Below are 55,606 nucleotides of genomic sequence, written 5' to 3'. Positions count from 1 at the left end.
GTATCAGGTTTACTGCAGATCCATTTTCTCAGTGTCCTGCAGCTGGAGCTGCTGGCTGTGAGGTCTCTGTCCAGGTACGCACAGTCTGCTCCGCCTTGTATTTGAAACCTGTAACCCAGAAGCAATTGAAGCTAGAGTCAGTGTGTGCCAGGCACAGACCAGGGGGTGACGCCCCAAGTCAGGGAGGGGGAGCTGCTGCACTCTCAGCCCCTCAGGATCCCCCTTCCTGCACCAGCACCAGGCCCCACTCCCGGCAAGAGGGGACGTTAAAGCAGCCAGTGGGGCATTTCCATTGCCTCTGACCAATGCAGAGAAAAAGAGACTCACCGATGGTCAAACTTGGTCCCATTGGCCCATTGCCAGACCTGGCCCGAGTCCTTCCGGAGGCCGATCCAGTGGTCCAGTTTGCCTTCGTATGGCAGCAGAGAACCCTTAGAAACCCAATAAAAGCATCAGCTGTGTTAGGCCCTGACTCTGCTGCTCCCCACCTTGGGCAGCAGGGGATTCTTCTTTGAGATGTGTGTCCCTACGGGTGCTCCACTCTCGAGGTTCAGGGGCGCATATACACCTAATCGGAGATTTTTGGTAGCAGTGTCCCTTGAGACTGTGCATGGGCCCTCTCTCCCTCATGGTCTGCCTCCAGGCTATTTAGCACTGCACAGGCGAACCCCCCTCACTTCCTTCTCTACTGCCTTTGGACTCAGACGGCATGTCCTCCCTTCCTTATCTGTGTCATCAGCATAAGTAGTGTTTGTTTTATTCTAACTACTTTTAAGGAGAACAAAAGTAACAAAACAATCATTAGCCTAGTAGACTCTCTTTTTTTTTTTAAACTGGAAAAAAAAAATTGAGTAAAGAGGACTTTCTTCTGCATTCCTCCCTGCTAGAGGCTGACAACCCCCTGTCCAGGGGCAGGCCTGGCTCTTTCTGCTCCAAGCAGTGCCTCTCTGGCCAGGAGTCAGTTCCTGTAATGGCCAGACACTCACAGTGCCAGGGAGAGCCTCACAGAAGTGCACAAGGTGAGTAACTTCCTCTTTCTAGAGGCCTCTTTCATTGTTATTGGTTGAAGGGATCAGATAAATGTTAACCCTTCACCCTCCCCCATCCTCTTTTTTGGGGCTGTGGCACCTACTGTAGCAGAAATTGAGCTGCAAGGTCACTGTTCACCCAGCAGCCCCTTCTCAGAGCACAGCAGGGCCAGGAGGGAGAGGGAGCTGCAGGGGGAGGGCAGACTGATCCCTCCCACCAGGGCAGGTAAATTGATGGGAAGAGGCCTAAAGCAGACCTCACCTCCAGCTGGATTCCCCCCACCCCACCCATGAGGAAACCCTGGGGCTGGGCTGAGCTGGGGGGCAGGTTCTCACCCCCTGCAGCCCATTGGCCTGGAGCTGACTGAGCCAGCCCAGCTCTGCACAGGACGAGTCTCCCATCTGGGCTCTGGCAGATGCAGGGTTGGGGAAGTTGAAGCCCCAGGTCCAGCCAGGATTCAGCTGCCAGAACCGCACTGACTCTGGCTGCCCAGCCTGGGAGGCACCCGGGCTCCTCTCGGCCCTACAGGGGCTGAGCCCAGCCTGACTCCAGCCCTGTCTGTGGTGCCAGCGATCGCTGGGCTTGGCACAAAGCATCTAACCGGCTTCTCACCAGCTCCTGCGGACTCTCAATCCCAGCCAGGGAGGCAGCGTGTGACGAGCAGAAGCTCTGGCTGTAGGTCCAGTTCCCTTCGGCCTTAGAAAAATAGTAACATTTCCCTTGGATCCGGATCCAGCCGTCCGGGCAGCAGGGGGCAGCAGGGGGGCATGGAGGAGGCTGCTTAGATGTTACCACTAGAAAACACAAAGCACAAGGGGAGAGATCGTCCATCTCTCATCTCTGTGGAGAACGAGCAGGGACAGAAACAAGAACTGCCCAATGGGAGAGACGGGCCAGTCTGAGAGTGGCCAGCAGCAGCTGCTTCAGAGGCCACGGCCCAGCAACCCGACAAGCAGCGTGGCTGGAGTTTGTTATGACTCACACACTGCGGCAGTGCCAGAGGCCAACCAGGCCAAGCCCCCATCGGGCTGGGGATGTACAGAGTGTGCAGCCAAGGGAATGGGGAAGGTGAGAGCAAGGGTGGAGTGTGTCTGGCAGGGGCGCTGGAACTGGGGTGGTAAGGGGGGGCCATGCCCCCCCCATGTTTTAATGTGGGGGGCCCAGGCCTGCCCACTTGTTAACCTGGGCGTAGAGCCTCGGGCAGGCACAGTGATGGTGGCGGCAGGGGCTGCGCTTCACGGCCGGGGAGCTGAGAGGGGATCAGCTCCCCTGCCATGATGCGCAGCCCCTGCTAGCAGCACCAGCCTCTTCCTGGTGGGGGTTACAAGCTGTCTCTACAGCCACAGTTTCATTAAAGGAGGCTCCCAGGCACAAATTCAGAGGCTGGGTTTGCATGAAGACACCCACACTCCATATCTCCCAGGGCAGCACAGCTCCTTGCTGGCTGTAAACAACAAAGGTGGACACAGTTTGGAAGTGCCACCACCACATTGAATCCAACACCCAGGGGCCCAAGGCCCAAGCCGATCTCTGGCACCCAAGGGGGTGCAGGGAGGCTGTCTGCAGAAAGGCAGGTGTTGCCGTTTGTGGATACAGCACGGAGCCATGACCCAGTGCAAACCCCAGAAGGGCAAGAAATCATTAAAGGTCCCAGGGAACAACAGGAGTCAATGGGATGAATTGAGCAAGGGGGGACAATTCAGGCTGGCGCTGAGGAGACGATCCTGAGCCATGAGGTGGTCTGAGAATCTGGGATATTGCAACCCCCTGCAGTCTCTTTGGGGACCAATGTCCTTCCGAGTCCCCGACACCTGGCCAGGCCAGAAGCCAGAGCCGGGGTGTGGTAAGAGCCGCCTGGGGAATCTGGGCTGCTGTGGGGAGCCCCAGACACTCCACCGGCCCTGGGGGGAAAGGAGTGGGGGAGGGGCCACAGTTCCTGCACCGATGCTCTGCCTCCCCCCGCCCCCCCAGCAGGTCCCACGCTCCTGCTGCCCAGCACATGGATTCTCGTACAGGGCTAACGGCAGTGTCACGTGCTCACACCTTCCACAGCCACATCTACAGAGCTGGGCAGCTCAGTCCAGGAGGCAGCGCAGGGTGAACACCGAGCGGGTCATTTCTGTGACTGATCTCATGGGAGCAGGTACAATAGGCAGCAGCAGAATGTTAGAGGTTCAGAGCCTCCAAACCACCAGCAGGCGGCAGCAGAGAAGCTGCCAGATCTGCTGGGCCCCAGACACGGACACCTTGAAGACGAGGGGCCCTCAGATCCAACAGCCTCTCTGAGCGGGTTTCCCTCCTCACCCATCTCGTGTATCAAAGCCTCAGATCCCCTGGAACGCAGCCTGCAACGTGTGACTACACTGAGGGGAATGTGGGGGCAGTGAGAGCATCTTCTAATCACCCCAGCAAGCAGCACCCAGACCCCTCGCCCAGCTGCTAAACCCTCCAGCGCCCCACTGATAACCCCAGAGCCCCACACCTTGCCGCACAATAGAGTGACTCTCACACTGAATGGAAATAGCCTGTAATCGCACATCCCGTACGCACCAACTGGCCAAGTTTAACGCCCCTGGGGAGCCTTCCCTTTGGAGATCCCTGACCCCGGGGGTTAAATTCTCAGCAGCACCACTGCAGTGATGGGGGCTCCCCGCCACAGCTGAATAAATCTTACACCAGCGATGCTGTAGCCCGCCAGCCCTGCTGTGGGGACAGCCAGGGGGAGGAGAGGCAGGAAGGTCAGGCCAGGCCAGGCCAGGCATCTCAGAGCACTGAGCTGCAGACAAGTTACACTGCACAATGAATATCAGACACTGGATCCGTGTCAGTCCATCCACCCAAACAGGTGTGAAAAGAGAGTCCCTGAGTGTATAAGGAAGCAACAGAGGGGCTGGAATCAGGAAAAGAGCGACTGTCTTGTGTTCGCTGCCCTGGATGACTGGGGCTCAGGAGATCTGGATTCAGTTCCAAGCTCTGCCAGACTCCCTGCCTGACCCAGGGCGAGTCCCTGAGGCCGGATCCACAAAGGGACGGAGGCGTTTGCCAACACCGAACTTTTAGTCGCCTAGGAAACCCCTGGAACAACAACAACGGGACCCACAGGGCCTGAGCTGGGTGCCCCACACAGTGAAGTGGGGGGGAGAGAGCAGGGCATAAGAACGGGATCCACAACAGCCAGTGCACTAGACAGGGGCTGCCCAAGCCAGCCAATAGGAGACAGTGACAAGCCTGTGCCTTCCACCCCGCCCCCCTCAGAGCTCAGCACCTCAGCCCTAGAGGGGACCCCCTGCCCTGGAGTCAGGTACCTAAGTCAGTTCTTGGGAGAGCGAGTGCAGCAGGCACCTAAATCCACTGAAAATGGCTGGACGGGGGGGCAGAGAAGACGACCTCCCTGATCACCTTTAACCCACTGGCAGGGCTCTCACCCCGACGTGAGACCCTGCCTCAGTCCCCTCTCCCTGGTGAGCAGGGATTGGAGAACAGGGGGTCCCACGGCTCAGGTGGGCGCCCTACTGACTAGATCGGAGGGATTCTAACTCTCTGGCCCAATTAATATTTAATTATTCAATCAAAGCAGAGCAACTTCAGCAGGAAATATTGAGAACACCCCCCCCCCCCCATCAGACTGTCCCACAGCTCAGTGGCTGGGCACTCCCCGGAGAGGTGGGAGACCCCTGGTCAGATCCTGTCTCCCCTCAGACAGAGGGCACTGCAACTGGGGTCTCACATCCCAGGGAAGGGCCCTACCACTGGGGCAGGGTTAAGGGTGGTGGGTTTTCTTGTCCCCCACCTGTTTCACCCTAAGCACACCTGCCAGATCCCGCCCCACGGGTTCGACAGGCCTCTGGGTGCCAAGGGCCAAGCAGCAGCACACGCCTAGAGGCAGAACATGAAGTGGGAGGGAACTTCTACAGCAAGTGTCGTCCCGATTCCCCAGGTGAGCTCAGGCGCCCCCAGGTTCAGCAGCAGCTGGACAGGGATTTGGCAGATCACAGGGTGCCTGAAACTGGGACTTCGGCCCTTTAGTGCCCTTTGTGGAATGAGGCCACGGTGCCTTGGCTCCCCTGCCACAAAACAAGGACAAGGACACGTCCCTGCCTCACAGGGGTGTGCGGAGAAATCCGTTCGTGTCTGTGATGCTCTCAGGACTGACAGCGATGAGGGGTAGGGGAACCATGAAAGAGCCTAGAGAGACTCCTGTCTGACCTGACTGCTAAAGCAGAGAGGCCGGGGGAGAGATGAGGTGGAGCTGTGAGCTGCAAAGGAAGAAAGCTCCACACCCAGAGACTGAATCATCGGGGGTTGGGAACTTACCTATCAAAGCTACTAATAGCGCGATGATGATGATGACTGTTGTAACCACGATTATGGCTCTGAGGGTAACTGGACGATCCCATACTGCAGGTTTCCTGGAGCTGGAATTAGCTGGATGATCTGGAAGACCAAAACCTGTTAATGCTCCTGGGGTGACTCAGACCAGAATTATTTGCCATCAGGCTCTGATCGGACACACACCAGATATTTATTTTGACATCTTAAATGGTTCTGTCCCTGCTCTGGACACAAACATTAACTCCAACTCCCATCCAGACTGCGAAGGAGAACATCACTCCCCAAATCACCACTGTGTGATTAATTAGCCCAATTAATCCCCAGAAAGGACCCTGCAGAATTCAGAAGGATTTGCCTGAGGGTGGAGGATGATCAAGGGCCTGGAAAATCCATGACAAGAGTTTGAAAAGCCTGGGATTGTTCGCCATGGAGAGGAGGTGACTGAGAGGGGACAGGATAAACTGTCTACGCAATAACAGATGGGACAGAAGGCAAATTGGGAGCTTTTGTTGATAAAGGCGTGGGCCCAGGGCCGGTGCAACCACTAGGCAAGCTAGGCGGTCGCCTAGGGCGCCAAGATTTGGGGGTGTCCGGGATTTTTCCTCCCCTTCCTTCCCCTCACACAGAGTGCGGCACGGCTGATTAGGTGCCTGGGCCTGATTTAGCTGCTCCCATTGGCCTCCAGCAGGCAGAGTCCCTCCACCACTTCCCCCCTCCCCCTGCCTCAGCGTCTTGTCGCCAGCACTTCACTCCATGTGGAGCCAGCATCTGACCGGCCTGGGCCTGGTAAGGGGAGTTCCGGGGGGCCCTCAGGGGGCAGTGGTGGGGAGAGGGATCAGAGCAGTCAGAGGGTTAGATGGGTCAGGAGTTCTAGGGGTCCTGTCAGGGGGCGGAGAGTGGCTGGCTGGGACGTGGGAGTCCTGGGGGTCTGTCTGCGGGCAAGGATGTGGATAAAGGTTGGGGCAGCCAGGGGACAGGTAGGGTCCTAGGGGGGCAGTTAGGGTGGGGGGGTCTCAGGAGGGGTCAGTCAGAGGGCAAGGAGTGGGGGGGTGCTGGGGGTTCTGAGGGAGGCAGAAAGTAGGAGGGAGTGGATGGGGGCTGGACTCAGGTGGGGCTCTACCACCACCCCCACACCCAGTCCTTTTTGACTGCTGAAATATGGTAACCCTAAAAAAGGCGGTGCCCTGGCTTGGCAGTGAGGAGCCGCCTTCCGGAGGCACCGGAGAGCCAGAGTGTTGGCTAGCAGTGCTGCCACCTTTGCAGGGCTGCTGCCCCCCTGCACCGCGCCGGCTCCTCCATGGCTGGGGCTTGCTACTGCAAGCAGCACGCTCTGGTTCTCTGGTGCCTCCGGAAGGTGGCTCCTCCCTGCCGAGCTGCTGCAGCAGCCCAAGCCTGGCAAACCCAGTGAATGGACTCGGGGCGGGGGCTGCTGGGGTGGGCTGGGCTCACGGGGGGTATGCACCTTCCAGGGGCGGGGAGGGGGGAACCTGGTCTGGGGAGCAACTCCTGGGCATGGCTGGCTACTGGGGTCTATAAAGGCTCATTGGGATTTGCCTCTCAATGAACCGATGTGCAGGGGAGGAGGCGGGGACGCAAGGTGGAAGTTTTGCCTAGGGCACAAAATATCCTTGCACCAGCCCTGTGGGCCATCCCTGCACGCTCCCTTGTGGCCTGGTGTGGCACTGTGGGTACATCCCTCCTTAATTTCCCTTGATTGGCAGCAGTAGGTTTGCTTTTACAGCCTAAGGCCAGGAGCTGCCAACACTAATTAACAAAACAGCTCGTCCCCTTTTAATAAGGCTTCAGGACAGGAGCAATTTCAACAAACAATTCATATGGTCCTCACCTCAGGACCCTGGGTCAGGGATCCCAAAGTTAACGTCCATCAAACCAAGTCTCAGGCTGATTAGGTTGGTCTCCTACAGCCTGTGAGAAACCATCACCTGCTGCAGCCTGCCTGGCTTCTACTCCCCTCTCTCCTTCAGCTCCCTCTTCCTCTTCAAATAGCCCAGGCCTATGGTGGGGCAAGGCCACCTTGATTACACCTGTGCCAGATGTAGCCTCCTGCCTGTCCCTTAAAGGGGTAGTTATCGCCTTCCCGATGTTCTCCTTGTCTCAGAACACAAGAACACGGGGATATTCAATGAGATTAAAAAAGTGGGAAAGGAACTATTTTTTCCAGCCTATGTATGATTAGACTGTGGAACTCACTGCCACAGGAAATTGATAGAAAGAATTTAGGAAAGTTAAAAAAGGGATTGAGCATTTATATGGTTAACATGAATATCCAGAGTTGTCATAATTAACCACCAAAGGTTGGCAGGAACTTTGGAAGAGCCTCCTCCATCCCAGGGAGAACTGGAGTTCAATCTTAGCAAATCCTCTTCCCTAGCACCCAGAGACACATCTGAGGGCATAAAATTCACTGGCAAAACACATATGAATGTGCTGTGGCTACAGGCAGCTACACCTGCTCCTGGCCATGCTCGGAGGCAGGGCTCTGCATGGGTTATGAGTGCAAACACCTCAGCTCACACGCTGGATGGACAAACCACCAGATGAGAATGGCAGTGGCAGAAGCGACCTAGGGAGACGTGAGCCAAACATTTTCAGAAGGACAGAACACATACAGTCCTAAATACCATACGTGCAACTGACACACAAGAAAGCACGTGCAGCACAAGCGGAGTCCATTGGAGCAATACAGTCTCTGCTGCATGGGGCAGGGAGAGGAGAGGCAGCATCTCTCTCCAGCCTGTTCCTAGGCAGGGAAGCTCCCGTTACCTCGTTCTCCTGAACCCTTCAAGTCTATGGAGCTGTTAAGAAGCTGTCCAGGAGGATCTGCTTCTGCTCCCTTCCGCATCTCTCCTCTCAGGGAGGCAGCGGTGGGTGCCGGACTCTCATCAACTCGGAGCCAGCTGCAAGAGATGGCTCTACGCAGTCGTGGCAGAGTCAGTTCCAGTCAGTGCAGTGTCCCTGGCTTTGGCTCCTCTCCTAGCTGACCTAGAATGTGAAATCTCAGAGTCAGGACAGCATAAGGGTCAGTGGGTTTGTTTGTGGTGTCCCATCCTCCATTCGTCAGAACAAAAGCCCAGAATAAGAATAGTGCAGTAACCAACCCCCTCCTGTGCCATCAGGCCCCTCGTTGAAGATTCCCCATTTCCTCTCACTCCTCAGTTGGGAGTTGGGCAGGAGAGGGGCACACGGACGCTGGGTGTGGGGTGCAGGCAGGGATGTGCACACGCCGTGTGTCTGGTGTGCCCTGGTACACAGTGCAGAGCTGTGCCTAGTGCCTCCCCCTGCACTGGCAACTCCGGGAAGTTGGGGGTGGGGTGAGTTTGAGATGCAGCTTTGGGAGGGGCACAGACACAGCACCTTGGAAGGGCTCTTAGGGGCACTGCCCCCCCCCCGCGCTGGTGGCTGGGCCGGGCCCGTGTCCCTCCGCAGGCCGCTCCCCTCCCGCACCAAGGGCCGCTCCGCTCCCGCACTAAGGGCCGCTCTTGCTGCGAAGTTCCGCCGCCCCGCGCGGGGCCGGATTCCGCTTTTCTCTGCCTCCCCGCCCCTCGCACCGCCGCCATGATGTGGGGGGGCAACAGCCCCTGCCCCCCCTTCGGCCCCCGCCTGGGCCCTGCTCCCCCCAACCCCGGGGAAACCGGCTCCTGCGGCCCCAGCCCCGCTCTCTCCGCCCGGCTGCGCCGCGTCCCCCCAGCGCGGCTCCCGGGGACAGGCGGCAGCCGGAGCCCAAGGCTCAGCGGGGAGTGGGGGTGCCTGGGGGTCCCTGGCGCTGACTCAGCGCGTCCCTGGCCCGGCTCGGAGACACGCGCTGCCCGGCCCGGCCCGGCCCTCACCTGAGACCCGAGCGGGCAGAGCCAGAGCCCTGCGCAGCGCCCAAGGAAGTGACCCGCCACAAAGTGAGGCCGGAGCCCTCCCGTCCCCTTTCTGATTGGCTCCCAGTCAGAGCGGAGCCAATCGGCGCTAGTAGCGGGGACCCCGTGCCTAGGAAGGACGGTCCCGCCGTCACTCCCACCAGGGAGAACCTGACCCGGGGGACAAGCCAGGGCCCGCACTGCGGGGTGCAGAACCCGCCTTCCCGCCCCCCGCCCGCTGTCTGTGCGCGCTGGGGAAAAGGAGGCAGGTTGGAGAACGATCCCAGCTACACAGAGCTAATGGTGGGGGGTAAATGGGCTGTTACCGCTCAGGAAAGACCTTGGCGTCACTGAGCGGATGTTTTCAAAGAACTACAGTGCGCAGCGGCCGCCACACCAGCTCACAGCCTGTTAGGAACGGGAGAGAGAGTTTCTGTCTTCTCACAATGCCACTAGATAAATCCAGGGCTCCCCCACACCTTCCACACTGCGTGCAACTCTGGCAGCCCCATCTCACATGGAGATACTGAGGAAGGTCCAGGTGCGGCAGTGCCCAGCCACAGATTCCCCAACAAGCAGACTGGCACCCCCCCAATAACACTGACACCCACCCCCAATAACAGAACAAAACTCTGAAACGAGCCAACCCACCAGTTCAAAAAAGTGAAAACAACCTACCCCATGCAGAGTTTTTACCTCAAAAGGGAAGAGTGCAGGAGACTCCATGAAGACCACTAGAGGCTTAACTATTGATTTTACATGGGAGGTGCATAGACACCACAGTGAAGAGTGTCAGTACAGAACAGTAAAGTGAGACAGGCAGTTCTCCTTCTGGGGAGGGAAACAGAGACAAAGGAAAACACTGGTTCACACGGAGGATGCTCAGATACTGCGGAGGATGGGCAGCTCAGACAGGTGCTAGTCACACCACTTAGCCAGCACACAGATCCCACGGGGATGGTGGGGTACAATAACCTGAATAACCACAGCAGCCGCGGGGAGCCCAGAGCCCTTTAAATCTCAGCCGCGGCCGGGATTCAAAGGGCTCTGGGCTCCTGCAGCCGCGGGGAGCCCTGAGCCCTTTGAATCCCGGCCCACGGCCGCTGATTGCCCCCTCCACGGACCCCTGCCCTAAATGCCCCCCAGAACCCCCACCCCCTATCTAACACCGCTGGTCCTTGTCCCCTGATACTCCTCTCCCAGGACCCCACCCCCTATCTAAATGCCACTGCTCCTTGTCCCCCAATTGCCCCCTCCTGAGACCCCTGCCCCTAAATGAACCTTGGGACCCCAGCCCCTATCTAAGCCTCCCTTCTCCTTGTCCCCAACTGCCCCCTCCTGAGATCCCCCCAAATTCCCCTCAGGACCTCACCCCCTACCTGTCCCCTGATGAACCCCTGAGACTCCCATGCCTAGCCAACTGCTGCCTATCCCCTGACTGCCCCCCCGAACCTCCGCCCGATCCAACCCCCCCTGCTCCCTGTCCCTTGACTGCCCCCTGGAACTCCCTACCCCTTCTCCAACCCCCATCCCCCTTACCGTGCCACTCAGACCAGCGTGTCTGGCTCCATGCAGCTCCAGACACGTTGCTGCCATGCTCCCTCGTCCCCAACACCTGCCTTCCAGATTTGAACACCTCAAAATTCAGGAGTGCTCAAGCTCAGTTTGGGCAGCTGTTACTTCATTTCTCCCAAATCAAATATACTGAACCACTGTAACTTGCTGTAGAAAAAGTAGGATAAAATTGAGCAAGAAATGCTTATGAGGACTGGAATTGCTATTTTCAACAGCCATTGACTTTTTGTTTGTTTAAAAGGAAGACAGTGATATTGCATTGGCAAATTCCCCATAGAAAGAAAGAGTAGAACAAAAGAATAATAAAGGCACCTCAACTTTTCCTCATTTATGGAGGACAGTCTTATAATATGCATCCAGATATCCTCCAATCACACAAGCTGAAAATCGTTCCCCTTTACTGCAGCTCTGTAACCATATGGGAACCAATCTTGTCTGTGTTCTGTGCACATCCAAAATTCCTGCTGAATGACCCCCCCTGGGAGCGAGTTACCAGTGACCCAGGGCTGGGGCGGCAGGAGGTGCGGGGGGGCCACTGGTGGGGGGGAGCCCAGGGCTGGGGCAGCAGCGGGGTTGGGGGAGGGCACTGGTGGGGAGGAAAGGGGGAAGCCCAGCGCTGGGGCGGCAGGGGGTGTGGGGAAAGCCCAGGACTGGGGCAGCAGGAGGGTATGGGGGGAGCCCAGGACTGGGACGGGAGGCAGCCAAATTTTTTTTTTGCTTGGGGCAGCAAAAAATCTAGAGCCGGCCCTGCCGGGTTCCCCCAGCCGCCAGAGCCCCGGACCCTTTAATTTGCCCCTGAGGGCTCCCAGCCACCTCTTCAGCTGGGAGCCCCTGGTTGATTTAAAATCAAGTATCACCTCCCCACCCCCAACCTTCCTTTTTGGCCCACAGCTGTTTTGGTGGGGGCGGCGCTGGGGAAGGAGGGTTTGTTTCTGCAGGGCTGGGCGGTGCTGGGGCAGGGTGTTTCCGCGGGGCCAGGAGATGCTGGGGAGTGGGGGGTGTTTCCGCAGGGCCGGGAGATGCTGGGGGGGTGGTGTTTCCGCAGGGCCGGGAGGTTTCGGCCCTCAGCTGTTTTCTTTGGACGAATGTGGCCCTCGCCGCTTTACGAGTTGTGCAGGCCTGGGCTAGGCCTTGCTCCCTCCCAGCGCTGGGAAATCAACAAACTCAGGAGAACAGGGGAGCTACAGAGCGAACTGGTTTGTAACCTTCACCAGAGCAGCCAGGCCTGAATCCCTGGGGTCATTCCGAAGGGAAGCCACTCACCTGATTCCCGTCTGTTTCTGTGATTCCTGACCCCTTCCTAAGCTATCAGATGTCCCAGCAGACGATGGGCAGCCTAATCCTCCCCAGTAGTGAAACTGACTGTCATTTCCTGGGACGAATGATGAGCTGGTCTCTGAGCAGAACCTGAGGGGAGAGAGCAGAAAGATCCTCTAAAGAATCCATGGTACCTACAGAGAACCAAGACTGGGAACAGAGTTTTTTTGAGCAAGAGGAGAGCGACTGGATAATACTTATCTGATCAGTCAGTGCTCAGTGAGAGTATGTCCATAGGCCCCAGGAACGTTCCTGCAAAGGAAGTAACAGAAAGTTGTTAAGCAAAACTCAGACTTTAAAGCTAGAAGGGACCATCATGATCATCTAGTCTGACCTCCTGCCCACTGCAGGCCACAGAACCTCACCCACCCACTCCTGTGATAGACCCATCTCCTGAGGATCAAGTCAATAATCCATTGGAAGGAGTTCTGCGGTGCTTTTGGATGCAATGAAAGGGCTGTTTTAAGGTGTTGATCATGAAGTAATGTTATCCCACAAATTACTAATAGTTTGGAGAAGCACAGATTGGTAGGCTGAACCTTTCCATTGCTCTATCAATGCTAACTCAGGAAAGCGACCCCTAGCACCGCTCCCTACACACTGTTTTAGTCACACTGTAGGTCTTGCTGGAACCGTAGACATAACTAAGAGTATGAACCAGAGTAGGCTTTGGCAAAACAACAACACACAAGGTGTCAGCTAACCAGGAAAGCAAGTTCCTGACCTGAGAGGATGGTGCAGAAACACAGAGTTCTCAAGTAACTATGTAAACACTATAGGCGTGCGCAGCCCATTTCATTAGGGTGTGCACCCAGGGAGCCCCGCCCCTGCCCTAGTCCCGCCCCCATCCACTCCCACCCACTGACTTCCCCCCCCCCCTCAGAACCCCCTGCTCCTTGTCCCCTGACTGCCCCCCTAGACCCCTACCTGTCCCCTGACTGCCCCGACCCTTATCCACATCCCCGCCCCCAGACAGACCCCCGGGACTCCCATGCCTATCCAACCACTCCCCGCCCCCTGACAGGATCCCCAGAACTCCAGACCCATCCAACCCCCCTGCTCCCGGCCTCCCCAATCCCTCTCCACACCCCTACCTCCTGACAGCCCCCCCAGAACTCCTGACTCATTCAACTCCCCCCCCAGCTCCTTCTCCCCTGACCACCCCCTCCAGAGACCCCTCCCACTAACTGCCCCGCCCAGGGCCTTCCTTGCTCCCTGTCCTCTGACTGCCCTGACTCCTATCCACCCCCTGCCCCCTGAGAAACCCTGGGACTCCCATGTCCCATCCAATACCCCCTGCTCCCTAACCACCCACCCCCTGGGATCCCACCCCCTATCCAACCCACCCTGTCCCCTGACTGTCCCCACCCCTTATCCAACCCCCGTGGCCCCGGAGCGTGTCTGACTTCCCGCGGAGCCAAATGCTGCCCCGCGGGAGTGTGCAACCCCGGCCCCCAGAGTGCTGCGTGTGCGGCAGCATGGCTCCAGGGGACGGGGGAGCATGTCTGCCTCACCGTGGAGCCAAACACTGCCCCGCGGGAGTGCGCAGCCCTGGCCCCCAGAGCGCTGCACGTGCCAGCACAGCTCCAGAGGGGGGAAGGCGGGGGAGGGGCCGGGAACTTGCTGCATTCGGCCAGGTGCTCCGGCCCGGGAACGCAGACCCCGCGGCTTGCCACGCCGGGGAGTGGGGCCATTCGCCCACCCCTGCATTAAGGGGTGCCTGGGCACACCCCATGTGCACGCCTATGGTAAACACATTCCTAAGAGATGGTCCAGGAAGACCCAGACCCCTTGTAAAGATAAAGAGGGGATGGCAGGATAATGAATGAGGATGTTTTGTTGGCTGTACAAGGATAAGGATGATAACTAACAATATCTAGAGTTTCAGAGTGGTAGCTTGTTAGTCTGTATCAGCAAAAAGAACAGGAGAACTTGTGGCGCCTTAGAGACTAACAAATGTATTTGGGCATAAGCTTTTGTGGGCTAAAACCCACTTCATTGGATGCCTGCCGAATATCTAGAGTATAATATGCATTTTTTTGTATCAATGTATAAAAGGAGAAGTCATAGGAGGGGCATCTTTGTACCGGCCTAGGGGACAGTGTTATAATATGTTGATTGAGCTGATACCTTGTTGGGGGCATGCCGCAGGGTACCTGTAACATTGAGCCAGGGCACTTTGTCAACGACAAACCTGCCGAGTACCTTCGCCACCAAACCAAGCCTGTGTCTTTCTTTATAATCGAGGTCTGCCGAATCATCTCGCCACGGTCTCTGCTAGTGCAGCTAACACCTGAGCTCCAAGAACAGCAGCACTAATCCCACACAAGTGGATCTTTGCATGCCCTAGGGGACTCCATAATGGCAGACAGTTATTAATATTTTATTAATAAGAATAAAACCTAAGCAGAGCACAAGCAAACAATAAATGGTTACTCCGGTTACCTTTTTTGCAGAGAAATGTTAAGTAGGACTGATTAAGTATTTTCTGTCAAAACTTTTTGATAGAAAAATGGGTTTGTGGCTAAACAAAACCAAAGTTCCATTGATGTGTCGCAGAAGCAGGGCCAGGCAAAGTGGTTGCTCCCTTTTTATTCTTGTTTTGATTTGTTTAAACTGTTTTGTTGCTGCTGTTTGGGCGCTGGCATGAGCTGAAATTAACAGGCTGAGCTGAGTGTAAGTATTTTAATGTAGAAAGATTTTTTTAAATTACTTCATAATGTTACTGAAGGTAGAAGACACCTTTATTAGCGACTTGGTTAGATTTAACTAGTAGCAATTACCTTTAACTTTTAAACACCTTTATGGGATGGTAACATTTTTAGCATAGGAATATGCAGCTTAATACAGTCATACAGATGTAGCAGACTAATTTTTCTTGCCTCTGTCTGCAGAGAGCCTGCAACAATAACTCCGAGATGGGGTGATAACTCCAACACCCAGGATCTCCCCTACCAGCCTCACCCTAGCAGGGGACTGTGAGCAGCAGCAGGAGGAGAAAGCAGGCCCAGACTACTCAGAAAAGTTGATTAAAATAAATAATTTAAGTCAAGGCTTTCCACTCAGTGATTTAAGTCACCTTGATTTAAATTTACCCACCCTGTGCACTGAGTACTGATTCTGTGGGAATAAGAGGGGTGGCCACAGGAGGAGAGTTGTTAAGAGATCAGGATATGATCTCTCTCCCCCTGGCCCTTTTTATGCACTTAAGTAACCAAATAAATAACAGTAACATTGAGAATTACTGGCTTCAGTCACTGTTGCTGCTGGCCCATTCTGTGATCCTTCCTCTCACTTCTCTCTTTCTTGGCAACTCCAGTGATTAGTCTCTGGGATGAGCTCACCATCAATAATATAGAGTGCTCTGTTCTCCAGGCAAGCCCCTGCTGCCAGTGTAAGAGGTGGAGCTCTGCAAGGCATCTGCAGCCCTAGCTCCATTCATGGGGCCTGCAGCCAGGCAGCACAGCTCACCAGCCATATTGGAGGCTTGCTCTTCCCCCTTATTTCCTCTCCTGATGCTTCTCTTGATGGCACAGTAATAATGTAATGCAGTGAGTGACATCCAGGGGCGGCTCTAGGAATTTGGCCACCCCAAGCACGGCGGCACGCCGCAGGGGGCGCGCTGCCGGTAGCTGGTCCCTCGGCTCCGGTGGACCTCCTGCAGGCATGACTGCGGAAGGTCCGCCGGAGCCGCCTGCCGCCCTCCCGGCAAAATGCCGCCCCATGCGCAAGCTTGGCACGCTGGGGTCTGGAGCCGGCCCTGGTGACATCTGGCAGCCTGTATTACTGGTCCCCATCATCCTGCTGCAATGCCGAGAGCCGACACCTAGTGGAGACATTACACAGCACATCCCCCGCCTTCAACCTTAAAATGGTCCAGGTACGCATTGACCTACTGTAAATATGAAGAGCGGATGGCAGGATAATGAATAAGGATGTTTTTTTGGATGTACAAGGATAAGGATGGTAACTAACAAGATCCTCACATACAAGTATTTCAAATTTGATGACAATATATACCTCTAGATCAGTGGCACCGCTATGGGCACCCGCATGGTCCCACAATATGCCAACATTTTTATGGCTGACCTGGAACAAAACTTCCTCAGCTCTCATCCACTCACTCACGCCCCTTCTCTGCCTATGCTACATTGATGACATCTTCATGGAATCATAGAATATCAGGGTTGGAAGGGACCTCAGGAGGTATCTAGTCCAACCCCCTGCTCAGACCAGGACCAAACCCAACTAAATCATCCCAGCCAGGGCTTTGTCAAGCCTGACCTTAAAAACCTCTAAGGAAGGAGATTCCACCACCTCCCTAGGTAACCCATTCCAGTGCTTCACCACTCTGAGTGAAAAAGTTTTTCCTAATATCCAACCTAAATCTCCCCCACTGCAACTTGAGACCATTGCTCCTTGTTCTGTCATCTGCCACCACTGAGAACAGTCTAAATCCATCCTCTTTGGAACCCTCCTTTCAGGTAGTTGAAAGCAGCTATCAAATCCCCCCTCATTCTTCTCTTCTGCAGACTAAACAATCCCAGTTCCCTCAACCTCTCCTCATAAGTCATGTGCTCTAGCCCCCTAATCATTTTTGTTGCCTTCCACTGGACTCTTTCCAATTTTTCCACATCCTTCTTGTAGTGTGGGGCCCAAAACTGGACACAGTACTCCAGATGAGGCCTCACCAATGTCGAATAGAGGGGAACGATCACATCCCTCGATCTGCTGGCAATGCCCCTACTTATACAACCCAAAATGCTGTTAGCCTTCTTGGCAACAAGGGCACACTGTTGACTCATATCCAGCTTCTCGTCCACTGTAACCCCTAGATCCTTTTCTGCAGAACTGCTTCCTAGCCATTCAGTCCCTAGTCTGTAGCAGTGAATGGGATTCTTCCGTCCTAAGTGCAGGACTCTGCACTTGTCCTTGTTGAACTTCATCAGGTTTCTTTTGGCCCAGTCCTCTAATTTGTCTAGGTCCCTCTGTATCCTATCCCTACCCTCCAGTGTATCTACCACTCCTCCCAGTTTAGTGTCATCTGCAAACTTCCTGAGAGTGCAGTCCACGCCATCCTCCAGATCATTAATCAAGATATTGAACAAAACCGGCCCCAGGACCGACCCTTGGGGCACTCCACTTGAAAGCACCTGCCAACTAGACATGGAGCCATTGATCACTACCCGTTGAGCCCGACGATCTAGCCAGCTTTCTATCCACCTTATAGTCCAATCATCCAGCCCATACTTCTTTAACTTGCTGGCAAGAATACTGTGGGAGACCGTATCAAAAGCTTTGCTAAAGTCAAGGAATAACACATCCACTGCTTTCCCCTCATCCACTAACCCAGTTATCTCCTCATTGAAGGCAATTAGGTTAGTCAGGCATGACTTGCCCTTGGTGAATCCGTGCTGACTGTTCCTGATCACTTTCCTCTCCTCCAAGTGCTTCAGAACTGATTCCTTGAGAACCTGCTCCATGATTTTTCCAGGGACTAAGGTGAGGATGACTGGCCTGTAGTTCCCCAGATCCTCCTTCTTCCCTTTTTTAAAGATGGGCACTACAGTAGCCTTTTTCCAGTCATCTGGGACCTCCTCCGTTCGCCATGAGTTTTCAAAGATAAAGGCCAATGGCTCTGCAATCACATCCGCCAACTCCTTTAGCACCCTCAGATGCAGCGCATCCGGCCCATGGACTTGTGCTCGTCCAGTTTTTCTAAATAGTCCCGAACCACTTCTTTCTCCACAGAGGGCTGGTCACCTTCTCCCCATACTGTGCTGCCCAGCGCAGCAGTCTGAGAGCTGACCTTGTTTGTGAAGACAGGGGCAAAAAAATCATTGAGTACATTAGCTTTTTCCACATCATCTGTCCCTAGGTTGCCTCCCTCATTCAGTAAGGGGCCCGCACTTTCCTTGACTTTCTTCTTGTTGCTAACAAAGCTGAAGAAACCCTTCTTGTTACTCTTAACATCCCTTGCTAGCTGCAACTCCAAGTGTGATTTGGCCTTCCTGATTTCACTCCTGCATGCCTGGGCAATATTTTTATACTCCTTCCTGGTCATTTGTCCAATCTTCTACTTGTAAGCTTCTTTTTTGCGTTTAAGATCAGCAAGGATTTCACTGTTAAGCCAAGCCGGTCACCTGCCATATTTACTATTCTTCCTACACATCGGGATGGTTTTTTTCTGCAACCTCAATAAGGATTCTTTAAAATACAGCCAGCTCTCCTGGGCTCCTTTCCCCCTCATGTTATTTTCCCAGGGGATCCTGCCCATCAGCTCCCTGGACCCATGGGAAGGAGACTCGGGAAAAATTCCACCACGATTTCAACAGCTTCCACCCCTCCATCAACCTCAGCCTGGACCAATCTACATGAGAAGTTCACTTCCTAGACACCACGGTACAAATAAGTGATGGTCACGTTAACACCACCCTATACCAAAAACCCACTGACCGCTCTGCCTACCTTCATACCTCCAGCTTCCATCCCGGACACACCACACGATCCATTGTCTACAGCCAAGCACTGAGGTACAACCGCATCTGCTCCATCCCCTCAGACAGAGACCAACACTTACAAAAATGCTTCACCAAGCATTCGCAAAACTACAATACCCACACGAGGAAATAAGGAAACAGATCAACAGAGCCAGACATATACCCAGAAGCCTCCTACTGCAAGACAAACCCAAGAAAGAAACCAACAGGACTCCACTGGCCATCACATACAGTCCCCAGCTAAAACCCCTCCAACGCATCATCAGAGATCTACAACTCATCCTGGACAATGATCCCACACTTTCACAGGCCTTGGGTGGCAGGCTAGTCCTCGCCCACAGACAACCTGCCAACCTGCACACCGCACCATAGTAACTCTAACTCAGGAACCAATCCATGCAACAAACCTCGATGCCAACTCTGCCCACATATCTACACCAGCGACACCATCACAGGACCTAACCAGATCAGCCACACCATCACCGGTTCATTCACCTGCACGTCCACCAATGTAATATACGCCATCATATGCCAGCAATGCCCCTCTACTATGTATGTGGGCCAAACTGGACAGTCCCTATGGAAAAGGATAAATGGACACAAATTAGATATTAGGAATGGCAATATACAAAATCTGTAGGAGAACACTTCAACCTCCCTGGCCACACAATAGCAGATTTAAAGGTTGCCATCCTGCAGCAAAAAAACTTCAGGACCGGACTTCAAAGAGAAACTGCTGAGCTTCAGTTCATCTGCACATTTGACACCATCAGCTCAGGATTAAACAAAGACTGTGAATGGCTTGCCAACTACAGAACCAGTTTCTCCTCCCTTGGTTTTCATACCTCAATTGCTAGAACAGGGCCTCATCCTCCCTGATTGAACTAACCTCGTTATCTCTAGCCTGATTCTTGTTTGCATATATATACCTGCCCCTGGAAATTTCCACTACATGCATCCAACGAAGTGGATAGTCACCCACGAAAGCTCATGCTCCAATACGTCTGTTAGTCTGTAAGGTGCCACAGGACTCTTTGTTGCTTTTACAATATCTAGAGTGTAATACAAACAAGCCTAACTTGTTTGTATCCATGTATAAAAGGACACATTATATTACACAGCACATCCCCCTCCTTAATCAAGGCCAGAACTGTGTTTTGTGCGACTCTCAGCAGTTCCAAGGACTTTGCAAACATTAATGGATTATAGATTCTTTGCATTTATACAGAACCAATTATCCAAGGATTGCAAGGTGCTTTGGGTGAGCATGTTTACACCCATTTCACAGAGGACAAAATTAAGGCAGAGGTACTAACCAACACCCTGCCATGTTCACATAGTCAGTAGCAGCGCTAGGAACAGAACCCAGACATCCTGACTCACTCCTCTATTTTAACCATTAGACAACTTTCTCCCAGGGCTGGGTTTAAAATGGGTGCTCTGACCACTAGACTTCACTCCCGCATAGCTGGGAAAAGAACTCAGCCTAAAAGAAGGTGTGTCTTCAGGATGCCTATGTCCACACAGCATACCTTAGGGCGCTGCAGCCGCAGTGCTGTAAGGTGTGCTGTGTAGTTGCATTTTATCAGCAGGAGTGAGCTCTCCCGATGTCAAAACAAAACTGCCCTGAACGAGGGATGGGAGCTTCATAGCCGCTTCATGGCTCCCAGCGATAAAGCGCTGTCTATACTGGTGCTTTTCAGCCCTAAAACTTTTGTCACTTGGGGGGGGGGGGTGTTTTTTCACATCCCTGAGCAACAAACGTGTTAGCGCTGAAATTGCCAGTGTAGACACAGCCTGAGTCACGAAGTGGGACAGTAACTCCCCCACCGCAACATACAAACCAGCAACCACTTCTGTAGAAATCAAGTTCTCTGTTTGCTCTCAGGATCCTGGTGGGCACTTTACCCTGCACCTGGGGAAGAGGGAGAAACACACTGCTCCTGCCGGCTTATCTTCCCCACACCCCTCATCCCCAGGGAACTGAATTTCAAAGTGATTGTCCTCTTCAGAGAGCTACGTCCCTATGAAAAACGGGGGTTGAGCAGGGATGGTTTTGCTAGAAGAGATGCAGGTCTACAGACCCGGCTCTGCGCCAAGAAAAGATTCTTCTCGTGCAGATAACTGGGCGGGAGGGCTCAGAGAGCGCAGCTGTTTACAGGAAAGATGTGCCCAAAACTCAATTTCAGTTACAGAAACGTGCCCCTGGCCAAATCAGCTGCTGAGTGGCTGCTACGGCAGTGGCGGGTCCCCTCCGCAGGACCATGTTTCAGACAGGGCCGCCCAGAGGGGGGGCGGCAAGAGGGGCAATTTGCCCCAGGCCCGGAGCCCCACCGGGGCCCCCACCAGAGTTTTTTGGGGCCCCTGGAGCGGGGTCCCTCACTCGCTCCGGGAGGCCCGGAAAACTCTGGCGGGGCCGGGCGCAGGAGCTTCTTCGCTCCCGGTCTTCGCCGGCGGGGGGGGGGTGTCCTTCCGCTCCGGGGCGGATCCCGCTGGCGAATTACCGCCGAAGACGGAGCGGGACCCACCGCCGAAGTTCAGCCCGGTCTTCGGCGGTAATCGGGGCACTTCGGTGGCGGTCCGGGAAGGGAAGGGCCCCCGGAATCCTCTGGGCGGCCCTGGTTTCAGACACGATCGCACTCCCAGCCCTGGGTCTCTGCCCTGCCCCATCCAATCAAATCGTGACCGAGGGGTGGGGGTGGGGGTGGGGGTGTGAAAACTGTAGCAATCAGGAAAAACGATCGTGCCGAGCCCTGTCATTCCCCACGCAGCTCATCAGGGACGGGGGGGAAGAGGGGTCTGGCCTTCGCTCCCACAGGAACACGTGGGGGGGGGTCTCTGCCGCAGGGACAGAGGGTGGGGGCTCTGCCATGCTCCTTTTCCAGGTAGCTCGCTGTGCCCCCCCCCTCCCGCCCAAAAAAGATCCGAACTGCCCCCCACCCTGGTTTGCCTCCGGAAAACAAACCCAGCCAGCCTGGTTACCAGCCCCCCATCCACCTGCCCCAGCCTGGTTCCCCCAAACAAATACATTCCCGCCCCGCCCCGCCCGGAGAACTGAGCGCCCGGAGCGCAGAGAAGCTCAGAGCCCTGGTCCGGTCCCGTCCCCTCTCACCCAGCCCGGAGCAGGGAGACGCTCAGAGCCCTGGTCCGGTCCCGTCCCGTCCCCTCTCACCCGGCCCGGGCTTGCAGCGCTTCTGTTCACAACCACAAACGGCTGCTGGAAACAATGAATCAGTGCGGAGCCGGGAGCGGGTTATAGTCAAGACTGGAGCCGCCTCCTCTTGGGCTGGAACCGACCCACCCACCCTGCTCCCCGCCCCCGCCGCCTGCTCGGTCCGCAGCTCCCCGGGGATTTCTCCCGCGGCGCCTGGTTTCCCTGCTGCTGTTTTCCCAAGACCCGGCCACACCCTGGGTCTGGGCCCTTCCTCCTCCCTGGCCCGGGGACGGGGATGTGCAGCGGGGAGGGAGTTTCTTACTTAGCTGGTTCCTCACAGGGAGAGTGGGTGAGGTTGGGCTGGGGGCGGGGGGTCGCTGCTGGGTGATTTCCAGGCTGGTTTCTCCACACTGCACCACAGCCTGGATTTTCAGAACGGCCCAGCACCCATTACAGGGGCCAGGGTGTGAAAAGAGCTCAGCTCCCATTGCACATAGAGTGAAGTGCCTCAGCCAAACACCAGTTACTGGGCTCAACAGGGTGCTGGGAGAAGGGAGAAATTCCACCCCCAACCCACCCAGAGAGGCAGAGATGTAGCTGGTTAAAAGTGAAGGACTCAGCCCGCGAGAGACCCCTGGGGCAGGGGATCTGGGGTGCAGATGAGAAAAGCTGAGGTAGGGTGGAGGTAGGGTGACCAGATGTCCCAATTTTATAGGACAGTCCTGATTTTTGGGTCTTTTTCTTATATAGGCTCCTATTACCCCCTACTCCGTGTCCTGATTTTTCACACTTGCTGTCTGGTCACCCTAGGTGGAGGGATTGAGAGGAGAGACTTGGCCCCATAGACATCCAAGGAGTGGGAGCCACCAGTGAAGGGCTTGGAGCAGCAGGGCTGAAAGGGTCCCCTTTCCATGGGGTTGCTTAGGGGGCTGGCTGGTCCCATCCAAGATCTAAAACTCTTGTGTTCACCCCAGAGACAGGGTGTTGCTATAATCCCCCCTCCTGACACCCAGCTTTGCCCCACCGCTGCCCAGATCTCCCCTCTATCTACCCAAAAGAAAAGAGGGGAGCTGCTCCTGGTTGAATCCAATGCAGAGCCTCTCTACCTTACACAGATCATAACAGTCTGTGCCATTCTAGCCACTAGACCAGGGGTTGGCAACCTTTGAGAAGTGGTGTGCTAAGTCTTCATTTATTTACGGTAATTTAAGGTTTCGCGTGCTGGCGGACTGAACCCCAGATCCGCAGAGGACTGAGCGGCTCAGCCCGCTGCCAGTCTGGGGTTCCGTCTGCCACCCCATGGCAGGCGAAACCTTAAATTACAGTAAATTACAGGGGTTCCGACCATCCAGGCAGGCAGCGGCCTCAGCGGGGCCGGTGGCCCGGACCCCGGCTGGTAGCAGAGTGCCACTAAAAATCGGCATGCGTCCTGCTTCTCTCCTTTCTTGCCAACTCCAGTGATTAGTCTCTGGGATGAGCTCACGGTTAATAACATAGAGTGCTCTGTTCTCCTGGCAGGCCCCTGCTGCCAGTGTAAGAGGTGAAGCTCTGCCAGGCATCTGCAGCCGTAGCTTCACTAATGGGGCCTGCATAATGGCACAGTACTAATGTAATGCAGTGAGTGACATCTGGCAGCCTGTATTACTGGTCCCCATCATCCTGCTGCAATGCCGAGAGTGTCCATTAGGTGTCAGCATTACACAGCACAGCCCCCTCCTCAATCAAGATCAGAACTGTGTTTTGTGCGACTCCCAGCAGTTCCAAGGACTTTGCAAACACTAATGGATTAGCAATTCTTTGCTTTTATACAGAACCAATTATCCAAGGATCGCAAGGTGCTTTGGGTGAGCATGTTTACACCCATTTCACAGAGGATGAAGTTAAGGCAGAGGCACAAACCAACACCCTGTCATGTTCATATAGTCAGTAGCAGCGCTAGGAACAGAACCCAGGCATCCTGACTCACTCCTCTATTTTAACCATTAGACAACTTTCTCCCAGGGCTGGGTTTAAAATGAGTGCTCTGACCACTAGACTTCACTCCCCCACATCTGGGTAAAGAACTCAGGCGTCCTGAAGACCCACCTTCTTTTAGGCTATGGCTACATGGTGCACCTTATGGCACCGCAGCCGCAGTGCCGTGTAGCTGTACTTTATCACCAGGAGCGAGCTCTCCCGGCGATAAAACAAAACCACCCTGAACGATAAAGCGCTGTCAATACTGGCGCTTTTCAGCGCTAAAACTTTTGTCAGTTGGACGGGGTGGGGGGTGTTCACACCGCTGAGTGACAAAAGTGTTAGCACTGAAATTGCCAGTATAGACACTGCTTTATTGTTCCCCACTGCAACATACAAACCAGCAACCACTTCAGTAGAAATCAAAATCTCTGTTTGCTCTCAGGATCCTGGTGGGCACTTTACCCTGCACCTGGGGAAGAGAGAGAGAGAGAAACACACTGCTCCTGCCGGCTTATCTTCCCCACATCCCTCATCCCAAGGGAAACTGAATTTGAAAGGGATTGTCCTCTTCAGAAAGCTAAATCCCTATGAAAAAAAAAGGCATTGAGCAGGGATGTTTTTGCCACTAGTAGGGCTGTGTCTACACCGCCACTTTCAGCACTAAAACTTTTGTTGTTCAGGGGTGAAAGCTATTGCGGTGGGGGTTATCGCCAGGAGAGCTCTCCCCCGGCGATACAGCGTGTCTACACTGTCCACATCACAGCGCTGCCGCGGCCGCATTGTAACGTGGGTAGTGTAGACATAGCCTAAGAAACATGACAAAGGAAGAGACGCAGGTCTACAGACCCGTCCCTGCTCCAAAAAAAAATATTCTTCTGGTGAAGATAATGGGGAGGGGGTGTCAGAAAGCACAGCTATTTAAAGGAAAGATGTGTCCAAAACTCAATTTTAGTTACAGACAGAAAGACAAGCGCACAACAGGGCCCTAAGCTCCGCCAGGTCCCAGACACCACTACTAGGCAGATAATTATGGATCTAAATCCCCTAGACTGCTGTAAGGTCTCACTTGTGTTGCCAAGTCTCTCCATGTTATAAGTCTTATGATATTTGGTGTTTTCAAAAGCCCAGCTCCCAGGGCCAAGCAGTTACAGGGGAATCTCAGCTTCCATTTAAAACAAAGCTACAGTTCCAGGCCTTGGGGATGCAGAGAAAAGCTCGAAAAGATGTGACCTGATTCCACCCTAAAGGCTCAACAACCAAGGCCTGTCTCTCTTACCCGCCTCCCACTGCGGGGCCATGTCTCTTCCTCCTCCCCTCCTGCTCCCCTTCGGGGGTCGCATCTCTTCCTCCCCGCCCCCAAGAGTCCAGGTGTCCCACCCCCAATATAAGGGCCACTCACCCAACTCTGGGCGGCGAGGAAGCACACAGCAGCAGCAGGCGGCGGCGCAGCTCTGCAGAGCTTTTTATACAGCCCTGAACAGTCGCCTGCGCCCAGTGATTGGCTGACAGCCCCGAGCCTTGAACCGCAGGTGACAATACCAGCCACGGGTTTCCCCCTCCCAGCACTGGGTGGGGGTGCGGGGGCTGCACGCAGAGCACACAGCAGTGTAATAACAGGAAACAATTTGGGGAGTAGCTGCAGGTTGGGTAACCGCATGTTTCTGGGAACTGAGTCAGCTGTTCAGAACCTCAAATCGATCTGGTTCTACTGGGGGCCTGCACCCGCCCTGCTCGCTCTGATTGGCCTGGGGCTGCTCTGGCTGGTGCTTGTGCGGCGCTCAGTCATAGCACCCCACTTTGTAAGGCCTGGCCCCACACACACACACACACACACACACACCGCCCATTACAGTAGGACCTCAGAGTTGCGAACACCTCAGGAATGGACAAAGCATTATGGATGTTCTTTCAAAAGTCTACACCTGAACATTGACTTAATACAACTTTGAAACTTTACTGTGCAGAAAATATTCTTCTGGTGAAGATAATGGGGAGGGGGTGTCAGAAAGCACAGCTATTTAAAGGAAAGATGTGTCCAAAACTGTCAATCAATTCTTTGCTTTTATACAGAACCAATTATCCGCGGATCACAAGGTGCTTTGGGTGAGCATGTTTACACCCATTTCACAGAGGATGAAATTAAGGCAGAGGCACAAACCAACACCCTGCCATGTTCACATAGTCAGTAGCAGTGCTAGGAACAGAACCCAGGCATCCTGACTCAATCCTCTATTTTAACCATTCTACTGTGCAGAAGCAAAATGCTGTTTTCTAGTAGTGTGCGTTCAGCACAGCACTGTACTGCTCTGTATTTGCCTGGTTTTTGTTGTTGTTTTTTTCTCTGCTGCTGAGGTGTGTGGTTAACTGCTCAGTGTGTAACTCTGGTGTTGGTAACTCTGAGGTTCTACCGCACTCTGTCTCGGTTCAACCCTTGCAGCTTGGTGGATGGACGCTCTTATTTCAGTTTAAATCTCCCTTGAATGTTTTAGCTTGTGCCAGTAAAGGGTACAGGCCGCCGCTTGTGGGACTAGCTACACCAGCACAAGCCTAAATCTAGGGCTGCCAATTTTAATTGGCCATATTCTGGGAGCTTTCATCACATGACATAATCTTTCATTAAAGATTAATCTTCAATTCCTGAAGACTCTGTGCCAATCCTGGAGGGATGACAACCCTACTAAGCACCTTTTATACTGGCGTAACCATGTCCAGACTAGGGGGTTGTACGGCTTTAGCTATCCCAGGGAGCTAAACCCTTCCGTTTCTGTGTGCAGATAAATCCAAAGGAAGTGGTGGTGGTGGGAGAGGAAACAGGAGGAGGCTGCAGGCTGGAAATGCCCCAGAATCTGGTTTGGGGGCAGGAACAGATGAATGGAGCAGCTTTGCAGCAGGATCTCTGCCCCTCCTCCCCATGCACCATGGAGGAGGTTTCTAGTGGTAGAAAGTGATGCAGGGGCCTGCAGCCAGCGATTCCCCTGCTCACGCACTGGCTGCCAATGAGAATCAGCTCTAGAAACAGAAACTGCATCATCAGGAACAAACGGGGCCTTTAGCTCCAGTTGGGTCCCACTGACACTTCCATTGGGGTCAGCGTTACGCGCCTGCAGCTGAAAGGCAGCTGTAGGAACCAGGGCAGGCCAAGCCCGATGGGTCAAATGTGGGTCACAAAGGCCTGAATCTCTCTGTCCAATTCCCGCTTCCCCCTCCCTGGGTGGCTCCAGGGCTGGTCACTTTCTCCAGCTGCCTCCTCCAAATCTCCCACTCAGGCCCCCTCACAGAGCCACAGGGTCTGGGCTACGCCCCAGCTTTTGAACAGTCTCTTGCAGGCCCCCGGTCAGTGGGCCAGGCCCCCAGGGGCATGGGTGGCAAGTTTGTAAAAATTTTGGTGGGGCCCAGAACCCGCCCCCAACTCCGCCCCCCCCAACTCCGCCCCCACCTGCCTAAGGCTCTGGGAGGGGGCTCGGCGGGGGAGGTCTGGGGTGCAGATCCTGGGCTGGGGATTAGGGTGCAGGAAGGGTGCTGGGTGCAGGCTCTGGGCTGGGGCAGGGGGTGGGTGTGCAGGAGGAGGTGAAGGGTGCAGGCTTTGGGATGGAGTTTGGGGTTGGGAAGGGGTGTGTGGGAAGGGGGAGGGAGTTTGGGGATAGGAGGGAGTGCAGGGTGAGGACTGTGGGGCTGAGGATGAGGGGTACATGATGCAGGAGGGGGCTCAGGGCTAGGGAAGAGGGTTGGGCTGTGGGGTGAGGGCTGTGGATGAGGGGTTCATGATGCGAGGGGGCTCAGGGCTAGGGAAGAGGGTTGGGCTGTGGGTGAGGGCTGTGGATGAGGGGTTCATGATGCAGGAGGGGGCTCAGGGCTAGGGCAGAGGTTTGGAGTGTGGGGTGAGGGCTGTGGATGAGGGGTTCATGATGTGGGGGCGCTCAGGGCTGGGGCAGAGGATTAGGGTGCGGGGGGATGAGGGGTTCATGATGTGGGGGCGCTCAGGGCTGGGGCAGAGGATTAGGGTGCGGGGGGATGAGGGCTCTGGCTGGGGCTGAGGATTAGGGTGCAGGGGGATGAGGGGTTCATGATGTGGGGGCGCTCAGGGCTGGGGCAGAGGATTAGGGTGCGGGGGGATGAGGGCTCTGGCTGGGGCTGAGGATTAGGGTGCAGGGGGATGAGGGCTCTGGCTGGGGCTGAGGATTAGGGTGCAGGGGGATGAGGGGTTCATGATGTGGGGGTGCTCAGGGCTGGGGCTGAGGATTAGGGTGCGGGGGGAATGAGGGCTCTGGCTGGGGCTGAGGGTTTGGGGTTGGAGAGGCTCAGGGTAAGGGCAGCCTGCCTTGCCAGTACTGGCGGAGGGCAGGCACTAGGACCCTGCGGCAGCAGACAGCAAATCTGCTGGGAGCCCTCCGGGCAGCAGGCAGGGGAGAGGCGCGCTGCGTTCTGTCAGGCAGGGACGCAACACAACGCGGCGGAGGGGGGGGAACACGCGGAGGGGGGGTGGCAGGCGGGGGCTGGGACCTGCTCCAGGCAGGGTCGCGGCAGCGGGGGGAGACCTGCGGTGGCCGGGGCCGATCCAGGCAGGACCGGGGGGGGGGGCGGGAAGAGACCCAGCTCCAACTATTGCTGGAGCAGGGCGCCCAGCCCTGAATATTGCTGGGGCCAGGGCCCCACACAAGTATATAACCTGCCGCCCATGCCCAGGGGGTCTCACTCTCCCTTCAGGGTCGGCGCCTTCACTGGGAGTTCAGGGGATCTGGGTAGGCACGGAGGTTCCTGCATTGGGGTATTCAGGGGGATCTGGGCAGGGGGAGGCTCCTCCATCAGGGGGTCAGGGCAGGACCCAGGTATGGGGGGGGTCCCTCCATTAGTGGTGTTCAGGGGGGATCCTGGCATCCGACACACACTGCTTTGGGGGGCCTCCCCTACTTCATCCCCTTGCCCCAGCATGAAACCCCAAGTGAATGGCTCTGCGCAGGGCTGGGCACGGCCGGGCGCCCCAGAGGCGGGGCAGGGTTCGCTCCCTGCAGGGAGAGGGGAGCTGTGGTGGTCAGTGCTCACACTCGCCCAGATCCTCAGAGGCTCCCATTTTGGAAGTGAGGCACCTAAGTACCTTTGGGTCTCTTGGCCTTGGTGCTTGCAAGAGTCAGGCTTGATTCTGGGTCTGAGGCCTGGCCGTGCGGAGCCACCAGAGCTGCCCAGCGCCCTGCCCAGACTCTGTCTGGGAAGCTCAGCCCTTAAAGGCGTACTCCTCAGTGCCACAGGAGGAACGGGGAGGGATCTCTGCTCCACAGCTCTGCGCCAGTGACTCTGAGCCGTAGTGACTGCAACGAGGCTCCTTTTCCCCAGCTCTGGGTACCACACAAATGTGTTGCCTGTCTCACACCACAGTGAAATATTTTCCATCCACCCCCGACAGGAAGCCAAAGCATCTCTGTACTAACCCTGCTGAGAGCGGGTCCTTCCTGTGCAGGGGAAAAAACCCAAAACAAAACAAAACAAAACCCATCATTCAAAGCAAGAGCAGAGCATCCACCTAGCGCACTGCCCTGGGCCCCGGGTTCACTAGACCAGTTCCACTTACAGCCCAACTTTCCCATGTAGACAAGTGCTGAGCCCCAGTAGGACTGAATACAGCACTGACGCAGCGCCCCCTAGTGGTGGAAGGAGGACGAGCACGTGTATGAGCCCAGCAGGATGCTACCCCTGTGTGGGAGCAGAGGGGAACTGTTGGACTTGACTGGCTCCGTGCTCTGGGGCAGCCTGGACTGGGGTGTTTTCTGGCATCGCAGGGATGCCCTTTAGGCTTCCTGGAGGAGTTAATGGAGGAGCCCGGGAGACCGGACACATGGACAGGAGTGTGTTTTCCCGCCCTCCACCTTGCTAATATAGCCCCACGCTGCTGGAAGTTCTCTAGCATCCACACACCAAAGGCTGCCTCGTGTCCTGCTGGGAAGGGACCGGAGGGAACGTCTGGGCATCGAGCTCCCCCTCTTCATACCCTGCACCTGCCACTCATTGCATTCCTGCCCCACCCGCTCTGGAGGGGCGATGGGCCGGCTGCCTCGTCCTCACACTTCATAACGACAGCTTCTGCCTCGGCCTGCGATGGCCCCTTGTGCATCCCCCCGCCCGAGCCCCCCAGCACCTGAATTATGGCTCCTGTTTGGTGCTCTGATGATGCCAGTGCCCCTGCAACGCTGGGGGTAGGGACTTGTCCCAGACTCGCTCTGTGAGTTAGAGGAGAGAGAACGGCTCTGGTGAGGCAGAAGGAGGGTGGGAAATGGAGGAGGCAGAGATCAGAGAGAACCTAGGAATTACCTGACTGGATCAGACCCATGGGCCCATCTAGCCCGGTATCCTGCCGCTTACAGTGGCAAGTGCCAGCTCCTGCAGAGGAAACCCCCTAGTGGACAGCTGTGGAATAGCCTGTCCCCAGGAGAGTTTCTTCTCAACCCGTCAGCCAGAGGTTGGCTTGAACCTGAAGCAGGGGATTGGAGGAACAATTAAGCTCCTTCAGGGCACGTGACTGACAGAAGGTGGGTACATGGGAGAGGAGGAGGAATGGGGAAAGGCGGGAGAGGAGGCTGAGAAAAGGATTGGAGATAGATGAGACTGAGGAAGGCTGGTCTTGGGATTAATGAACTGGGCTGGGATGCAGGTAGGGTGACCAGACAGCAAGTATGAAAAATCAGGACGGGGGTGGGGAGTAATAGGAGCCTATATAAGCAAAAGACCCAAAAATCGGGACTTTCCCTATAAAATCAGGACATCTGGTCACCCTAGATGCAAGTGAACTTGAGCCAATTCTCAGCTCTGCCACACACTCCCTGTGTGGCCTTAGGCAAGACACTTAATCTCTCTGGGTCTCAGTTTCTCTACTTGTGGAATAGGGCCAGTTTGCCTGGTTAGACTGTGAGCTCTGCAGGGCAGGGACTGTCTCACCGGGGTGTGTCTGCACTGGAGCTGGAAGGTGTAATTTCTGGCTGGAGCAGCCATACCCACGCTAGCTGCGATTGAACTGCCAGGCTAAAAATAGAGTGTAGCTGTGGCAGCAGGACTAAAAAACCTAAGTACCTACCTCAGGTCTTGGTTGGGATTGTACTTGGGGGACAGCTAATCCCTTCTGCCACCCTGAGGCTAGTACTGGTATATCTTCTCAAGCTGGAAATTACATCTTCCAGCTCCAGCGTGGATGTACCCACTGTGTGTCTGTGCAGCACCTGGCACAATGGAGCCCTGATCTCAGCTGGGGCAGGAACTGTCTCTCCCTGTGTTGCTGAGCGCTGTGACTTTATCCTCACGCACAATTATTTCAAATTTGGTGACAATATATGCCTCCAGACCAGTGGCACCACCATGGGCACCCGCATGGCCCCACAATACGTCAACATTTTTATGGCTGACCTGGAACAACACTTCCTCAGCTCTCGTCCACTCATGCCCCTTCTCTACATTGATGACATCTTCATCATCTGGACCCATGGGAAGGAGACTCAGGAAAAATTCCACCACGATTTCAACAGTTTCCACCCCACCATCAACCTCAGCCTGGAACAATCTACACAGGAGGTCCACTTCCTAGACACCACGGTACAAATAAGTGATGGTCACGTTAACACCACCCTATACCGAAAACCCACCGACCGCTCTGCCTACCTTCATGCCTCCAGCTTCCATTCTGGACACACCACAAGATCCATTGTCTACAGCCAAGCACTGAGGTACAACCGCATCTGCTCCAACCCCTCAGGCAGAGACCAACACCTACAAGATCTTCACCAAGCATTCTGAAAACTACGATACCCGCACGAGGAAATAAGGAAACAAATCAACAGAGCCAGACATGTATCCAGAAGCCTCCTGCTACTAGACAAGCCTAAGAAAGAAACCAACAGGACTCCACTGGCCATCACCTATAGTCCTCAGCTTAAACCTCTCCAACGCAGCATCAATGATCTACAACTCATCCTGGACAACGATCCCTCGCTTTCACAGGCCTTGGGTGTCAGGTCAGTCCTCGCCCACAGACAACCTGCCAACCTGAAGCATATTCTCACCAGTAACTGCACACCGCACCATAGTAACTCTAACTCAGGAACCAATCCATGCAACAAACCTCGATGCCAACTCTGCCCACATATCTACACCAGCGACACCATCACAGGACCTAACCAGATCAGCCACACCATCACCGGTTCATTCACCTGCACGTCCACCAATGTTACATACGCCATCATGTGCCAGCAATGCCCCTCTGCTATATACATCGGCCAAACTGGACAGTCCCTACGTAAAAGGATAAATGGACACAAATCAGATATTAGGAATGGCAATATACAAAAACCTGTATGAGAACACTTCAACCTCCCTGGCCACACAATAGCAGATTTAAAGGTAGCCATCCTGCAGCAAAAAAACTTCAGGACCAGATTTCAAAGAGAAACTGCTGAGCTTCAGTTCATCTGCAAATTTGACACCATCAGCTCAGGATCAAACAAAGACTGTGAATGGCTAGCCAGCTACAAAACCAGTTTCTCCTCCCTTGGTGTTCTCACCTCAACTGCTAGAAGAGGGCCTCACCCTCCCTGATTGAACTAACCTCCTTATCTCCAGACTGATTCTTGCCTGCATATTTATACCTGCCTCTGGAAATTTCCATTACATGCGTCTGATGAAGTGGGTATTCACCCACGAAAGCTCATGCTCCAATACGTCTGTTAGTCTATAAGGTGCCACAGGACTCTTTGCTGCTTTTACAGATCCAGACTAACACGGCTCCCCCTCTGATACTTGACACCATCTTGTTGCTGTGATTTTGCACAGGAGAACAAACAGGGCTGCCCAGAGGATTCAGGGGGCCCGGGGCAAAGCAATTTCGGAGGCCCCTTCCGTAAAAAAAAGTTGCAATATTATAGAATACTATATTCTCGTGGGGGGCCCTGTGGGGCCCGGGGCAAATTGCCCTACTTGCCCCTCCCCGGGGCAGCTCTGTTCCCCCCTAAATTTTTAAATCTGCAATTTTATTACATTTTTCATCCAAAATGTTATAGATAAGACAGACAGATGATATGTTTGGGAACACATGGATAGATAGAGCGAGACAGTGCCTATGGGGATGGATGGGTAACTATCTAACAACTGGGCACAATTTTGGCATCTTCCCACCCCAACCTCATGGTGAGTCTCCCATAGCGCACAAAGTAGAGTTGCCAACTCTGACTGAAGCTATTCCGGGAGATTTCCCCCCCCTAGTATGACGTAATGTCATTTTCTTATTAAAATCTCCTGAATTGCTTTCAATAGCCACCGGGAGAATGATGCTGATTCTGGGAGACTCCAGGCCAATCCTGGAGGGTTGGCAACTCTAAATAGGGGTAGTCGGGCGGCCGGGGGGCAGTGGGGGACAGTTATGGGAAAGCTGAATCGTGCTCTCCATGCACAGGGGGGACAGATCTGGGGTTAGATTTTCAGAAGGGCTCTGCTCCCATTTAGGTGCCAGATTTCCAAAAGCAGTGGGAGCAAAAAATAAGCCTGCTTCTTCCTCCCTCTCCTACAAGTCCTGTGTGCAGTGGGGTGTGGGTGGGTGACAGCCCCCCCTGACAGACCCGTCTACCCTGTTATCATTTGGATTGTTTACTACAAATCAATCCCAATCTTTCCCCATGTTTCTTTCAAAAATGCCCTGGGAACTACAGGCCAAGACTTTCCACCCAGACTGGTGATTAGGGGGTCTCAGCTTGGGGCATCTTAAAGGAGGACGAGGGCCAGAGGGCGGGTGCCACTGGCACTTTCTGAAAAATCAGGTGCCTTTCATGTGTCTCCAGCTGCTGGGCCCCCAGAATCACCAGTCGCAGCTGGAAAATCAAGGCCCCTGGGCTCTTTCCTGCTGTTGGGTGTAAATGCGCCCTGGGAAGGAATAAAAACCATCTCTTACCTGCCTCAGCCAGGCCATGGTGGGGGGTGTCCCTGCATGTTATCTCCCAAAGCAAGCAGCCTGTGTTGCCACATGTCTCAGTGCGCAGGAAGCTGAGTGAGTGCAGCACAGCCCGGTATGATAAGGAAGCACCTGTTACTACCAGCTGCATATTCGTTCTGTATCATCCACCAATACAGCAGGCTCTGAGCAAACGGGCTCTTCCCATTGGCTGCGTGAGCTTTGAATCTCCCTCCAAACACATTGCCAGCAGCCTTCCCTTACCTAACGGTCCTGACTGGGTGCTTCTGGGGCTGGCAGGGGGTTGGATCACAGAAACCCCCTTGGGAACTGCCAACTGATGTGCTTAGACGACCTCTGAGCTGCTTCCCCTGCCACCCTGGGACTTCAGAACACTGCCTGGTTTGAGCCAGACACGCTTGGCTGCTGCAAACCCAGACCCAGGTCTGAACCACATCCCGCAACAGCTGCAGGCTTAACTGAAAACAGCTTAAGAAGTGCTCCTGTCTCTAACACTCAGATGCCCAACTCCCATTGAGATCCAAACCCCAAATAAATCCATTTTACTCTGTATAAAGCTTATACAGGGTAAACTCATAAATTGTTCACCCTCTAAAACACTGATAGAGAGATATGCACAGCTGTTTGCCCCTCCCCCAGGTATTAATACCTATTCTGGGTTAATTAATAAGTAAAAAGTGATTTTATTAAATACAAAAAGTAGGACTGAAGTGGTTCCAAGTGTAGGGATATTAAAGAAGGTTTATATTAAACATGGTTTATATGAGAAATGATTTATTGATTTATTGTTAATTGATACTTTATAACTTAAGGTTTATGTTAGAAGTAAATTTGTGATTCCCAACATTTAGCCTCTAACTTGCAAGCCACCAGCTGTGTCTGTGTGAAGCCTGCTCAAAGAAATACTTTGTATAAAACTTGTTAAACATTAATTAACTCTAAGTAAGCCAAAACAGTAGCTGTTATAGTGTATAAATAGAGACCCCCACCCTCTAAGTTTTCATCTCACTTTATCTTTGATTGTTAAAAGACAGGGAGTCTCACATAAATTGGTAACACCCCAAAAAGTAAAGAGACAGTGAAATAGATGTGATTAACATAGAGAATGTATGTGAATGAATGGTTAGGGAGTCACCAGCCTGAAGAATTCAGTGTCGGCTGAAGAAGGTGTCAAGTAGGATCAACCAGATGACCCCCGGAGGGCAAACTGGAATCCACCCACCACACCTCAAAGGAAGGAAAAACAAAACATCTAACAACATGGAGCCAGCCACCTGCTGATTGATTTAGCAACAGCAAAATGAAGCAACTCCTATGAACTAACATAGGGAAAAATCCCTATAAAACTGGACTCTAAAGACTGAGGACTTGGAGTCTATGGTTCTGCTGCCAGCCTCCAGGAGCATCAGATGCATCTGACACAGACTCGGCTCCATCCTCATGACCAAGATACCTGGCCAGTAACTTGGCATGAGCAACATCTAGGCTGGTAACTATAACATCTATACAGAACCTGAATGAATGATTGTGTGGATGAATATGTGTCTGTGTGTGTATAAGGAATAAGTAGTGATAGAAATAAGTAGAAAAACATTGTCTTTTGTTTTGTTATGGTATTTACAATAAATGTGGCATCTTTGCCTTATCCCTCTTAATAAGATCCTGCTGGTTTTTATTATATTGGTACAACACAAGCAGTAACAGACAGAACAAAGTGAATTACCAAGCAAAATAAAATAAAACACACAAGTCTATGCCTAATACAGTAAGAAAGTGATTCCAGGTGAAACCTCACCCTCAGAGATGTTCCAGTAAGCTTCTTTTACAGACTAGCCTCCTTCTAGTCTGGGTCCAGCAATCGCTCACACTCTTGGGGTTACTGTCCTTTGTTCCAGTTTCTTTCACGTATCCTTTGGGGGTGGAGAGGCTATCTCTTGAGTCAGCTGAAGACCAAATGGAGGGGTCTTCCAGGGGTTTAAATAGACCTTTCTCTTGTGGGTGGACACCCCTCCCTTCCCCTGTGTAGAATACCAGCAACAAGATGGAGTTTTGGAGTCACATGGGCAAGTCACATGTTCACGCATGACTCAGAACTTACAAGTCACAGCCATGGTTCACATGCTACCTTGAACGGCCTCAGATAGACTTCTTATGTGGATTGGAGCCTTCCAAGATCCATTGTCCGTTAAGTGTTTCTTGATTGGGCACTTAACTTGCAAATTCCTTTCTAAAGAAGCTGCCCAAATGCCTTACTGAGGCTACTTAAAATCAAACAAGTACACGGCCAATATTCATAACTTTGAATACAAAAGTGACACATGCATACAATTAGGACAGATATATTCAGTAGATCATAACCTTTGCAGAGATATGTTACATGGCATATGTAGCATAAAAGATATTCCAGTGATGTCATATATACATTCATAAGCATATTCCCATAAAGCATTACGGGGTACAACGTCTCACACACATATCTGCACAAGTGGGGCCTAAATGCGAATGTAAAACTGATGCCTGGTACCTCGTTTTGGATGGAAGAGCCATCTGGGCAAACTTCAGTGACAGTTGTACATAACCACAAAGCCTCGTCTTATGCTTTTATCTGCATCTACAACAGACACAGTCTCACTATTGGCCATTTTATTTAAGTGCTCAGCCCCTAGTAGCTGCCTCTGCAGGACCAGCCAGATATTCAGACGCTGAAGCCCGTGCTTAACTTGCTACTCATGCTTTTAAAGTAAAGCAGGGGTCTGTGTGTGTTCCCAACATCAGAGCCTTGTTTAGGTCCCAGAGTGGAAGATGTTGGATCCAGAGCTATTCTGAAAAATACATATGCATGAGATTTGTATATGGTATTCTGGAAATGTTTAAGAATATAGGCCCAGCTTTCCAGAAGTGGGTTGTGACTGAATAGAGACCTCTAAAAGCCTTCCCACTCTATTCCCCTGTTTACCAGACCTGATTTTCACCCAGACCTTGGCTTGTATCAATCGACCTTTTTCTTTCAACGAATTCAGCCTTTTGTTTCGTTTTCTGTCAGCATTCGTTGTGACATTGTATGAACTCACCCACAGTTCGACATTTCGGCTCATAGCTGGGGTAGGCCCCAATTATTACAACAGCTCTCTGGGTGTGAAATGACAGTAATGATTAATTCCTAATTTGCTGCTTTAAATGGCTGTGTAACACTAAGCGACATGTTACGTCTCTTCTGCCACGTGCAATAACTAGGCACAAGGAAGTTTAACTGACTTATCTAAAGTGCAATTCACTTTATCAAAGGGATCCCAACCGACCTCTATAAACCCCATTTCTCCCTGTCCCCAAGCCAGAGCACAGGGGCTCCAGCCCAGCCCCTTCTAGCAGCTGCTACCCCAGCGTGTGAGCAGGGGAGTGAAGGCTGCAGCAGGCCTTTGCACCAGTGTCACCGGAAAACCCCTTCCATGGTGCACGGGGGTGAAAGGAGGAGCAGCAGAGGTGCTGTTGCGAAGCTGCTCCATTCGTCTATTCCTGCCTCCCGTATCCCCACACAAGATTAGCACTTCAGTGCCGTGCAGGGCTGTGCACCGGCCTTTCACGCCGGGCTGAACATCACCCACAGAACGGCAGCGACAGACCAGGCAGTGGCCTTGTGCTCCGGTCACTACCATGTGCCTCCGCCTCGATGTGTAACACCCCCCCCCCAATTTAAATACAGATCAAAGGGTATAAACAAAATCCTCATATACACAACTCCCCCTTGTCCTAGGCCACTTCTTTCTACTGGTTGCTGTTCCCAGGTGCCAGGCTTCACTAGGGCCCTCCAGTGTGCAAGCAGGACCAGGCAGCCTCCCCCTTCCCTCAACTATCCCTTAAAGCGACAGCTCGCGATTCCAGCACAGCCCTCACAGCACCACAGAAGCCATCTGGTTACAAACAGGGAAGTTAATGCGGTCTTTGTAGAGCCAAGGGCCTTTCCTTTTAGGCTTTGGCAATTGATGATTTTAAGCATGTGTGTGGGGAAAGATACCCATATATTCCAAGGCCTCTGGCCTGTGGTTTCAGAAAAGGAGGGGAGGAAATATTTCCAGATACAAGAGAATTAAATTGCCTAGAGCCAGTGTTGCCGGCACAGAGGCCCGAGGCGACAGCAACAGTGGTTCGTTGCCCGGTGTGCTTCGCTTCCAATAAACTCACCAAGGTGGAGAAGCAAAAAAAAAGTTTATTTGAGCCCAAATAAGGTGCAAGGGAGACATAGCAATCTCAAATCCTGCACACCCATACAAGCGGTTTTTCTCTCTTTATACATAACTTCAGCTAAGCATTCCCATCACCCCCACACTCCTCCTCTCCCCCCACCTTTCATTCCCATGCAGCAAATACACTTTGCAATGGCAATTATATTAAGCAGTTAAGTCATACTTGGCAAAAACCACTTTAGCTCGTTAGCAACTCTTCTGTGATCAGTTATCTGTACTTTCCCACCATGGGGGCTACGTTCTCATGCATATAACTTTAATTACAGCACCTGCTTTCCGCCTATCTTATTTAGTATTGGCTACATCTAGTATCAAGCAGCCTTGCCGCTGCCAGTAATTAGCACATAACACAAGAGGTTACAAAAGTTTAGTAAGGCTAACAAAAGCACTTTACACAAAGGTACTTTGGGTCACATAGGCCCAAAGCCATCCTCCCGAGTTACCTAGATTTATGCCTAGTGACACCAACAACTGTGAACATTCGAGTGCTGGAGTTTTTGATAAAACAGCTCATCAGCCTTCGACCTGTAGTGACAAACCAGGATTTGTACCTTTGCTGTTAGACAAAAGACATTTGGGCCCCAGGACACAGAACGGGGAGGGAGAATTTCCCAGGGATTTTATCGCAGTGCAGAGATCCATCGCACAGGGTCAGGAAGGACCCGCCACAACCACAATATAAACACAACAGTCTGGTCAGTGACACAAAACACAGCGAGAGGTTTGAGCCATTTGCAAACAGCTACAAGGGGCAGCTCTTTAGATCTAGGTAACAACTAAATGTCAGCAAGGGGGGAAAGGCCTGAGGGAAAAGAGGGGGTGCGGGGAACCAAGTAGAGAAAATGGACAAATCCACCTCCCCCAATAGGCGCCGACTTCTGCTCCTGCCAGTGGGTGCTCGACTCCCCTCTGCCCCCGGCACCGCCCCAATCCCACCCCTTCCATGAGGCCCTGCCCCTGCCCCACCCCCATTCCAACCCCTTCCCCAAAGTCCCTGCCCCTGTTCTGACTCCTTCCCCGAATCCCCACCCCGGCCCTGCCTCTTCCCCTGAGCGTGCCGCGTTCCTGCTCCTTCCCTGCCCCCAAAGCGGTCCAACAGCTGTTTTGCGGCGGCCGGGGAGAAGCACTGGGAGGCAGGCGGAGGAGGAGGAGGAGGAGGAAGTGGGGCAGGGTGGAGGGGAACTTGGCTGCCGGTGGGTGCAGAGCACCCACTAACATTTCCCCATGTGTGCTCCAGCCCCGGGGCACCCACGGAGTGGACACCTATGCCTGCCCCCCCCTCGAATGTTTCACGTTTTATTTTGCTACAGAGAACCAAGCACCAAACAGGCTTGATGCAAACTAGCGAAACAACTCAATTGACTTCTGATCAGGTTCTGCAAAGAGCATTTGGAAAACAGTCAAGCATCCAAGATTCCAGTTTAAACTAAAGGAAGGGCAACACCACAGAAAACAAATCTAGACCAACGTGCATAAGTTCCTGGGCCTCAGAGTGTAAGATACACGTGGAGCCCCAAGGCCTCAGGTTTAGCTGCTGTCACTGGGTCAGAACTTGAGTCTTCATTTCTTACTGCAACTGGAATTTTATTTTTGTTAAAATATAGAAAGGTGTTTGCAGAGCACAAACCAGTATCTCCGAGGTGTCGTTTTCTGTATGTTCTTATTGAAAGATATATACACACACATGCTATGGGTACAATTTCCAAAATCACTAAGTGTTTTAGGTTCTTATGGGGGGCTTGTTCACACCTAAAAATTAATCCAGAATAAGAGAGGGGGTGTTGAATGAAAGTGGATTAACTCCCATGGGTGGATGCTCTCATTCCAAAGTAAGGGTGCCTTATTTGGAGAGCGCCTAATTCAGAGCTGTGGATTCTGCTGGGTGGCCAGGCCCCTACGCGCTAGGTTTTGAAACACTGAGTGTTGCAATGCCTAAGACCCTCTGTGGATCTGGGCCTTATAGCTGTGCAAGCCCCACAGGAAGCAATGGGGCTACCCAGAGGTCACCAAGGCAGCATGGGAATTGGACTGGGTGAGGAGGTTTCCTGGGCAGGGTCACGGTGGGGAAAGTTTGGCTTGCAGTTTTTCCCTTGAACATGGGCACGTTTGATAGATTTGCTGAGAAGTAATAACCCTGAAACCTCCAGTCAAGGCTGAATCCCCACTCTGGCACTTCGAATGCAGGAAGTGGGGGCCCACAAGGATTCTAAAAATTAATACTGGCTAGTCCAGGCTTGTATTAAACTCCCAAGGTTACAACTTTTCTCTGACCTTGGCTTGGTAAAAACTGCCACCACCCAAATGCAAAAAACCGCCTTGGACCCAGGAAAGAGGACTTGAGAATTCCTCCCTGTTGGATACCCTCAAGCTTGCGCTCTCTCTCTCTCTCTCTCTCACACACACACACACACACACACACACGAGCTGAGAAAGGAAACAAAGGAAATTAGCTGTTGCCACCAGCTAATAAAAAAAAACCATGTGCACAAATCTCTTAGGACACAAGAATCCAAATCCTGTTCTTAAAAAAGGTACATTTTATTAAAAACAAAAAAGAAAATACATTTGGAATTTAGGCTTTTGCTAAATTTTAAAACAGCAATTCCAAAAATCAAGCACCCAAAATAGCTTTCTTGGGGGTTCAGCTTAAAGGTTACAAGCAAACAAAAGCATCTGGGACTAGCACAGAGGAGATCCACAAGCCAAAATAAAGATATAACTTGATCGTGTTTATCTAAACATTACCTATCCAAATGATTCCTTCTAGGTATTTCTCATACCTAGTTCAAACCTTACCCAGCATTCCTGCTTATAGCATTGCTGCTCCATGTCCCTGCAGCCCAGAGAGAACAACCAACAAAGGGAAGTTTTTCCCAATTTTAAAAAGTTCTAGCCCTCCCATTGGCTCTTTTGGTCAGGTGCCCACTTTCTTTTCTTTACCTGGGGGATTTTTTAACCCTTTCCAGGTAAAGCAAGTAGAGAACAGCTACCAAGAGGGATTTTACAGCTAACTGGCTGGCTGGGTGTCCATCAAAGGGAGCTATGCCCCCCCCCCACCCCTCTTCATTTATCACCCCTCCAATGCCATTTTTCAAAATCTTATTTCAAAGCAGAGCTGCAATTTTAACTTTTAGACTCTCGAGCCCCCCCTCGTATCAGTTCCCTTTGCATAGGCATCGGGTTTGCTGCAGATCCAGTTTCGCTCAATGTAGCATCTCGAAGAGCTGACGGTGTCTTCGCTCAGGAAAGCGCAGTCGGATTCCCCTCGAATGACAAACCTGGAACGAACAGGTGAGGTGACGCTAAGAGACAGACACTCCACGCTTGTGAGGCTACACAGCACTCTCAGGCTCCTCCCTGGTAGGAGAGGAATTTAATGTCTTGAGCCAATCAGGGAGCAGGGAGGACTGGGGTAGCATTTTCAAAGGCATCTAAGCCCCATATTCAAAAGGCACACCAGCACTTAGGCTTAGATCCTCAAAGCCGTGTAGGCTCCTCACTTCCATTTATAAATACCTTTGAGGATCTGGGCCCTAAATGTCATTGAAAGCTAATGACATTTAGGCCCTATGTCAATTTTGAAAGTGGGACGTAGCCATCTAAGTCACTTCGGAGCTTTTGAAAGTTTTACCTTAGAGCTAATTAAAAAAAAAAAAAGAAAACTCAGTATCCTTCCCCCAAATTTCTGAGCTGTTGACATTGTTTTTATTCCCCAGGGCTCAAAATGGACCTAGTTTCCATTTCTTTAAAAAGTTTTTGGTCACATTTTTCCCTTCCAAAAATTGTCATTTTTAACAACAATTTTGATTTTCAAAATTGACTGGGAAACAGGACGCAAACAAGACAATGGATCAAAACTTTCAATACAAAGTTTCAAATATTTAAAAAAAGAACCACGCCGGACATTTTTTCAGAGTTTTCCATTTGGAAAAAAGGGCCATTTTTTGACATACCCCCCACCTACAAATTTTTAATTCTAGATAAATTTCTGTCAGCTCTAGAAATGGGAAGGATTTCAAGCTCGCCGGCCCGTTTCACCCCAGGGTTGAAATCAATGGAGTTACACCCCAGTTTTACATAAGTGGCAAATCAGGCCTCTATTATTAGAGTTACTCCCTCAGGGTGCTACTCTATGTGAGACGATTACACTTAATATACCCAACAAACTCCACACCGCTAATTTCTCCTCTGATAAGAAGCCAACTCGCCAGGTCCCAGAAATCCACTCCCGCCCAGCAGGGGAGAACATGGGTGGCAACCGGAGACACAAGACAGGTTTTTCCACATTTCTAAATTGTAGATCAAGAACCCTGGCTGGCTGCCGCCACCACAGCTGGCATTTTACATGACTTCAACCAAAAGCCTGACAGTCGGTAAGAAGAGAAAGAAAAGGACTCACGAGTTGTTGAATTCCAAACCGTTGGGCCATTTCCACCCCTGACCGGGCTCCCTCCGGAGGCCGATCCATGGATCTGTTCTGACTTTAAAGCGCAGCATGAAAATCTTACAAGAAGAAAAGCAAAGGGGGAAGCAGTTATGTGCAAAGGCCACAGACAATCCCATAGAGCATTATGTTCCTGCATTACGGAAGAATAACAATCAGAACCCCGTGAAATCTGCAGCCACAGAATTCACCACTGGCGGAAGAATTGTGTTCTACGGTGTCAGCTTTCTTGCCTGAGTTTGCAGAGAGCCTGAGACAATAGCTTTGAGATGGGGGAGCTGCCCAGAATGTGACTTACGCATCAACAACTGCCTCAGTCTATAGAGAGTCTGATCTAATAGGTCTGAGAGTGGCATGAACTGTCCTGTGCACCACTACGGTGTGTCAACTCTGAAACCTAAAGATGACTGTGACATTGCACTCCATATGTTTTATGGAAATATGCTGATGAGTGTAAATATGATATAACTGGAATATGCTTTATGCAAAAGGTCTCTTGTAAGGTATCATAACAAAGGTTATAAACTACTGAATATATTCCTCCTATTTGTATGCATATATCATTCTTGTATCTGAAGCTAGAAATATGAAGTATAACTCTGAGGTCCTATTGTAGTTATGCAAAGTGTGGGCCATTAATGGTGGTTTGGAATCTTGAAGGCTTCCATTAGCTAGGACAATTGACTGTAGATGGCTCTGTTTACCTGCAAGCCTCCACTGCCTATGTGCGGGCCAATCCTGAAAGAATGGAGGGGGGCTCACAGGACATGTGAACATGTCACGTCACATGACACTGGAATCCATCTTTAACCTGGTGCTTTTCCATTTAGAAGGAGGGATGGGAACCCAGAGAGAAACAAAGGATTCCTGCCTTGTGCCAAAGCTATAAAAGAGGGTGGAACAGAACAAAGGGAGCAGCCAGTCATGGAGAAATCCCCTAGTTACCATCTGAGCTGGAATGAACAAGGATTGTACCAGGGGAAGGATTGGGGCCAGACTAGGAAGGAGTCTAGTCAGTGAAAGATGCTTATTGGATTTACCTGTATTCGGTTTCTTAATGTATTAGGCTTAGACTTGCATGTTTTGTTTTATTTTGCTTGGTAACTTACTTTGTTCTGTCAGTTATTACTTGGAACCACTTAAATCCTACTTTTTATACTTAATACATTAACTTTTGTTTATTAATTAACCCAGAGTAAGTGATTAATATCTGGGGGAGCAAACAGCTGTGCATCTCTCTCTATCAGTGTTATAGAGGGTGGACAATTTATGAGTTTACCCTGTATAAGCTTTGTATAGAGTAAAGCGGATTTATTCAGGGTTTAGATCCAATTGGGAACTGGGTGCTGGAGAAAGGTGACCTGCTGAGCAGTTTTTGGTTAAAGTCTGCAGCTTTGGGGGCGTGGTCCAGACCTGGGTCTGTGTTGCAGCAGGCTTGCGTGTCTGGCTCAACGAGGCAGGGTTCTGGAGTCCCAAGCTGGCAGGGAAAATGGCTCAGAGGTAAATTCAGCACGTCAGGTGACAGTCCCAAGGGGGTCTCTGTGACCAAACCCGTCACTATGACAATTTAGGCATTGTCAATACATAAGATGTGCAGCAGGTCAATCACCTTCCAGTGAGCAGCCTTGTGATTTTGGGGGAAGCTTCTTATTCTCCTCCTGCACTAGCAATTAGACCCTCTGGGGCTGAAACCAAGCAGGAAAAATTATGTGCTAAGATTTTTTTGAAGAAAGTTAGAAGGCATTTAATTGTGGGAAGGGAGAACTAGATTCATAATGGGGCAGGGACAGTCTTTTCATTTTGTGTTTGTACAGCACCTAGCACAAAGGGGTCCCGGTCTATGATGAGGGCCCCTAGGTGCTACAGTGATAAATATTATTATTATTAATTGCAATGGCCTGTCAACCTTCTGTGAAATCTCTGCCATGACTTCGTTAAAAGAGGCAGATTCGAATTCAACTACCAGAATTTCCATTCCACTTGGTCTCCTGCCACTAGAGGCACCAGCGGCTTTGCTGATGAGCTGTGGGACTGGGGCCCTGGCATGACTCATTCCTGACTATTCCAAAATCTGTGTGTTGTGGTTGCTATAATATATATATATATATATATAGGCATTTGTTTCCTTCTTACCAGGTCCTGCTCACTGTCAATCACAGCCAGGGAGGCACTGAGTGCTGAACACTGGCTCTGGCTGTAGGTCCAATTCCCTTCCATCTCTGAGAAATAATAGCATTTCCCTCGGTACCCGATCCAGCTGCCTGGGCAGGACGGGCCTGGACAGGAGACTGGATACGAGGCGGCAGGGGAAGGAGAACTGGTCACATGGGATCTGGTTGTCAGCACTGAAAGTGAGAACGTGAGAACAGTTAGATTCTCTCCTCTGCTTCTGGACTGGGAAGCGGAATAAGCCCCAAAGATTCAGGCTTTGTGGAAGGAAAGAGGTAGCCCATGGTTTCAACTACAGCTGGTCAGAAAATGGGTTTCCACCCCCTGCAGAAAACACTGAATTTTCGGCGATCAGACTCCCAGATATTTTGATTTGGAAATGCTGCTGCAGTGTCTCATGGGAGTTGTAGTTTGGGTGCCTCATTTCCCCATTCTCTATATTCCAGGCTCCCTGGTCAGACTACATCTTCCATGATGCGCCCCAATCTCTCATCTTGGTGATGGGAAGTGTTGCATCATGGGACTCCCTGGCTATAATGCATTATAGGGATGTAGTCCAGCTGGCAAACCCAGCCCATAAAGGAGAATGTTGCCAGGTGTCTGGTTTTCAACTGGAAAGTCCAGTCAAAAAGGGACCTGTGCAGTGCTGACCGGACACCAAAAATAACCGTGATTGGTCTCTGCCACCAGGAGGGTGGGAAGAGCAGCTGCTGCTGGGAGGAGGAGGGATCCTGATTCCTGACAGTGCACAGTGCTTGAGGAACGGGGCCAGCAGCCAGGCTGGCTGCCTGTGATGGCCCATCCCGCTTTCTCATCCCCCCAGGGCCCTGGCTCTCTCCGGCCCCTTGCTCCAGGGACAAACTCCACCTCCCCACCCCCAGTCCCGCTGTGCTTCAACTGAGCAAGCAGGCAGGCTCCACATGAACTTTCAGCTGAAAACTTTCTGGTTTTCCATCATTTGGTTTTTCAATGGGGGGGGGGGAAATTGTTTTCCATAGGCAGCAGGGGGAGGGATAGCTCAGTGGTTTGAGCATTGGCCTGCTAAACCCAAGGTTGTGAGTTCAATCCTTGAGAGGGGCACTTAAGGATCTGGAGCAAAAACCAGTACTTGGTCCTACTAGTGAAAGCAGAGGGCTGGACTCAATGACCTTTCAAGGACCCTTCCAGTTCTAGGAGATAAATAAATAATTGGAGATATACCTATTTTCATAAAAAATTTCATTTAGGCAAAACCCCATGAAATAGGCAGCATCTTTTAGCAGATTTCTGTAAGAAATCAGGCTCCGGCAGTTAGGAACACACTTTCTATAACTCTCTACTGCAGAGTTTGTTACATCTTTCTTTGAAGTATCTGGCCATCTTCGGAGACTGGAGAGAGGTGGACCTCGGGTCTGACCCAGTCTGACAACATTCCTAAAGCATTACAAGGTACATTACATCTGCAAATGGACACAACCGGGGGGGGGGGAGATGAACTGGCTGTACATTAGGGGTTAGGTGGAGGATGGGGAACAGCCTGATGGCCGTATACCCTGCAGAAGAAAAGGGATAGGTCAGGAGAAGATGTGTCTTAGATAAAGCCTTTTTGAGAACTGCTGGAATGGGAGAGACCGGTCCTGTGATGAAGGCTCTGGGCTAGGACTTGGAAGCTCTGGGTTCAAATCCTCTCTCTGCCACTGATTGCTGGACTTCCAAGGGAGACCTCTGATTTTTCAGCTGCCTGACTTGAGATACCTCAGCAGGGTTGAATCCTATGGGCCCCACAGACTTTATGGTTGTGAGTACCCAGCACCTTTAACTATCAGGCCCCTTTAAGTGGTCTCTAGTCAGCCAGCCAAACTAATACAATTAATCAGAGGCCACTTTTGAGAACTACGGCCCTAGTCTCTGTGTCTTGGTTTCCCCACTTCTAAAATGGAGATGGTAATTCCCTGGGTTGGGGGACAGGACGAATGTCCCTGGTTAAATCCTTTAGTAGCTGAGCGCCTTGCAGATAGTACTGTGCTGGAGCGGAGCAAAGCAGAACCTCCACTGCCAGAAGCCATGAGGACAAGGTAAGAGTTTGTAGCAATCCCAGCGCTCAGAGAACACAAAGACTGGGGGAAGCAAAGGTGGCCACACACCTGCTAAAATGATGAGAGTTATAGCCACAGCTGTGCCTGCGATTCCAGCTAGGACTTTGAGACGAGTGGCCGTCCCCCATGTACACACAGGAACTGAAAGAGAAAGAGCCATGAATCCCTAGGGCTGTTCTGGTGGAGGAACTAGCCAGTCACTAGACTTATTAGCCAACAAAACAAAACAAAAACCTGGTTGATTTGCAGTTAACCCTTAACGTTGAGAAAGGAGAACAAGAGTGAAAATTCTATATAGGCCACTCAGCTATCAGTAGTAGAGCTAGTCTGAAAATGGCTTTTTTAATCCCTTGGGGATAGTTGAAAAAAAAATAGAAAAAAAAAGTTTTAATCAAACTTTTCCAAGGAAATTTTTGATTTTTCACTCCTCCCGCCCCCAAATATCAACAGCAAAACTATTTTTATTTGGAAATACCATCATAGTGACTCATGGGTGTTGTAGTTCAAGTGTCTCATGCCCGAATTTTCCTCTATAGGAGGTGCTCCCTGACCAGACTACAGCTCCCATGATGCATCAGAGTCTCTCTTCTTTGCAAGGGAGTCTCTGACTGTGGTACATCATGGGAGATATAGTCCCAATGCAGAGCCCAGGCCATAAAGAATGGGGACATGAGGTAACTGAACTACAACTCCCATGAGGCACTGTGGCAACATTTCCAAATGGAAATCTATTTCCAAAGGAAGCAGACATGTTTAGCAAAAAAAAGTTTGTTAAAAGACCCCAGTTTAGATGGAAAATTTTACACAAAAAAATTTGATTCTTCATCAAAAACCTGAATGCCTGAAAACAGAAATATTTTGGTTTGGAAATGCTGCTGCAGCGTCTCATGGGAGCTGTAGTTAAAGCCTGGCCCATGTAGGAGAATGGGCGCATGGAAGCACTCGATCTCCCCTGACGCACCACCTCCCCTCTCCAAGAGGGGAGACCACAGTGCTTAATGGGAAATGTAGTTCAACCAGGCAGCTGGGCCTATACAGGGGAATGAGGGCATGAAGTACCCAAACTACAACTCCCACGAGGCACCATGGCAGAATTTCCAAATCAAAGTATGTTGGGTTTTGAATTTTTGCCTCCCACTCCATCCCCCCAAATAAAAGGTCTTCTGCTGGGGGGTGGGACCCAAAGAAACAAAAACACACACACACCCCACCTCCCTCCCACACACATATTTTCCCAGTAGCTGTAGTGCTGAGCTCTTCTGAAAATTTGGCTGAGGACCATTGAAAATTCTGGCCTAAGCACTTCTTTACTGTTGCTTTTCCAGGAAAGTAAGTGCTGTAGTTACCACAAGGATGTTGCGGGACTGTGTTTGGGCCAGGGAAATTACAAGATACTCTCTCTATTAAGAGATGGTCCGTGCTCCAAGAGTATGAGAGATGTCCCTGACTTACGACATCTCAACATTAACCCTGGCTGGCGTAACAAGAAACACATTTAACATTCAAATGAGGAACTCTCGTTCTGACATCAACACACACAAGGCTGTGGGTTATTGCCAGAGAGAAGACACGCAAAGCGTGCAGCCACTGGCCTAAATACTTATGTTGTAATTTGGCTTACCCTTCTGATCATGACACAGAATGTTTTCCTCTCGCTGGATGGGTGACTTGGTGCTTTGAGTCTCCGGCCAAATCAATTTTTCCCCTGCCAAGGTAAAGACAAGTCCCAAGTAGCAACAAACCACAGCAGAAGGAGACATGGACTCTAGAGTTTTACACCCCCTGAGGATCTGGCCCGAAATATCCGACACCCTTTCGTTTTGTGGTGTCTCTGTTCTGTCTCAGCTCTGTCTGGAACTTCTTTGGCTTACTTTGAAAGGTGCTGAGCCATTGCAAACTCCCACAATGGTTCCTCACCCCTGTGAAAGTTGGACCCGTCCCTGATGCTCAGGAACCGATTCCGGTTGAGACCATGTTTCCTCCTCACCCCCAACAAAGAAAAAGAGGTAGGAGGGACTGTCAAATTACCTGACTCCTGCTTCTCTGGGTCCACATGTTGATGCTGAATGGCAATCTCCATTTTTGCTCTCAGAACAGAACTGGCTGGGAACAAAAATAAAGGTAATAAAAATGTCCCTGTCTCCTGACCAACTTTTCCAGGTCAGCTGTAACAATCCCAGCTCTAGGTTCTTTCCTTTCAAAGGCTCCTCCAGTAGGTGGCAGTGTCTGTCCAGTTCCTATATGCCAGGCTAAAACAGGATGGACAAGAGCTCACTGGATTGGATTAAATTAAATTACAGTGACATTTCAGAATAGGTGGAAATTATTCGAACTGCCGGAAGTCAGCGTATTGAGCAGACTGCCACAATGGGTCAGGAGAGTTTTGTGGCTGTATCTACGCCGTGAGCACTCCCCCGCGCATCTCACGTGTAAAGGAGTCCCCCCTTTGAGCTACAGCCCCTAGGGGGCACTTGGGAGAGCTCAGAAAACAGATACAGTAACTCCTCACTCAACGTTGTGGTTCTGTTCCTGAAAAATGCGACTTTATGCGAAACTATGTTAAGTGAATCCAATTTCCCCATAAGAATTAATGTAAATGGGGGGTTAGATTCCAGGGGAAAAAAATTTAACAGACAAAAGACATTATATACATATGCAGTATAAGTTTTAAACAATTTTAAACAGTTTAATATTGTATACAGCAATGAATGATTGTGAAGCTTGGTTGAGGTGTAGGAGTCAGAGGATGGGATATTTCCCAGGGATGCCTTACTGCTAAATGATGAACTAGCACTCGGCTGAGCCCTCAAGGGCTAATAGGCTCTTGTTAATGTAGCCTCACACTCTACAAGGCAGCATGGACTGAGGCAGGAGGGAGGAAACGCAATAGATGCAGGGCAGTGGCTGCAAACACTTTCCTGCAAAAACTGAACATGATGATGAACCCACGTTATCCAGCTGGAGCGCACCACTCCCTCCACCGGACAGCACATGCACGGCTGCACAGGTGCTGACTTGCCAAAGTGCTGGGGGGCGGGGGGTGCATGAGTGAAAAAGAGAGACATGCATTGCCCCTTTAAGCACGCTGATCCCACTTCAAGTACATTGCCCTTTTAAGCAGATCAGCCAGTTCAGACAGGAAGCAACAGCTTCCAGCAAGCTCCCCCTCCCCCGCTCTGTTCTTGAGCCCTGCCCCCTCCTCCACTTTGTGAAGAGGGGATACGGAGCAGGGGGCCATCCTGACATCAGCCCCCCTTTCCACCCCTCCACCAGCAAGCCAGAGGCTCCCAGGAGCAGCTCCAAGGCAGGGGGCGGCAGTGGGGGTAGGGACAGCTGAACTGCTGCTGAGCAACTGCTGAGCCACATACTTTGGCTTACAGGGAATTTAGGGGAGCTGATGGGGGGGCTGCTGGCCCTCCCCCCCCCCATTCTAATCCCCACAAGGAGGGGCTGCTCTTCCAGAGAATCCTGCCAGCAGTGGACAAAACAGGCAGCTGCCAAATGACGTTATAAGGGAGCATTGCGCAAGTTTAAACGAGCTCGTTCCCGAGCTTGTTCCCTAATAGATCAGCAAGGAAACAGCGTTGACCGGGACAACGTTAAGTGAGCAGTTACCGTACATTTATTCTTTAAATCCAGCCACAGAATTCTCTCCACTTCCCAACTGTAACATTTCAGGTTGCAACTGAACTATTTTAATATTTGAAATGTCACCAATAAAAATCGGTGAATAAAACCCATTTTCCAACCCGCTCTAGTTGCAAAACTGTTTCCATGACAACTGTCCTCCCAAACCTCACATTTTCAGGCACTCAAAACTTTCTGAAACGTTCACCATTGTAGCTGGAATTTCCCTCTGCCCATTTTTTTGGGTGGAGAGAAGTTTCTACAAAAGCATGCTTAGTTCAAGATCTAAGGAACAGGGAGCTAAAGAAGAGAGAGTCAAAAAATTAAAGAAAATGTTCATAGAAAATATCAAAATTGGTAAGTTATGCTATATTCAAAATAGATCATTTGAGTGGGTTTTTTCCTAAAATATTTTTCCTTTTTCTTTTTTCCTTCTTCTTTCCCCTTTTACTTATTTTTTTTATTTTTCCTCTTAACCACCCCAATCATGAAAAAAAAATTTTTTTTAAATGACCAGGGGTGGGGGGAGAGAGAATGAGGGAATTATGGGTAGTAAAGTTAAGCACATGCTTAAGTCTTTGCAGGATCACAGCCTAATCTAGGGTATGTCGACACTACATCCACTGCATCTGTGCCATAGTGTAGATGCTTCGTACATCGATGGAAGGGGATATTTTGTCGCTGTAGTTCAGTGGCTCTCAAGCTTTCCAGACCACTGTACCCCTTTCAGGAGTCCAATCTGTCTTGTGTACCCCCAAGTTTCACCTCACTTAAAAGATACTTGCTTACAAAATCAGACATAAAAACGCAAAAGTGTCACAGCCACTGTTACTGAAAAATTGCTACTTTTTTTTTTTTTTACCATATAATTATAAAAAAAAATCAGTTGGAATATAAATATTGTACTTGCATTTCAGTGTATAGTGTATAGAGCAGTGTAAAAAAGTCAGAGTCTGTATGAAATTTTAGTTTGTACTGACTTCGCTGGTGCTTTTTATGTAGCCTGTTGTAAAATCAGGCAAATGTCTAGATAAGTTGACGTACTCCCCTGGAAGACCTCTGCGTATCACACGTACCCCTGACTGAGAACACTGCGTGTAGTGAATCCACCTCTCCGAGAGGTGGTAGCTAGGTTGACTGAAGAATTCTTCCATTGACCGAGCCATGTCTACACAGGGTTTGGCTGACATAACTACCTCACACAGGGTGTGAAATTTTTCACAGCCCTGAGCAACACAGGGCACAGTCTCAGTGCGAAGACTCCAAGTGAAGACGAATTAAGGTGCTCACTCACCTGTGCACTAGCTGACCTTTTCCACACTTGAAGTAAAGGCTTTTTTGATCTTGCAACCTCTGTGTGGGAGCGCCGCCCCTGGACGACTGCTAGCTACCCATTTTGCTGTTATAGGTGAAGCCCCCACAGCACTTCCTTCCAGGGTCGCAGTGTGTTGTCACAACTACCAGTGCTCTTGGATTTCCGTGCACCGATTGCTCGCTTGCGACCAGGCCTGTTAGAGACAAGACAGTGGTTGGTTGGAGCAGCTTTCATTATCTACGGTTCGGTAAGAGCCCCATTTTGGGTAAGAAGTAAGGGAGGAATTAAGAGACATGCTGGATTAACAACAGCCACATTTTCAGCAGTGGCCTCTGATTTTTGGGTGTCAAATACCAAATACTCCTCCCGCATCACAGTCCAGCACTGTGGACTCCCGGTACCCACTACACTCAACACCCGTCCCTCTGCAGTTTGGCCCTGCTGAAGTACAGTACCCGCTCCACTGAACTCCAAAGGAGAAGGTTGGATATGATCCCTGGACATACAGAAATCTTTAGCCGTCCCGGAACCCCACCTCTGCCTGGGACCTCCCCTTATCCCCCCTCACTGCTGATGGTTTTTTTTGTTTGTTTGACTATCTCCTCTGGTGGTTGTTTTTTAGTAAAACAATTGTGTTGGTTTGAAAGCAATCTTTAGTCTATTAACTGAACAAACAGAGCCCTGCAAAGCAACAGACAATTATGTTAAACCTTCATAGTGCATCATCTGCACCAATAACAATCACCCCGTAGCATTACAAGCACTGCAATCCCGAGCATAGCAACAAAGATTAGTAGCTTTCAGCTTCAAATTGCTGCCTCAAAGCATCCCTGATCCTTATGGCCCCACGCTGTGCCCCTCTATATAGCCCTGATCTCTGGCTGTTCAAACTGAGCCTCCAGGCACTGAGCCTCAGCAGTCCAGCATGAGTGAAGCTTTCACCCTTCCCTTCACAGATATTATGGAGCGTACAGCACGCGGCTATAAGCACAGGAATATTGTCATCGGCCAGGTCCAACTTCCCATACAGGCATCGCCAGTGGGCCTTTAAACGGCCAAAAGCACACTCCACAGTCATTCTGCACTTCCTCAGCCTGCTGTTGAACTGTTCCTTGCTGCTGTCAAGTTGCCCCATGTATGGTTTCATGAGCCACGGCATTAAGGGGTAAGCAGGGTCTCCCAGGGTCACAATGGGCATTTCGACTTCCCCTACAGTGATCTTCTGGTCTGGGAAGAAAGTCCCTGCTTGCAGCTTCCTGAATAGGCCAGTGTTCTGAAAGATGTGTGCGTCATGCACCTTTCCGGGCCAGCCTGCATTAAGATCTGTGAAACGCCCACAGTGATCCACAAGCACCTGGAGAACCATTGAGAAATACCCCTGGCGATTAATGTACTCGGTGGCTAGGTGGTCTGGTGCCAGAATTGGAATATGCGTCCCATCTATTGCCCCTCCGCAGTTAGGGAAACCCATTTGTGCAAAGCCAGCCACAATGTCCTGCACGTTGCCCAGAGTCATGCTCTTTCTGAGCAGAGTGTGATTAATAGCCCTGCACACTTCTGTCAACACGGGTCCAACGGTTGACTGTCCCATTCCAAATTGGTTAGCTTCTGATCGGTAGCAATCTGGAGTAGCCAGCTTCCACAGCGCAATCGCCACGCACTTCTCCAGCGACAGGGCAGCTCTCATTCTCGTGTCCTTGCGCCGCAGGGCTGGGGCGAGCTCGTCACACAGTCCCATGAAAGTGGCTTTCCTCATCCAAAAGGGGAGGTTCTCTCTCCAGGCAGGGACTCGGTGGGGGATTTCTGGGATGGAGTCTACTGCTTGGTTGGCCCATGCACTGTTTCCAGAAATTTTCTGGGCAACAGCTAAACAATTAAGACGCAAAGAGCAACAGAAGGCAAATCCCTGAGTTGTCCCTGAGCCTGTCCCCTGGGTTTGGAAGTTGGCCCGGGCCCCAGGGTGTGGAGGTTAAGTACAGGAAGAGAGGAGGGGTAAGAATACAAACACCAGGCCTTTGACTGAAACGCCATTTTAAATGCATACGCAGCAATTAATTTTACACAGATCCCCCACGCACGCACCCACTAATCCACAGCAGCCACCCCCTGGACGGGGGTGTGGCCAATTCACTGTCCCCCCAGCCCTCAGGCTCAACCCAAGTGCAGTGCTAATTCCGTTCTCATTCAGAAACTTCCCTCCACACACCCAGGCACCCACACACTCTTCTGTGTATCTCCTACAACCCCCGCTTTACTCGCCTCCCCCAAGGATATCCCTCTTAAATCCCCAAGCCTCAGAGTTTGACCGCGGGACTAATCACCCCCCTTTAGGGTTGCCAACCCTCCAGGATTGTTTCGGAGTCTGCAGGAATTAAAGATTAATCTTTAATTAAAGATTATGTCAGGTGGTGAAACCTCCAGGAATACGTCCAATCAAAATTGGCAACCCTGCCCCCCTGTCATCTCCTAAATGGATTTTTATTGCAGTCCTAACCAGCCCTGAAACAAACTGGACGAAAAAGCCAAAGCCACAGGTCTAAATTTGGCCCAGAACCCATTGACTTTAATGGAGCCACTCTGGATTATAGCGGCCCCCGAGAATGCAATCCCTAGTTTTATTCTGGTCTATCACCACTGTTACATATTTCTCACACACAGCCAAGATAAAAACTCAGCTCAGGTAACAAAGCACGAACGCTCAGGGCCTGATCCACCGCTGCCCGCTCCTTGTTCTTTCTTCTACACAGAGCAAAGTGGATATCTAATGGTACCACACCAGCATGGGAGCACTTTATTCTCCCTTGACATTAAAATCACCACCACCACCACGAAGCACAGGGCAAGAGAAACCAGGCCCAAGGAAATGAAGTGTTCAAACAACTAGTATATCCCATTAGAAGCAAATTCCACTATTGGTGACAGGTTTCAGTGGTAGGCGTGTTAGTCTGTATCAGCAAAAAGAAAAGAAAAGAAAAGAAAGAGGCATCCTTGTGGCACCTTAGAAACTAACATTTATTTGGGCCAGGACTCCTCAGGGTTGTTTTTTGTTTGTTTGTTTTCGTTTTCCGCTATTGGTGTTTAGCATGAAACAGAGGAAAAATCCACAACCCTGCTCCTCGGACGCTGGCAAATTCCTTAATGTTGAGCTGACGTTTATCAACACACCCATGTTCCCTCGCACAGCCCCTACCTTCCTTTGCTAACTTCCAAACAGCCAGAGGCCCCTTCTCCGCCTAACCTCGACACACAAATGTGCACTGGATTAACACAACCGTTTCCATTAAACCAGTGTGAACCCCTGTGTTGACACCCTATTCACCTGTTCCCAACGAAACTGAGCTTAACCAGAAAAAAAACCTGCTTTTAAATCAAACTAAGAGCATTTCCAGGGGTTTAACAAGCTCAGTTTAAATTCACGCTGTTGGTGCCATTTTCCTACACAAACAAGCCCTGAATCTAAGGAAACACGAGTTTTTGTTTCCTGTTTTAGCTCACGGCCATTGAACTGGCAATAGAGTCAAACAAAAAATGACTGGGGAGGGTCTGGACCCCCCCTTCGCAGATCTGTTGGCTAATCTGAGTTGACTGGCAGTCAGTTAAGTTAAAAAGCCTATAAAGAAAACAAGGCCCGTGGGTGTTCAGAGCCAGTCTGGTAGCAGCCCCACATGCTGCCCCTCTCCATGCCCTAACAGCCCCACACACCCCAGCCACCCTGGCTGTCTACGGAGCTCGCTCTCCCCTCTGGTCCCCCCCCTAGGCTGACCGCCCCTTTCGCCCAAGCCCCTGTAACAGAGGAGCCGCCACTTACCCTAACCCCTGCAGCAGCAGCAGCAGCTCTGCAGAAGTGAAACAAACACAGAAATGAACCACCAGCGCTACCAGTGACTGCATGGAAAAAAACAACAGCTCTGCATAGCCCCACCCCTTATGTCCCATCCCCCACAACAGCCCAGAGCTGGGGCCCATCCTACCGCAAACTGATCGTCTGTCTGAAAGGGGTGGGGGTGTTGGTAAAGAATTTACATTGGAATAGTTAGTCTGTCAGGGGTGTGAAAAATCCACACCA

The 55,606-nt window shown here is 51.6% G+C and overlaps 2 protein-coding genes across 2 annotated transcripts; both read right to left on the bottom strand.

Annotated features, from left to right (window-relative positions):
- Positions 1–2: 2 nt before the first annotated feature.
- LOC123346613 (C-type lectin domain family 2 member D-like) lies at positions 3–9,242 on the bottom strand (the record flags this gene model as incomplete). The annotated part of the gene is made up of 6 exons (XM_044984089.1): positions 9,210–9,242; positions 8,146–8,364; positions 5,344–5,463; positions 1,642–1,823; positions 328–431; positions 3–108 (listed from the first exon to the last, which is right to left on the bottom strand). Coding segments are annotated over exons 2-6 (591 nt in total), but the record flags the coding sequence as incomplete, so codon positions are not given.
- Positions 9,243–39,977: 30,735 nt separating this feature from the next.
- LOC123346306 (C-type lectin domain family 2 member D-like) lies at positions 39,978–55,406 on the bottom strand. Its single transcript, XM_044983646.1, has 9 exons — positions 55,349–55,406; positions 51,520–51,733; positions 48,627–48,701; positions 48,220–48,303; positions 46,647–46,739; positions 44,488–44,699; positions 42,310–42,413; positions 40,968–41,188; positions 39,978–40,109 (listed from the first exon to the last, which is right to left on the bottom strand). The coding sequence occupies exons 3-8, from the start codon at positions 48,676–48,678 to the stop codon at positions 41,041–41,043; spliced, it is 693 nt and encodes a 230-aa protein (XP_044839581.1). The 5' UTR covers positions 48,679–48,701; positions 51,520–51,733; positions 55,349–55,406; the 3' UTR covers positions 39,978–40,109; positions 40,968–41,040.
- Positions 55,407–55,606: the final 200 nt, after the last annotated feature.

Source organism: Mauremys mutica, chromosome 12, assembly GCF_020497125.1.
Source record: "Mauremys mutica isolate MM-2020 ecotype Southern chromosome 12, ASM2049712v1, whole genome shotgun sequence".
NCBI classification, from domain to species: domain Eukaryota; kingdom Metazoa; phylum Chordata; order Testudines; family Geoemydidae; genus Mauremys; species Mauremys mutica.
Note: the sequence above shows the minus strand (reverse complement) of the source record. Positions and strands in the feature narration are given on the sequence as shown.

Coding starts and splice junctions, on each gene's coding strand:
- LOC123346306 (XM_044983646.1), bottom strand. CDS start 48,678: ATGGAGATTGCCATTCAGCATCAACATGTGGACCCAGAGAAGCAGGAG. Junction 46,740..48,219: donor TCTGTGTCATGATCAGAAGG/GTAAGCCAAATT, acceptor TTTCTCTTTCAG/TTCCTGTGTGTACATGGGGG. Junction 44,700..46,646: donor AACTCTCATCATTTTAGCAG/GTGTGTGGCCAC, acceptor TCTCACTTTCAG/TGCTGACAACCAGATCCCAT.